The sequence below is a fragment of the Lactuca saligna genome, chromosome 3 (assembly GCF_052625555.1).
Source record: "Lactuca saligna cultivar CGN05327 chromosome 3, ASM5262555v1, whole genome shotgun sequence".
In the NCBI taxonomy this organism is placed as follows: Eukaryota; Viridiplantae; Streptophyta; class Magnoliopsida; order Asterales; family Asteraceae; genus Lactuca; species Lactuca saligna.
Window position 1 is genome coordinate 9469676 of NC_136419.1, and position 72089 is coordinate 9541764.

A 72089-nucleotide genomic window follows, 5' to 3' on the forward strand; every position below is an offset into this window, starting at 1 on the left:
GGTACTGATACAGAGGGGGCATGTGATAGCGAACACCTCGAAGCAGTTGAAGCCTCATGAGGCGAATTACCCCACTCATGACTTGAAATTGGGAGCAGTGGTATTTGCCCTAAAGATTTGGAGGCACTACTTGTATGGAGTGTGGTGTACCATTTATACTGATAAAAAAAGTTTGAAGTATTTGATGGATCAACAAAACCGCAACAGAGGATGTGGTTGGATGTACTGAAGGACTATGATTGTGGGATTCTGTATCATCCCGGGAAGGCCAACGTGGTGACCGATGCTTTGAGCCGCAATGTGGCAGGTTCCCTGATTGGGAAGGGTCTGTCTAAGGATGACCGTGATCTCTCCATTGTTGGATATGATCAAGGAGGCTCAGGTCGAAGAAGGAAAATTAGAAGATAAAACGGATTCGAGGGAAGTATCCTCTGTTTGTTAGGGATAACCATGGCTTTTTGACATAGTGTAGTTGGGTATGGGTACCGGTGACTAGAGAAGTGAGGTAGAAACTATTGGAGGAAGCACATAAGTCCAAATTCTCTATACATCCAGGGGCTATAAAAGACGTATAGAGATTTGAGGCTAAGTTATTGGTGGCCCTGCATGAAGTGGAAGATCGCGTGGTTTGTGGAGCGGTGCTTGAACTACAGGAAGGTCAAGTCCGAGCATCAATGGCCTCATGGCAAGGTTCAGCCACTACCCATTCACATGTGGAAGTGGGAAGAAATTACTATGGACATCATTACGAAGCTACCAAGGACGGCGAGGGGTGTAGACACCATATGGGTGATCGTAGACAAATTAACGATGAGTGCCCACTTTATTCCGATCTCAGAGAGTATATCTGCTGAGAAGTTGGTGGACATTTATGTACGAGAGGTAGTGGCTAGACATGGAGTGCTAGTATCGATGGTCTCTGACAGGGATGTTCGGTTTACATCTATGTTCTGGAAGAAGTTCCACGAAGAACTGGACACTCAGCTGCATTTTAGTACGACATACCACCCCCAGATAGATAGCCAGAGCGAGAGGATGATCTAGACACTGGAGGATATGCTACGAGCTTGTGTGTTGGACTTTGGGGGTAGTTAGGATACATACCTTCCGATGGCAGAGTTTTCATACAATAACAATTATCATGCCAGTATCGACCGCACCCATTTGAGATGTTGTATGGATGTAGGTGCAAAACCCTAGTTTGTTGGGATGAGGTTGGACACTGCGTCATGGGGAGCACTGAAGTAGTGCTCAAGATCACCGAACTGATTTAGCAGGTGTGCGACCGGCTACAGGGTGCACAAAGTCGTTATAAAAGTTATGCTAACTGACAGTGATCAGATCTCGAATTCTAGGTGGGGGAATTTGTACTACTGAAAGTGTCACCATGGAAGGGGGTCATCAGATTTCAAAAGAGGGGCAAGCTAGGGCCCCGATATATTGGCCCATTCAGGATTTCGGCCCGGGTAGGCAAACTAGCATATCGATTAGACCTGCCAGATAAGCTTAGCCAGATTCATAACACCTTCCATGTGTCACAACTTCGAAAGTGTGTCACCAATGAGTCCGTAGTCGTTTCACTAGACGACATTCAGGTGGATGATAACTTGAACTACATCGAGTGGCCTGTTGCGATCCTAGATAGGAAGACCAAAGTTCTTCGGAACAAGGAAGTGAAGCTGGTAAAGGTGCACTAGCAGCACCGCAAGGGCTCCGAGTGGACCTGGGAGCCAGAGGATGAGATGCGAGAACACTACCCGGATTTGTTTGGGGCAACAGACTTCGAGGACGAAGTCTAGTACAAGTGGGGGAGATTTGTAACATATGTTTAAGGTATTAAGTAATTTACATGAATTTTTAGGGTTTGTGCATGGACTCGGCGAGTTAGATGCCCGAACTCATCGAGTAGAGGCCACCTCATGGACGCGGGGGCAGGACCTACTTGATGAGTCGGAAGTATCAACTCGGCGAGTAGGAGATGTAGAGAGAAAACCCTAATTTTAGGGTTTGCACCCTATATAATCTCCTTAAGGACCTTGAGGCTGACCTACCATCAACCTCCAAACCCTAAGAACGTCTGTGCTAAACTTTAATCCCCATTCTCTTTCATTTTGTAGGCTAGAGTGTCTTGTGAAGCTTAAAAAGAAGGAGATAGTGAGAAGAAGAAGAAGAAGATCCAGCAAACCAAGCCCTCATTCTTGGACTTGACCATCTTGTGAACTGTGGTAAGTCTTCAACATTCGATATTTATCTTAGATTATAGCTAGATCTTGAGTTTACTTCTTTTTTTCTTTTATTCCTATTGATTACATGCACGGGGTTCATAAAGTTTGCAACCTTATGGATCTCCAAGGAAAAATAGTCCCAAGGTGGGCTAGATGTAGATTTTGATCAAGCAAGGATGCCATGCAAGAGTTTTATGGCATGTTTTCCCCTTTTGGCCATTTTGACCTAAAGACATGCATTGGACATGCATGTCCATAAAGCCTCCATCTTTAGAACGTTTTAAGGACTAGAAACTTCTCTGGAAAGGAGGGATTATAGATCCCCAAAGTTTTGGGAATGCATGACAAGACTTTTGAAGCTTTCCAACCTTGGATAAGGACCTTAGAGCATTTGGAGTGGTTATAGAGAGTGAAGTAGAAAACTTTATCCTTCTGGATACCTTAGGGTTTCAGATCTAATCCCTGGAGTCCCTGCATTCGGTGAATCATCATAGTAAGCAAACAGGGATGGGGACTCGACTAGTCGGATTGGGTTTCCCCATCTACTGGATATCAAGTGAACTCGTCAAGTTGATGAAACAACTTGGTGAGTTGGCTATGGTTTGTTCAAGTTTTCTAAATCGGTAGGAGCTCGACAAGTTGCTAGATGCACTCGACGATTTGGGGGTCAACATGGACTGTTAACCTTGAATTTGACTATGGTTGACTAAGTTTGACTTTGAGGGTAATTATGGGATTATGACAAGTTAATATTATGATGCTTATAGAAGGTTAAGTTGGAGCTCCATGTTGGGACGTATTGGATCTTATATGTCAGCACAACATTCGTTAGAGGTGAGTCTCCTCACATCAATAGGTCAAAGGCACCAAGGCTGACCCATTATTTGTTACGTATGTACTATTGGGTTATATGATATGTGATGTACTAGCTGTATCTATGAAACTTGTATGGAAGACCTCAGGGGGGTTCCTGAGTCACTTAGGTATAAGACCTTGGAGGGTTTCCACGACATCCTGGCCAAAGACCTCGAGGGGGGGGGGTCCCAAGGCATTGGGCTAAGACCATGTGGGGGTTCCCATGACACCCAAAGTAAGACCGTGGATGGTTTCCAGGGCTTCCTTATATGTTGGTATGCATGACTTATGTGATATGTGTGGTTTTTATAACTGATATGATATGTGTATATGTGGATTATGTGTGGGGTATGCTCTGGGGAACTCACTAAGCATTTGCTTACAGTTTATGGTTTTGTTTCATGTACTTCTGAGCCCAAGGGCAAGGGCAAGGGTTGATGGCACAACGTGCACTCTCTCAGATATATTATGGGATACTTTGATGTTTTGAAATAAAATTGTAATTGATATGGGCTTTAAAAACAATTGTATGTAGGTTTTTTGGTTTATGGAAATGTAATTTGATTAGTCAAAAATGAAAATTTTCTTTTGAAAATTGGGTCGTTACAACCACTTCTAAAAAAGAAAGTAATATGGGAATGGACTGAGAAATGTCAATTGAGCATTTGACGACTTAAAGAATTCCGTCACGAAAGAACATGTCTTAAAGCTTCCAGATTACTCCAAACCCTTCTTAGTGCAAACAGACGCGTCATAATTTGCGATAAGAGGAGTCTTGATTCAAGAAGAACATCCAGTGGCCTACAAAAGTCAAAAATTAAATGAGACAGAACAAAGGTATCCTGTAGATGATCAGGAAATGACAACAATCATCAATTATCTTCGGGCATGGAGTCATTATTTTCTTGGAAGCTGGTTCTTAATTCAAACTGATAATGTGGCCACCGATTACTTTCAAAATCAGAAGAAACTCGGTCCCAAACAAACACGTTGGCAAGATTTTCTAGCTCACTTCGATTATATCATGGAGTACAAACCCGAGAAAGCCAATGTTGTTGCTGACGCTTTAAGTCGCAAGGCAGAACTAGCAGCTCTTACATTGGCAACGTGTAACCTTGATGATCGAATAAAAGAAGGATTGAGCCACGAACCATTAGCCAACAACTTGATGGATATGGTTAGAGAAGGCAAGAAGAGAAAGTTTTAGGTCGAAGAAGGATTCCTACTCACAGTTGGCAACTGAATGTATGATCCGAAATGGGACAACTTAAGGCGTGAAGTCCTGAAGGAATGTGACGAATCTAAGTGGGTTGGACATCCGGGCTTCCATCGTACAAGGGCACTTATAGAACGATCATATTACTGACCAAGTACACAAAGCGATGTGGATGCATACGTGAAGACTTGTCTTATATGCGAACAAGACAAGGTGGAACAAGCAAAGCTGACATGTCTACTAGAACCACTACAGATTGTCGAACGACCATGGGAGAGTATATCGATGGACTTCATCTCGGCATTACCTATGTTCGAAGGATACAGATCCATCATGGTGGTTGTAGATCGATTTTCGAAATATGGAACATTTATTCCTGCCCACGAGATTGCACGACCGAAGAAGCCAGTCGACTATTCTTCAAGAATGTCGTGAAGTATTGGGGACTCCCACTGAGCATTATAAGTGACAGAGATCCTCGCTTTACGTGAAAGTTTTGGAGAGAGTTATTTAAACTCATGGGATCAAATATCCACTTCTCGACAAGTTTTCACCCTCAAGCCGATGGTCAAACTGAGAGGGTGAATCACTTGCTCGAGATTTACCTAAGGCACTTTGTGAGTGCGAACCAACGAGATTGGGCCAAGTTAATAGACGTGGCTCAATTTTCTTACAACTTACAACTAAGCGAGGCTACAGGAAGGAGTCCCTTTGAACTCGCTACGGGTCAACAACCATTAACACCAAACGAACTAACTAAAAGCTATAAAGGATCAAGCCCTCCCGCATATAAGTTCGCAAAAGGGTGGAATGATGAACTCGACATAGAAAAGTCCTACTTGAATAAGGCAACCAAACGAATGAAGAAATAGGCGGATGAAAAAAAGGCAGCCAAGAGATTTCATTGTAGGGGACGAAGTAATGGTAAAGCTTCCCTAAAGAATGTTCAAATCTACCCGACAAGTACATAAAGGCTTGACTCGAAGATACGAGGGGCCTTACAAGATTATTGAAAAGATTGGGACGCGGTCATACAAACTCAAGTTACCATTAAACTTGAAGATCCACCCCATATTCCACGCAAGCCTACTCAAACAATACAATCGAGACAAGGAAGACCCATCTAGAAGTGAATCTCATCGCGCCCCAGTCGCCAATGTCGTCTCATATGATAAGGATGTGGATGAAATCTTAGCCGACAGAGTAGTTAGAAAAAAGAGGATCGCCCAACTGGACAGTGTATTACGTACGATGGAAATGATTCCCCGATAGCGAATCTAGTTGGGAGAGAGAAAAAGATTTATGGCAGTTCCGTGACAAGATTGACACTTACTGAACTAAGACTTGACGAGGATGTCAAGGACTTTGGTGGGGAGAGTGTCACGGACGGTATCTAGAATTTTCCGGAGTACTCGAGAAGCTAGTGGAGTATGCTAGTTTGTCCCAAAATACCCTAGAGCGTCCTAGAATTCTCTAGGACATGAGGGTTTATCTTGATCCTTATAGAACAATGTAAACATCTAGATAGATTATCCTAGAGAAATCTTGTATAAAGAAATAAGTAGTAGTATTTAGAATATTCCGGTGAGGAGGTGTAATCACCCTATAAATATGGGTGTAGCCATTTGCTCCAAGATCATCGGAAGTTGCCTTGTACTCTCTTGAATTTGTATAATAAAAGTTCTCTTTCGTTTGTAGTACTTCTCAATTCTTGTCTCTTGCTTTCCAAGTCCTTAGTACATCGTTGAGACATCATAGTAAGCCTCACTTAGTAAAAAAACACTAAGTGGCACACGGTGATTGAAGCATTCCGTGACAACACGCTGATAAGATATATGATACCCTAAACAAACTCATATATATGTTTTTAAAGCGACTCAAACTCATATATTTTGTGAGTTCCACTTATAGAACGTTTTATGTGCTAGAAAAAATAAAATAAAACGAAAAAGTTGGAAAAAAATATATATAAACCAATCACACCTTAATCCTCTTTTAGAAACAACACGTGCAAACATTATATGAAACAACTTGTAAAACATGGGTTTATTACAAATAAAATGTGAGTACATTACATTATATGAAACAACCGCTAAAACACGTGAATGTCAAGATTGCCCCTAGAGTCTTCGAGATTGTAGGATTAAAGTGAATAAATTTCAAATATCATCCATTTCCATGCGTTTTTATATATAAATAAATGCCCAAATCGTTGTGTTTCTAAAACACATAAATCATTACAAAATTTCAAATAACTTTTCTGTCATTTTAGGTAAAGAACATATACCCATCTCCTTCGGATATGTATAGGTCATGGAGGCTGAGATACAAGGTATGCGCATACACACACATCTTTGGTTCTTATTTCTCATTGATATACATGTTTATACACCCATCTCAATAAGATTTTCGAAGTCTGATGCTATCGCTGCATACATCGTTATAGACATATTCTTTAATTCTTGATAAAAAAAACTATTTCCTCTTTGGAAGAAAGAATACATTTTAAATTGATGGCTTTAATTGTCATGATTATTTTAACCGATACATATTTTAACATTAAAAGATTACCAAAATCGATGCAAATTAAAGGATTTCCAAGTTCATATGATGTGATTTGATCGAGCAAACAAATTTGCTGGCAATTTACGGGATTGGTTCGGAGATGCGGGGGATCGGTAAAATTCAACGGCCAGGATCTGCTGTTGTGATCCATGCACCACGAGGATTGTCTTGGACCGTTGATTTTGTTGCAGAAACCACCAACTTTGTCTCCTTGAAACCATAATCCACGTGGATACATCAACCAATCAGAGGAGACCACGTCACTGTTCTTCTCGTTCTTTGTAACGCATCCACAAACCCCCACTGTACCCCGGCCCAAATGCACCACGAGGCTGTTCGTCGGTTTTTTTTTTTCTGCGAGGTCGAAAAGGGATGTTAATTAAAGGCAATAATCGGCATTTAATGAATTGATTCATCGAATCGGCAAAAAAACCCTAGGAACAATTTGTGGGATCTATCTGCTTTCCCTATAATTGTCTGAAATTTTTGCGTTTTTCTGATGAACACAGAGACCTCCACCTGGTTGTAAGCAAGTCTGGAGACCGGTTCAACGCTCAACACCTGCTCCGGTCGCTCTCATCGTTCCCACCATGGTATGAACTTTAACCCCCTTTTGAAATTCATTTTTATATATCTGCGATTGGGGTCTATTATGGTTCATTTTGATGTTAACATGCTTTAAATAATCGATCTATGTTGTTCATGTTCTCAATTTCACTACGAATTTGCCAAACTTTAAGGATTTTGATACAGTTTCTTTAATCCCGATCCCAGATTAGGTTTCACCAACCGAGATTAGTGAACGGTAATGATAGATGTTGTTGCTATTACACCTTTTTTTTTTTTTACCTTCACGAACTCAAATTGGGGAAATTTTACATCATATTGCCTTCAATTTGTACAGTTTCGAAATCATTCGGCACTAATCCACCCCATTTTTGGTTTGTTTTTTTTAAGAAGAAATCGCGTCTATCTTGATTGTGTTTCAGGAGTCTTTCAATTTCTATGTGAATGAAGCTTCATGGTCTGACGAAGAGACTGAAATCACCAGAAAAGGAACCGGGGTTTTCCTTCCTAATTTGGAACTCATACAAAACGATCAAAAACAAGAAGAAAACCCAGTCCCAATCGACATCCTCCCAGACGACATCCATGAAAGAATCCTAGCCTGCCTCCCATTATCAGCCATCTTCAAAGCATCATGCGTCTGCAAAAAATGGAACCAAATCGTCCACTCCAAGAAATTCACCTTAAACGACGCTAACTTCCTGTCCGAAAAAACCTGGTACTTCATGTTCACAAGCTCAGTCGAACCCGTGGGTTATCTCTACGATTCGGGTCTCCGAAAATGGTACAACTTTGAGCTCCCATTCATGGTGCATCACACATGGCACATAGCTCCATCATGTGGGCTTGTCTGCTTCATGGATGATGAAACCAGTAAAGAAATGTACATTTGTAACCCTATTTCTCGCGAATACGAGACCATCAAGAACCCACCAAACCTCGGTTTTTCCGTGTACACGGCATTAGCATTCTCCGTTGACCAGTCAAACTCAAAATACACAATCTCTGTCATCAGGTCAATTCAATCTTCTGATGATTTCTTGTTATGGGATGTTTGTATTCACGTTTATAACTCAAACGAAAAGACATGGTTAACCCCGGTGATGGGGATGACTATGCACGGGTGGAGACCAGGGGACGTGAGTGTGATATGTGACAACGTTTTGTACATTTTGGTCTTTTGCACGAGGAGATTTGATTTTCAGAACTCTCACGGGTTAATAACTTACAATCTTGAGAAAATGGAATCTGTTGTGAGGGAGGAATTAGTAATTCCAGCACCTTGTGTGCTTACTTGTGGGAGGTTGATGAGTGTTCAAGGGAAGGTTGTGCTTGTTGGGGGTATTGGGAGACAGGATAGACCAGGGGTAATTAAGGGAATTGGGATCTGGGTTTTGAATGGGAAGGAATGGATGGAAATCAGTAGAATGCCTCATAAATTTGTGCAGGGTTTTGGGGAATTAGATGATGTGTTTGCAAGCAGTGGTGGTGGGGATCTCATATATATACAGAGTTATGGTGGGACAGCTTTGCTTGTGTATGATATGGATAAAAGACAATGGTTTTGGTCTCAAAGGTGTATGATGCATAAGAAGTTTCCTCTTGAAATCTTTTCTGGATTTTGCTTTGAACCTCGGCTTCAGTATATGTAAGAATCGAGGTTTGCTGTTGAGGCAATTTTTGCATCTTGTTTTTTTTTTAATCTCGAATTTTGCTTCTATTAGTATTACATGATCAGATCTGATGTTGGTTTTTTTTTTTTTTTTTTTTTTTGGGAAAACATATGCGTTCTTGTTGGTTTTATGGGTATTTAAAATCTTCTTATTGTTTGGTGAACCAATGTCATGTGTAGTGATTTGACAAAATGTGAAATGGTGAGGGTCTGGTCAGGTCTGGAATAGGACCCATGGGGTGCACCATGTCACCATTTTTTACCCGTTTCAAGATTTGGCTTTTGGCGAAGTGATCTTTTTTATTTTTTATTTTTTATTTTTTTTTGGGGTTGGGTCATGAGCCGGATTTTGCATGGTGCTTTGGGTCGTATAATTATGGGTGTGAGCCAAGAACTTGGGGGCCACCATGGACAACAACTTGTGTTCTTAAATCGTAACGTATCTATATCTCTATGTATGATATAACGGAATCATTTTTTTAAAACTATTTGTTGGATATTCGGTGGGTGAAACGTGCATGGGGTCCGTTTATAAATACAAACAGATATAATTGAGGATTGGATAGTTATTTTTTCAAAACTTATTTGTCCCTTATGTTGTAGGGACACCATAAATAATTTTGTATGGTAATTTCACAGTACACTTAGAATTGTTAAATTCTTATACACAAGAAAATAAAAAGTACAAGGTTCGTATGGTTGATATCTTAAGAGATCCAAAATATGACTTATTATGAGTATATACGTGCACACATCATCCAAAAAAATGGACAAAGATGATGAAAATGATGGTTAGTAACTTAATCGCCGACCTTGCTCAATTCCGATTGCTAAAGTTCCTCATTGGTTCATCACTTAAAGTATCTAATCGGCACAAAACGTTTGAGAGCTTCTGTTTCTAACTTTTAAAAAAACGCTAGTTAAAAAGAAAAAACTTTGTTCGGTGATAGGGGGGGTTTAGCTTTTAACCTACACAAAACGTTCCAAAATCAAAAGCTACATGGAGTAGCATTCAACAAAACGCTTCAAAATCAAATCATATCCGCCACCTGCTACCTGTTACGAGCTAGTTTTGTCGAACATGCATAAGTCTATGGATTTTAAAACAAATGTAGTTCACTTAAGAACAATGCTATGTGTCTATGATATTCTTCTTTGTTTTTTTTGTCCAATTTGAACATAGTTATATTTTTTCAATTGTTGGTATGGGCAACATGTTACCACACACAAAATGTATCACATCATCATCCTAGTCATACATAGGTGTTATAACACCCAAGATGGAAATGGACAACACAAAATAACATGTAATAACACCTCTTATTTTCTATTTTATTTTTTAATTCTTTTTTGATGTTTTTAGTTTCTATATTTCCAATTTCTTTTTTTATTTATTTATGTCATAATATTTATAATTATCCTATAAATTAAATCATAAAGTAAAAAAATAACATTTAAAAAGTAAAAATAAATTTTAAATCCTAAATTAAAAACAATACAACTAAGAATAAAAACATTTAAAAACCTAACATCCGAAAAAAAGACGAAAGAAATTACATTTTTTTTATCTAAATTATTCATCTTCAGTGTCATCGTAGATATGATCTGTCAAGTATTCTTAAAGTTGGTAGTGTTTTCCTTGGTCTTGAATATCAATGACTTTATGTAAGTATTTTGTTGTCCTTGGTTGAAATTGAACGTGTCCAAGTTCCATAGGCGAATACTCCACAATGTTTCGTCCTTTATCACCAATCACCATGTTATGCATAATGATATATTCATACATAATATCTCGTAGAGTGTCCAACTCATATGGTTGTGTTGTATGTTCAATTATGTGTCATTTTGCTTTCAGAACTCCGAAAGCACGTTCCATGTCCTTACGTGCTCCTTCTTGTCTTCTCTTGAAAAATTTGTCTCTTCATTCTATCAGGTGTTGAAACGCCTTCACAAATGTGGAATATGGTGGGTATATTCAATCCATGAGGTATTACTCGAACTTATACTCATGGTCATTTACTTTGAAAGGAGCATCCGATGCCTTTCCTGTCAAAAGGTCCTGAAATATTGATGATTGATCAAGAATGTTTACGTCGTTGTTAGAACCCACAACTCCGAAAAAAAACATGCCAAATACATAAGTCTTGTGACGCAACGGCCTCTAATACTAACGAAGGCGATCCAAGATGACCATTTGTGTATTGACCTTTCCACGCCACAGGACAATTTCTCCATAGCCACTTTGTGCAACCAATGCTTCCAAGCATTTTCAGAAAACTATGTCGTTCTTCATGCGCCGCATATAGTTGTTATATGTCATTGAATGAAGGTTGGTGCAAGTATTTGTCACCGAAGGTTTCGATAACGCCTCTCACCAGTCTATACAAACTTTCTCATGCAGTTCGCTCTGACATTCTCATATAGTCATCAATAGAATCGGACGACTCCCCCAAATCCATAAGCTTGATTGCAGCAACACATTTTTGCAACCCTGTAAAACCTCGTTTACCTCTCGCATCATACCTCATTTGGAACTATTCATACCTAAACTGTAATTACGATACTTGCTTTCCATTGCATTGACTATCCATTGAAACACATTTTTCCGCAAACGAAACCTTCTTTTAAAATCGTTTGGTTGGTAGACATAACTATCCGCAAAATAATCGTGTACTAGACGTCTATGCCCTTCCTCACGATATATGTACAACGCCGCACGTTTGGTTAGTAGTGGAGTTGGCTCTGACGGTAACATGTCCGTAGCATATCGGTACATCATACCCACGAACATATTATACTCGTCGATATCATGATTGTATGGATGGAACGGATCAAAATGATCCATTTTTTTTTGTAAATAGAAATATAGAAAATATATTAAACTTGATAATAAATATGTATTTGAGAGAATTAGATAAGTTTTCTATTTAAAAATTTTAAGTTAGAATGTGTATATATATATATATATATATATATATATATATATATATATATATATATATATATATATATATATATATATATAAACTAGGTTCAATTGTGGATTAACATCATTGTACGGACGTATGGACACTGCTATTCTGTGAGAATGACAAAGAAAATTTGTAGTTTGATAATGTGAATACGTTCAATATTACGTAACTATTGTTATTATCACACATTCTCACCGATTAAATCGTCTATAAGGTTATTATAGACTTTTTTTTTATTATTATTCTCATTCTATCTTAATGTTGATTGACTCATATTCTATAAGAATGAAAATGAGTGAAAAACGATGCGTGAGAACAAAAATAAATAAGAATTAATGAGAATGCATGGAAATTACAATAGTTGTGTGAGGTTGAACGTATTTGCATTACTAAACAACTTATTCTCATAGTAATTATCATAGAATAGCATTGTCCATACGCCCACACAATAGCCGTCTAACCACATTATAACCTAGCAATATATATATATATATATATATATATATATATATATATATATATATATATATATATATATATATATATATATATAGAGAGAGAGAGAGAGAGAGAGAGAGTGTGTGTGTAACAACCAAAAATTTCAACATAATTTAAACTTTTCAAAACAATTCATTTTAATAACATTAATCCAAAAATGTTTTCAATACATTATTTATCAGAGTATTCCCAGGTCCATTTCATAAAACATAAATGCGAGGAACGGTACGATCACGCCTTTGCCTTGCCACAGTCTCCTGAAGAACCTGAAAAAACATTAAACCACAACTGTAAGCCCGAAAGCTTAGTGAGATACCCCCAAAATATCAACCACATATACGCCCTTCCAGGCTACGACCTTCCAGTCCAAAACATATTGCCTTTCGGCCCATAACATATTGCCTTCCGGCCCATAGCATAAAAAGCATACATAACATAACAGAACATAGAACAACCATGCATATCGGGTCTACTGTGTGACTGGTCTGCCGCATCGGGCCTTCAGTCCACCGGGTCCACCCTCCGAGTCTAGTCATGTCCTTCGAGTCTACAGTGTGGTTGGTCCGCCCGCACCGGGCCTTCAACCCACCTGGTCCACTCTCTGAGTCTATAGTATGACTGGTCCGCCCGCATCGGGCCTTCAGTCAGCCTGGTCCACTCTCCGAGCCTCGGCACGCCTGGTCCGCCCTCGTGGGGCCTACAGCCTATCCGGACCGCTCGCTAGGCCTTCGGAACAACTGGTCCGCCCTGGGTATCTTGGCCTACAGCACAAAGCAGGACCCGCCTCAACCCATCTCCAGTCCAAACAACCATGTGCACATAACATACAATCATATAACAGTCATAGTCAACGAACCGATCAAGCAGATCACATAGCATATCATTACCCTAACCAGGTTACCGACCTAACCGGTCACTAGCATAGAATCACTCTACATATCGGGAAACCGACCTTAATCAGGTCTCTAGCATATACCATCCTAGCTACCAGGATGCAGACATATCAAGCAATAACATAACAACCATATCCGAATCACAATCCAATAAAGGGCCGGCCTTGGTGCCTTAGACCCTGTCGATATAGTGAGGATAACTCACCTCACGAATGCCGATACTCTGAACGGAAGAAGCAGACTCCCGAACCACCAACTCACCGCAAATCCCGAACTAACCAATATAACAAGCATAAGCATTAGATCAAACATACTTCCACTTATCGGGCCAGACCAAAATCCAAATCTCACACAAGGTCCAACATTGGTCCAATTTACCAAATTGGGCCCACCTCACTAATGGGCCTAGATCCAATATCCATAATATTAATTGGGCCCAAAATACTCTATTCATAATTTCCAGACATGGCCCATGTGGCATCCCCAAAATCACGGCCACAAAAGACCGATTTTGTTTATGCTTTATAAAAATCAGAGTACTTCTTTTAATAAAAATGTTGCGGAATTTGTTCCCAGAAAAACATGATAAATACGTTTTTAAAACATTTTCGAAGAAACGTATTTTGTTCATTTTAAAACATTTGGGATGTTATCGTTAATACAGAAACATAAGCATAAACAAAACTTACATTTATTTACACTGGTGATCTACATCTCTTTAAATCTCTTAGTGTAATGTGACTTCATATCAACACCTGTGATATAAATAAACTAAGTGGGTCAAGTTGGGAAACCTGGTGAGTACATAGGGTTTTCAACCCACAATAATATAATTATTATTTTCAAACAATCAAACAATCAACCCAATTACCCATCCCTATTATCTGCTTTATTCTTAAGGATCTACCCTAAGAACCAACTATTCCTTGTTCATACATTCCTAAGGATCATCCTAAGGAATTGGCACGAAGTCCATCGTCACCGGGGTTTAGGCACTAAGTCTGCATGGTCGCCAAAATTTATACAATAGGCACTAAGTTTGCATAGTCGCCAAGGTTTTGGCACCAAGTCTGCATGATCGCCAGGGTCTAGGTATCAAGTCTGCATGATCACCAAGGTTTAGAGTACACCGGGTGAACACATCGTTCACAACACCTACAGGTTGCGAGCCTGATAGTGTTCCATTGGACTATCTAGGATAGTCCGTGGTTGTCATCCATACTCTGCTGAATGTCGGGGACATCGTTTGGGAAAAAGGCTTCTCACATCGTACACCTCTCACCCACACCTTATAGTCTATATCACCTCTCAACTCATTATCCAACTCATATTTCATCTATTATATCTACCCATGTTTTAACCCAAAATTTCCGTAAATATAAAATACATATATAGTTTAAATCATTTAAAACATGTATAAAATCTTTTACTCAGCATAGACAGCAAGTATTCAGACAATATGCACACATAGCATGTAATTTATATTAAAATACTTCATATCTATGTGTAAGATGAAAGGGACTATGCACTCACTTGAAAGGTGGTGACTCAGCACTCGGACAGCGCTTCGATACTCTCAAAACAATTTCCTTCGATAAAACCTAGTATCAATACCACTAGGGTTTAGTCTAACAATAACCGTGACTAATTAATAGTCTAGCTATTATTATTATTATTATATAAGCGTTAAATAACACTCAATATAACTCATAATAATAGCCCAAATAATTATTTTCAGGTCCTAATAATGTTACTATAATTAATTAGAAGCTATATTAAAACTAGCGTAAGCGTAACTCACTTACAACGGGTTTTTCGCAAAACCGGGCTTCGCTGGAGCCGTCGGGTGCTCCGGGGCTTCCGCCTCATGCTAGGAAGTTACCCTAGGCTTTAGGGGGTTAGGGAGGCTTAGAGAGAGAGTTTAGAGAGAGAAAGAAGGTTTGGGAGGTGTGAAGAAGAGGCTAGATCCGACACCTCTATTTATAGTGCAAAATCTGATGGACTCGTCGAGTAGGGGGGACCTACTCACCGAGTTTGTCCATGTGGTGGCCTTCTGGTGGTGCCACGTGTCCAATTCTGGTGGTGCCACGTCACCCCCTATCGCGTATCAGCCTTCAAACTTAGAAAAATCATAACTTTCGCATACGAGCTCCGTTTTCGACGTTCTTTATATCCACGCGTAGGTAAAATCAAGATCTACAACTTTCGTTTGGACTCCGTCGGCTAAATCTCGACCGATCTCAAATTTAATAGTAGGAGGCGTTTAGACTGTTAAATGACCGCGAAGAATTCATAACTCCTTCATCCGGACTCCGTTTTCGTCTGTCTATTTACCATTGAGTTCCTATTAATGAGACCTTCAACTCTCATTTAGGTCGCGTAAGCCAAAAACTGCTCGAACTAAAATTCGAGTTTCGGGTCGTGCACTGCTAAGCCGAATCTTAGAAAAATCATAACTTCTTCATACGAAGTCAGATTTGGGCGTTCTTTTTATCGATGTTCTTAGTTTAACATATTCTACGACTTTTGTTTAGATTGTTAAGGCTAAAAAGTCTTCTATCGTAAATTCACTATTTACGTCTCCCGGTGCCGTGCCGGTTTTGCCGTAAAACTTCGGCGGGCCATAACTTCTTCGTTATAGCTTGGATTTCGGCATTCTTTATATGTACGGAAACCTTGAGACATATTCCAAAACTTGGTTAAGATTATTTATTCTATATAATCTTTTGTCGAAAAGTCGTTTTCGACCCCTATTGCCTCTAAATTGACTAGCCCGGATCTACGGGCGTTACAGCCCAACACAAAAGCCCAAAAGAAAGTCCACAGGAGGAGTACGTTGGGCGTACTAAAATGATCGCCAAAATGAAACGGGGCACTGGCCCGCTACGCGGGGCGTAACTGCGAGATCCATTAAGTCCTTTTAACATCTTAATGGCTTAAGCTCTTAAGCCCAAACTTCAGATCCATAGGCCAAATATGATTAGAAATCATAAAGTCTCAGACTTTATCACTTGGGACGTCCTTAAGCTCTTAATCCAAGGTCTTAATCCATTAAGACCTATATAACTCATACATGGAACAACTACAACCCTTGGGACCTCATTTTTATCACTGAAGACCTCTCCAAAGGTCTGAAAGGACAAACAATCTTGACCAAATCAAACTATGCAACAAGATGAGGACTTTTGGGACAAGAATGATAACAAAGCTTCAAAATACATAGATCTATGCAATATGAAGGTCAAGCAAGAAGCTTTATACCTTAAACCAGCTCCAAAGGGTGGTATTTCTTCAGATCCACAAGTTCCACACGTTCTTCTTCTTCCTTGACAACTTCCCTTTTCTCCTTCAAGCCTTTCTTTTGCCAACAAGAGCTTTCCAAGGCCAAACACACCCAAATATGAGAGAATACGAGATCTAGGGTTTCTCTAAGGTTGAAGATGAGCATAAGGAGGCTGAGGGGTGAACCAACATGTTCCTTATATAGTGGCTGACCCTAAAAATAGGGTTTGGGGTTTCTGAGAGTACGCTGGGCGTACGTCCAACTTACGATGGGCGTACCCGGCCACCTTTCAAAAATCAAAAGCATGCATGCATGGGACCATCCCCCTTCTTATTCCGCAAAGAACTATAAACAATGATCAACTTCGAGGCACCGCAACTCCTCTAATCTAAACCCACTCTCAAATAACTTACATTCATACGAGGATGACGAGAAGCCCAAAACTTCTAGCACATACACCCGTCCAAAACCTTCTCGGATGAAACTCATTTCTCGAAAAGGACCAGAATTACCTTCCCTCTTAAATCTCAGGGACTCATAATTAACACTTGAAGAACGGGGTGTTACAATTCTCCCCCACTTAAATTAGGCTTCGCCGTCGAAGCCTGCGACAACTCTACTCCGAAACCATCCCTGCAATGCTCCGCCTGGCACCCACCGGACCAGGCTACCCAAGACTCGACCAATGAAGTGCGAAACCCAACTTTACCTTTCTTGCCGACAGAATGAAACGAGCTTCAGCCCTAGAGCAACTCCCACGAGTTCTCCATTGCAATCTCATAACCGCACCAAACTGGCTCCAGTGTCCTCGGGTTAGGAAAACCCCGATACACTGTTGACACTTTCAAACACGCTTCCGGATGCATTTTCACCTCATAAACAAATCTACCTAGAATTCCAAATTTTCCATCCATGCATTCCTGACAAGCCTCAGCAACCATCCCACCCGGATGTGCTCCATACCACTGCCGTAATCTCGCTGTTCAATGACCATAATTGGACCACTCCCAACATAACCCTACGCTGCTACTTCCACTTCCATGGATTTACATTCCCTTAGTATAACCGCTAACCATGAGACATACATGTTCTGAACCTGCTCGCAAGGACTCTCGAGTCCATGCACCACCTCTGCTACTCACAATCAATACCCGGGGCCAGACTTTCTAATGCTAACACATCACAACACACCCAACCCATTTCCTCGAACTGATCCGATAATTCCTGTAGAGTCTTCAGCATGACTGGGCCAGCTCACCAGGTCTTCAGTCAATCTGGACCACTCTCAAAACCTTCAGCCAATCTGGGCCGCCCTACAGGGCCTTCAGTCTGGCTGGACCGTCCCCCGAGCTTTCGATCTGACTGGTACGCCTTCCGGCCTTCAGTCTATTCGGACCGCTCAACTAGCATTCCTCAATCCGAGTTATCTCTCCGGGAAATCCTCCCAAGCATTCTGTTCTAGCCCTCTAGGGGTTCCGAACTCTATCTTCATCATACATACTCGATCCCAGCCTGATCCCAGGCCCTACACAATCACTGCCATAGGTCTGTATTCCGCCCCGCACGCCTGCTACTCATGCATACCAGCCTGCTCTCGGCTGAAAGAAATATCGCCGAAACCCAAGCAGCTAAACAACCTCTCAAGTCTATTGATCACCCGGAAAATTTCCAATTCTCCCCCACTTAGGGCACTAGCTATCAACCACCGGCCGCTATCACCGACCTCCCAAAATAATCTTGCACAAAACCCAACGCTTACACGCAGACTGATTCCCACTAGTACTAGCAACCTTCGCAAAAACACATTTCCACACTGATCATTCCGCTGAAAAGTACTCAATCCCCAGCTAACCACTCCTCAAACTGCAGATGCTACACGACATTCAACCAACGCCATATCTCCACCAATAACCCTCACGAATGATAACCAACGATAGCCCGAAACACCAATCCATAACCATACCAAACCTCCAAGGAACAACGGATACCAAAACGAAAACCCAAAACACTAACCCATAACCATGCCAAACCCTCAAGGAGCGACGGATACCAAAATGAAAACCCGAAACACTAACCCATAACCATGCCAAACCCTCAAGGAGCGACGAATACCAAAATGAAAACCACCCATCGAGAGTAGCAGATAAATGATATTCCACAATAATCATAAATAAACAAGACAAAAAGGAAGAAACATACCCGCAGCTGCATTCGACACTGCTCTAACCTCCTCCGCTGCAAGCTGAAAAGCACGACCCTAAGCCCTTGGGGGCTCCGATCCACTCTGACCTCCACCCGTGATCCTCAATGTGGCCGGTGTTGGAGCCTGCACCGGTCCTGCAGCAAGCCGTGGATAGTTGACCCTCAAGTGTCCAACCTGATGACAATGATAACATATCCTCAAATCCCGAACCGGCACTGACTGCCGACAATCCCTCGCATAGTGCCCCTCCTTTCCGCACTTGCGGCATGCACCACCGGACTGACAAACTCCGGGGTGACCCCTCCCACACTTTCCACAGACATGGCTGCCCTGATCTCCCATCCTGGAATCAACGGTCTTAGACCGTTTCTTTGCCGGCTGCGACTGAACCGGAGCTTGCCTCAGCTCACGCAACTGCAACTCAATCTCTAACTCACGCCGCCTGGCGGCCTCCTGCAACTCCAACAAGGTCTCGCACCTCTGCGCGGACACAAACTGTCTGATGTCCCTCTTTAGCATACTCAGATATCGGGACATCTGAGCCTGCTCCGAAGCGAACTCAGGGCAAAACATCGCCCTCTCAGTAAACATCCTGGTGATTTCCATCACCGACTCCGTATCCTGCTTCATCTCAAGGAACTCCTGAGCCAACCTCTCCCTCTCGACCTGTGGAACATAACGAGTGCTGAACATCTCTCTGAACTGATCCCATGAAATCGCAACCCTCTGCGCATCCGAGTATGACCCCGAGGTCAATCTCCACCAATCCTTTGCCCCGAGCCTTAACGGGTTCAGAGCATACCTCACCCTCTGATCAGCAGGGCATGAACACGTGAAGAAACACCCCTCCACGTCTAATAACCATCTCATGGCAACGATCGGATCCTGAACTCCATTAAAGGTGGGAGGCTTCGTATTATCGAAGTCTCGATACTGAAAACCTCTACTAGCTCCTCCCCCTGCTGCTGCTACATCCGCTGTAGCCACCACGACAGCCGTATCCATGAGAGCCGCATAGCGCTCATCAAAATACTCCACCATGGTGGTCTTGATCGACCCAAACAGTTCCGACAGCTCGGCCCGGAACAATGCAGCAACCTCATCATGCAGGATCTCACGAATCCTCGCATCCAACTCGTGCGTACTCATCTGACCAATAACCTCGGGCGGTATTGACCTGTCCACAGCTCCTTCTCCTGCACCCGATCCAGACCCGGATCCACTCCCAGTATGCCTCGAAATCTCCATACTGAAAATAAACCACGAAACCTCAGACACTTCCCACTATTCTGGGAGCCAACTCTCAACCCAACCCTAGAGGTCATGGTTTCCCTGATACGCGTATGGGTCCCGTGATTTCAGTAGTATAGGCCCATACTACCTTCCACACCTACCCATATTTGTATGAAGTACTTCCACAACACCCTAGTGAAAACATACATAACAACGCTCTACCCTCACTAAAAGAGGAACACTGGAAATCTCAAGCAGAGGAAAACCCTAGGCTAGCAGGCTTCACATAACAAGCAACATTATCATGAAATCCTGAAGATCCCTAGCCTATCACTAGCATGCAGTTCTATCAAGCTCAATAAGACAAATATCATGAATAGTAATTTGGGGTTACTTACTGGCTCCGACTGATCGTACCTCCGCGTCCTCCTTTTACTTAATTTGAAAACCATTTTAATTTCTCTTTTTAAAACCCTCCTCGATTTGAGACTGGAGTCACACGAGTGTTCCTCCAATTCACTCAAACCAAGGCTCTGATACCAACTTGTAACGACCAAAAATTTCAACATAATTTAAACTTTTCAAAACAATCCATTTTAATAACATTATTACAAAAAGGTTTTCAATACATTATTTATCAGAGTATTCCCAGGTCCATTTCATAAAACATAAACGCGAGGAACGGTACGATCACGCCTTTGCCTTGCCACAGTCTCCTAAAGAACCTGAAAAAACTTTAAACCACAACTGTAAGCCCGAAAGCTTAGTGAGATACCCCCAAAATACCAACCACATATACGCCTTTCCAGTCCAAAACATATTGCCTTCCGGCCCATAACATATTGTCTTCCGGCCCATAGCATAAAACGCATACATAACATAACAGAACATAGAACAGCCATGCATATCGGGTCTACTGTGTGACTGGTCCGCCGCATCGGGCCTTCAGTCCACCGGGTCCACCCTCCGAGTCTAGTCATGTCCTTCGAGTCTACAGTGTGGTTGGTCCGCCCGCACCGGGCCTTCAACCCACCTGGTCCACTCTCTGAGTCTATAGTATGACTGGTCCGCCCGCATCGGGCCTTCAGTCAGCCTGGTCCACTCTTCGAGCCTCGGCACGCCTGGTCCGCCCTCGTGGGGCCTACAGCCTATCCGGACCGCTCGCTAGGCCTTCGGAACAACTGGTCCGCCCTGGGTATCTTGGCCTACAGCACAAAGCAAGACCCGCCTCAACCCATCTCCAGTCCAAACAACCATGTGCACATAACATACAATCATATAACAGTCATAGTCAACGAACCGATCAAGCAGATCACATAGCATATCATTACCCTAACCAGGTTACCGACCTAACCGGTCACTAGCATAGCATCACTCTACATATCGGGAAACCGACCTTAATCAGGTCTCTAGCATATACCATCCTAGGTACCAGGATGCAGACATATCAAGCAATAACATAACAACCATATCTGAATCACAATCCAATAAAGGGCCGGCCTTGGTGCCTTAGACCCTGTCGATATAGTGAGGATAACTCACCTTGCGAATGCCGATACTCTGAACGGAAGAAGCAGACTCCCGAACCACCAACTCACCGCAAATCCCGAACTAACCAATATAACAAGCATAAGCATTAGATCAAACATACTTCCACTCATCGGGCCAGACCAAAATCCAAATCTCACACAAGGTCCAACATTGGCCCAATTTACCAAATTGGGCCCACCTCACCAAATGGGCCTAGATCCAATATCCATAATATTAATTGGGCCCAAAATACTCTATTCATAATTTCCAGACATGGCCCAACACAAAAGCCCAAAAGAAAGTCCACAGGAGGAGTACGTTGGGCGTACTCTCCTTGGTACGCTGGGCGTACTGCAATGATCGCCAAAATGAAACGGGGCACTGGCCCGCTACGGGGGGCGTAACTGCGAGATCCATTAAGTCCTTTTAACATCTTAATGGCTTAAGCTCTTAAGCCCAAACTTCAGATTCATAGGCCAAATATGATTATAAATCATAAAGTCTCAGACTTTATCACTTGGGACGTCCTTAAGCTCTTAATCCAAGGTCTTAATCCATTAAGACCTGTATAACTCATACATGGAACAACTACAACCCTTGGGACCTCATTTTTATCACTCAAGGCCTCTCCAAAGGTCTGAAAGGACAGATAATCTTGACCAAATCGAACTATGCAACAAGATGAGGACTTTTGGGACAAGAATGATAACAAAGCTTCAAAATACATAGATCTATGCAATATAAAGGTCAAGCAAGAAGCTTTATACCTTAAACCAGCTCCAAAGGGTGGTATTTCTTCAGATCCACAAGTTCCACACGTTCTTCTTCTTCTTTGACAACTTCCCTTTTCTCATTCAAGCCTTTCTTTTGCCAACAAGAGCTTTCCAAGGCCAAACACACCCAAATATGAGAGAATACGAGATCTAGGGTTTCTCTGAGGTTGAAGATGAGCATAAGGAGGCTGAGGGGTGAACCAACATGTTCCTTATATAGTGGCTGACCCTAAAAATAGGGTTTAGGGTTTCTGAGAGTACGCTGGGCGTACCTCCCTGGTACGCTGGGCGTACGTCCAGCTTACGCTGGGCGTACCCGACCACCTTTCAAAAATCAAAAGCATGCATGCATAGGACCATCCCCCTTCTTATTCCGCAAAGAACTATAAACAATGATCAACTTCGAGGCACCGCAAATCCTCTAATCTAAACCCACTCTCAAATAACTTACATTCATATGAGGGTGACGAGAAGCCCAAAACTTCTAGCACATACACCCGCCCAAAAGCTTCTCGGATGAAACTCATTTCTCGAAAAGGACCAGAAGTACCTTCCCTCTTAAATCTCAGGGACTCATAATTAACACTTGAAGAACGGGGTGTTACAGAGAGAGAGAGAGAGAGAGAGAGAGAGAGAGAGAGAGAGAGAGAGAGAAATAGCTAGGTTCATGTATTCTAATTAGTTATTGTGTGGATGTAAGGATGATTGTAGACCAATCATTTCAAAAACCAAGATAATGGTAAAATTGTAATCTTAACTATTAATTAATTTTGATAAATTTAAATCAATTAATTTCCCTTATTTTTTAAACAAGTATCTTTAACCTAAATCTCGTTCGGCGGCAACGAAAGATTGTCTTCTTCACCATGAGAACATATAAACACCAACAACCATTTTTTTGGTGCATGTGAGTCATGCAACAACTTTAAGGCTCTTGTAAGTATTTTTCAACATGTTAGATTATAAATTATATCCTAATTGCTTTTTTTATTTTATAATATTGATGGGTGGTTGTAACGTCATTGATTGTATATGCACCACCACTTTTGAGATACATCTTTTTTGTTTTTAAAATTTTTTATTCATTGTTTGCTACTTCTTCCTATGATTAATGTTAAATCTTTTGTTTTTCATTTTTTTTCTGTTTATTTGCCACTGAATCAAACTGGAAGCGCAACACAGCTTTTTTTTCTTCATTTCAACTTTTGATCCATTCACAAAAACTCCAAAAGAATTCTTTTTTATTTCATACAAGTGAATAGTAAATAAAAAATGCTTTATTTTGTGTTTATAAGAAAATTAATAGTCCTGTTTATTATCAGTGATTCATTGGTTTAAAGTTGAAATGGGTGACTTTGAAGTTTGAATTGATATGGTTTCGAGTTTAATTTCTACATGAATTGTTAATTTTTAAGCTTAAAAACTATTTTTTTTTTGTATTGCATTTGTTAGCATTCCTTTCGGCAGAATATATTAACTTCAACTTCAGTCACCATTTGCATTATAATTCTCTTATTGCTAAAGAGATTAAAAGTCAATCCACTTTTAATTTCAATTTATTAGTGGTTGAAAAACTCGAAGCCGAAGATGATAAATAATAACAAGCCATGAGATTTCAAATTATATAAAAAATGTGTTTCAACATGTCACTTTTGTGAAAACTAATGGCTAAAAAATTTGTTTCTTTTAAATTTTTAACAAATATGTTAGTTGCATGTTCTATTAGAAATATATACATAACATCAATCTCTAAAAATATGTTGATCTTGGAACAATGATTATTAAAATTGAACGTTACATTGTTTTATTTTGGTTTGCATATTAAATGTCTCAACAAAATTCTTATGCTTCCCGCTAGAAATTCTCATACTTAAGCGAATTGTAATGTTTTTTTGTTTTTACAACAATGAAGCAATGTTTAAGATGGTTATAAATTCTTATGAAACTATAAATTCTGAAAGAAATAACATCAGGTTAAGAAAAAGAAGCTTGGTGAAGAATGGAAACTCGGTTTGAAGTTTGGTGAAGAATGGAAAGTAAGGCAACAATATCTGTTCTGAATGAATTAACATTCTTTTTTCTGCCAGAATGATTAGCAACAATATTCTATCAGAATGTATTAGTGTTTTACTTAGATTTCTATGTTTTTTATTTTTTATTTTTAACCGTTTTCAGTTTTATTCTTTAAGAATAAATGTAATTGTTAGCCAATATTACTTGTATTCTTTCATAATGAATGTAATTTATTTATGTTCATAGTTGTATTTGTTAATAATAAACATAATTACTGATTTTAATATATTAAAATTCTTTTCACATAAAACTTGTATTCACTAACTAAAAGTTATTAATCTTGATAATATATGTTTATAGTAATATATGATAAATTAATGTGTTTTTCAAGATAATCATAAACATATTCTTTTAGGAATTAATATATTTATTATCCAAAAAATCATATTTTTAAAGTTTAGAGAATTAATTATTTCTTCAAATCTGTAATTTTCCTTTTACAAATTTATGTTAATTTACTAAAATACCCTTATAATGAAAATAAATAGTATTTTTTAATTATCTTTAATTTAATAATATATATTAATCACTTTTTTAAAATAAGTAAAATGATTGGTCCACAATCATTCTTACATCTATACAATAATTAGTTAGAATACAATAACCTAAGCGTATATATATATATATATATATATATATATATATATATATATATATATATATATGTATATATAAAAGATATAAATCCGGTAAGAATTTTTTTTTGGTAGGAAGGTAAGAAGTTTTTTTTCTACATATTTTTTTGACGAACAAAATAAATGAATCACTAGATGATTCATTTGTAAGATGATTCACAAGAAAAAATTTCCAAAAAAACATCTTTATTATTCATTTTTAAGTAAATTAAGAAAAAATTTATTTTTATAACAATTTTAGTGAATAACAACAAAGTCATTGTATAAATGAATCATTGAGATGTTTTTTTGATAATTTTTTTCTTGTGAATCATCTTACAAATGAATCATCTAATGATTCATTTTGTTTGTTAGCGAAAAAAAATATGTAGAAGCGAATTGGACCTGGGAGTCAAGTGGCCCAACTCGTCGAGTAGAAGCGAATTGGACCTGGGAGTCAAGTGGCTGACTCGGCGAGTCCGTGTTGTATGGACAAAAACCCTAATATGAGGCCTTGCACCCTATATAAACACATTAACTCGGCCTCCCTTGTCCCTAACACTCCCCTAGAGCTGCATATCGAAACCCTAGTCGTATATGTGTGTGTTAAGGCCATTTTTTGGCTTTTGTTGACTTGTGAAGCTTGGAAGGAAGAAGAGGAGCTTGAGTATTCGACTTGGGGCTTGTAGATCAAGAAATCTCATTCCATATTCAGCTTAATCAAGGTAAAATGCTCCTGTCTTGGTCTTTCATTTGGTTGTTCATCTTTAGTATGTGGATCTTGGGTGCATTTAGGGATTTTCAAGCCATTTTCGGATTTAAGGAGTGTTATATGGACTCTAGCTTCATATCTGGGCCTTAAGAGGGGTCTCATGGCATAAAGGTGCCAACTTTAGGGCCATGGGAGCCCCATGCACATTGTAGGACCCTTTATATGGATTTTTGAGCTAAAAACCTCATGCAGGTGCATCAAGTTTGGAACTTTATGTATAAAATGGACATTAGGAGGCCATATCTATGGTTTTGGTGTGTTAGACCTCATTTAAATCGACTGTGTGGAATTGGTCAAGGATGGACTCGGCGAGTTGTTCTTGACACTCGACGATTCGGTGACCATTGTGCACCAAACCCTTCCTGTGAATGGGTAAATGTTAGGAAGGAGGTCCCTTGTGGGTTTAGATGCGAAAAGGGACCTGGAAGCCATGGGACTCGGCGAGTGATATGAGCAGACTCGGTGAGTCCATAGCAATCTCCCAATCTTTGAAGATGGACTCGAAGATTTGTTCATACAACTCGGCGAGTCATAGACTAGACAAGTTCTTAAGTTGGAGATGAACTCGATGAGTTCAAGGAGGAACTCGGCGAGTCGGATGAAGATGGTCCCGATGTTATGATTGAAGGAGAACCCGTCGAGTTTTGCTAGACTCGATGAGTGGAGATGGGGTATGTGTGGGATTAGAGAAGCATGGACTCGATGAGTTGGTAGGCTAACTCGGCGAGTCAGGTCAACTGAATGCTGACTTTGACCAATGTTGACTTTGACTGAACTTGGACTGACCCTGTTTAGGGTTGTATGTGATGTGTGTTGACTTGAAGGTTATCGTGTAAAGATCGAGGAGTCGTAGGGAGCCGACTTGTGCACCGAGGATAGTTCAGACACTGCACGACATTGAGGTAAGTTACCTTCCAGTAGGGGTGGGTCTAAGGCCACAATGCCAGCCCACCAAAAAGAGGTATTTATAAGATAATGGTCTTTGTGATAATTATCTTGGTCTGGTTATGTGATTTATCTGGATTATATGTTATGTGTTTAGTAGGGATTAGTTTCCCTAACTGTGGTCCATAGGACCCACGGGGAGGTCAGTACTCGGATATGCCTGATTGTATGCTTATATCTTTTGATTGTAGTAGGGGTGAAATAGTCCCCAGTTACCGGTTGAAAGATACTGATGATGATTACCGGTTAAAAGATACCGATGATGGCTACCGGTTGAAAGATACCGATGAAGGTTACCGGTTGAAAGATACCGATGAATGTTACCGGTTGAAAGAGACCGACGATAATGTAGGCTATGTGGTATGATGGGGAAACTCACTAAGCTTTGTGCTTACAGTTTTGGTTTTGGTTTTAGGTACCTCTTCTTCGAAGGGGAAAGAGTCGGCGGCGTAGCAGCGCATCACACACACACACACATATTTCCGCAAGAAGTTTTTTTGGGACTGCACTCTGATTTTCTATACTTTTGATGTTATGGTTGAAATACAACTTTATGATTTTGTAATGGATGTTTATTGACAATGTCTTGGTAAAATGTTTGCTAAATGCGTTAATTCAAAAATGAAATTTTTGGCATTGAAAATTGGGTCGTTATATATATATATATATATATATATATATATATATATATATATATATATATATATATATATATATATATATATATATATATATTGGAATTAAAGTGAATTTGTTTTATTCGTGCCCGTTCCACAACGGTCGAAAAGTAGACCTTTATCGTGTTTCGTCCCGTTACCACCCACACGCCGAATACCGTAACGTCGGAAAATGGGTACATGGGGCGATGTTTACGCCGTTATACTGACGTTTTTTGATGTACACGTCAGATTAACACGCACTCCCCTTGCCCATCCCGAGTGGTCTTAAAAGTTCATAAACATTTACAATACGACATAATGTCCCTGACTGCGTGTATCTCTACTAGTGTTACCCGAGACACACATCAAATAACAAGTTAAACTAAAATGTCTATGAGACATGTTTTGACTCCATATAAGTGCATGATATTTAAATAGTAAAATAATACAAGTGAGTGAAATAACATCCCTTCTCAAGTATCCTCACAACACATCTAACAATTAACCCAAACTCATCAACATCACATGGATTCAGGGAGTCATCCGTACATGATAACCCAAAATAAGGGGAAGAGTAGGGGAAACCCGCACACAAGGTGCTTGCGATTGGAAGACATCATAGACAAATATAGGTAGCTGACCCATTGGTGCCTACTGATCCTTCTATAATGATATGTGGTTTTCATCATAATCCATCCATAATGAACACCAAAATCACACAACATTGGTCATGACTTTATAACAAGACAAAACTGCAAATTTAATCCCTGTGGTTTTCGAAAAATTATGGATAGAGTCCAAAAAGTTTTCTACTTGCATTAAAGGTCTAAAATCAAGTTTTTTTTTCGTGATTTTGTCCCAAATTTAAGAAATTTCCATGGTTTTGGTCCAAAGAGAACTTAAAATGATGGTTTTACCCTTATTATTTATTTTTTACATTTTTTTGATTTATTTTACTATTTCATTAGTTATAAAAAAATAAAAAATAAAATCCCACCCACCCCACCCCACCCCCGCCCCACCGGTAACCCTCTTCCATCTATCTATCATACTCTCTCAAATCTCTCTCCCATCATCTTCTTCCTCATTCTCAACTGCATATCAAATCTCACATATAAACTTCCTCTATATATTCTCCTCGGTAATCTATATATATTTTGCAAGTATGGGAGTTATTTTCATGGAGATGAATCTGTTATATTTCAATTCGATGGCATCAGGAAGAAATAAATCGATTTTTGTGTATTTGCGACTGACGATTAACATAGACACACACAAATCGATGACTGGATCAACCGATAGAAGATCTAAAGAGAAAACGTGAAGATTTGGATTTGGATTTAGACTCAAGCTAAAATCAATGCTACCATTATCCACTTGAAATCAAAACCATAAATTAAAACCTAAAATCAAAACCATATTCGATACCCAAAATCAAACCGAGTAGGATGATGGTGATGAAAAAACATCATGATTCGGGAAATAAAAATCAAATGCTAAAAAATCAAACTTGATGGGATAGACGGTACAAGGAATTGGAAACACAATTTCACAAGGTTATAATTGAGGTTCATCAAATTACAGAAACTACAAGAGTTTTAAAGTTGATCATGATAGTTATGGCTTCATTATGGTGTTTATGATCTCCTGGTGCAATTTCAGAGGTGACTTACTAGATGAAGGTTATTTGATATAGATCCGGCGACAATGGCTCAATCCGCCTACAACAATTTCTCTCTAACCAATATAGCTAGGGGTCGAGATCTTTAGATACCACTTGAACCTTTGAGGCAAATTTCAGACCTATGGTTTCAACTGGTTTCGATGGTGGCTGGTTTTTCGATTTATGGAAGATATAGACGTCCATCAAAAACACCATCATGAAGAGGAAACACCGGGAAATTTCAACAGATGCCCAACAGAGCTTTTGAGTCATGTTTTCAGAATTATGGAAGATACAACAAGATGAAAGGTGGAGAACCGAGGTGAAAATTCTCGTGTGTGTATGTATGCGTGTGAGAGAGAGGGGGGCATTAGTGGGGGTAGACCCATTTTTTTTCTTTTTCTTTTTTAAAAAATTATTTAAATACTAAAATAAATAAAAAATATAAATAGAAATAATAAAGGCACAATAGTCATTTCAACTTTTTATGGATCAAAACCACAAAAAATTCTTAATTTTGAACATTCTATGCAAGTTGAAAACTTTTTGGACCGTATCCATATATTTTCGAAAACCACATGGATCAATTTTACCGTTTTGTCTTATAACAACAAGCAATCTAAACCTCAGTTGAAGAATATTTAGATTCATAGTCTTTTTTTTTTTTTTTTTTTTTTTTTTTTTTTGTTTAAAATAAAAACTTTAAGTTCATGGTGCTCAACAAAGTTTTTTATTTAATTTTGAGCTTTTGTTAAAAAGTAAAAAACTTCCGAAAACTCTTAAATGCTTGTAACCAAACACGGCCATAATATAGTTGGATCGATAAAATTAAGATTACGGGATCAATTACACTTATTATATCTTGCTACTAGAAGTTTTTATAAAAAAAGAAAAAAAAAGATGTTCAAGACATATATATACAATGGATCTAATCATCTAAATCTCTAATAAAATCTCAAACGGATCAATGATGAAGCCTCACTATCAGTATCATAAAAGAAAATTTAATTGATTTCTAATTTTTATATTAGAGGTTTAAACAACTTTATCAATAATCGATAACGGATAGTAGCGCGTGGTTGACAAAAAGATAACGCACCAAAACAATCTTTTTGAATAATGTAAGAAGTTAGAAAAAGATTGATTATTTGATTATACTGAGCTTCTCTTTGTCAAGGTGTAATGAACAGACAAATTGACACTGTATAAAATAGGACGAACCCCACACCCCCACACACTTCCATAATTTAAAACCAACGTTTGGGACCTTTCGCCATGAAAACCCATGGGCCCCACAGGCCACACAGATATGATTCGACCACATTTCCATTTTCCACACTGTTGAAGAACAAGAACAACACAAAGAAAAAGAAGCCACCCTCCTCAACTGATGTTAGATTCAGAATAAAAAAAACAAAACAAAAAACAAAAACAAAAATTCAAAGAGAGAGAAAAGTTGGTGGTGGGTAGAGAGAGAAAGTTGAAAAAGTTAGATGAAAAAGGGGGGTGAAGAAGGAGAAGAAAAAGGTGGGGGAGAGGAGGAGGAGCCACCACCAAAAAAGCAACAAAATTTAGGGGAAAAGTTAAGGAGAATAGCAGGCAAAAGAGGCGGACAATTAACCCCTGTTTTGCCCTTCCGTGTTCAAATCAGCAACGGTGGTGCGCAAGATAGCGTCGGCGGTGCGCAAGATAGAGAGTTGGTAGCAGAGGAGGAAGAAAACCCTGGTTTGAGTCTCACAGTTTCTTTGCCTCCTTCTGCTTCTGCTAGAAAGCTTGCTGCCACTTTTTGGGAGCTTCACCAGTACAGACTTCCTTTTGCTAAAATGCACAACGGTGGTGGAGGCGGAGGGAACAGGAGGAACCACCGGTATCAGCAGCTCCAACACCATCACCATCATCACCTCCGGCATCATCTTCTCGAGGATAACCATGATCCTTCCCCTGCTTCCCCTGATCTGGTAAAAATCATTTCTTTATGCTTTACATCTTAAAATCTTGATTGTCGTGATTCTATGACGCTTCTTTCTATCTTGTTAATGGATCTGATATGCAAACTTTGTTGATTTACTTGATCCATCGATGGATTTTCTAAATTCTTGATTACGATGTGTCATGGATGGTGGGGATCATTCCCTTTAATGATAGTTGAAGTGTCTTTTCCTTATTTCAGAATTCTTCGGATCACATTTATTCCCATTTCAATTATGAATTTTGCCATTTAGGTTATCGACATAAGTTAGAAGCTTTTAATACCTTAAACATTTCAGCGAAAAAATCGAAATTACTTTCGGTGCCTTTTGACAACTGAGACTCCCAGAATCCTAACCAAAATCGGAATACTCTTGTTTGTTGACTGGTGGCGCCGCCCTAACGGGGTGGTGGCCGGAGCTTGCTCTAGGTTTTCTCGATCATTTGTTTCACCAGAATTAATACTATCAATATGATTTACAATGAATGCAGGGGAGTGCGAGTACTTTAAGAAGACACGTGGCGGCATCACTGATGCAACATCACCGGACGACTCAAAGAAACCAAACCGCCATTAGAGCAGTCTCACCTGCAAGTTATGGAAGTAGTTCAATGGAGGTCGCACCTTACAATCCAGCTGTCACTCCCACAAGTTCTATAGAATTCAAAGTAGGAAACGGAGAAACAAATTATAATCTCAAAACATCCACGGAGCTTCTTAAAGTTTTAAACCGAATTTGGACTCTCGAAGAACAACACACAACAAACGTAAACCTAGTTCGCGCTTTAAAGCGCGAACTAGACCTGTCACGGGCCAAAATCAAAGAACTGGCCCGGGACAGACAATCTGATCGCCATGAAATGCAACATCTTATGAATCAAATTTCACAAGATAAACAAGGTCAATCCGTGAGAGACGAGCTTGAAGATGAAAGAAAATTACGAAAACGGTCCGAGATGCTTCATAGGAAATTGGCTCGGGAGCTTTACGAGACGAAAACGACCCTTGCAAACGCGTTACGTGACTTGGAAAACGAGAGACGATCGAGGGTAATTTTGGAAGATCTGTGTGATGAATTCGCTTGGGGGATTAAAAACTATGAACAAGAATTGCATAATTTTAAGCATATAAACCCCGATAAAAGAGCGGTCCGTGACAGTTTGATTCTCCATATATCCGAATCTTGGCTCGATGAGCGAATGCAAACAAATCAAGAAAAAACTACGAAAAAAAACTCGGTAGTTGAAAAGTTAAGTTCAGAAATCGAAACTTTCCTTGATGCGAAACGAAACGGTGCACGCGGGTCAGGATCGATGGTGGGACCCACGGCTCGAAGGCGGCAGTCGCTCGAGTCGATCGCGTTGAATTTGGCGGCTAGTGCTCCTCCTGATGATGGTGATGATGGTTCTTCAGATGGTGGTGATTCACCTTGTTTTGAGCTCGATAAACCGGTTGCCCGTGGAAAGGGCGAAATCGTAAATTCAACTACAAAACCGGATCACGGTAAGAAGAAACTTGCAACCCAAGTAACGGGAAAAGGTCGTGATTCTTCTAGCTTGCAGGTGAAGTTTGAAGAACAAATGGCTCAGGCGATATTAGGTCAAGAAGAGACAAAAATAAAAACCGAAGAGGAAAACCATGTAGAAATAACCGAAGAAGAGGTAGGTTTGAACTCGAAATACTTGGATAATTTACTAAAAAACCACTATTTGCAAACGGGAAATGACGTAGATGCCCCTGGTAGTAAACCAGTATGGGAAAGTCATCCAAGTCCCGTTCGAGGATGGACCACAAAGCTACCCATAGAAGATCTTGAGATTTCCGAGTCAAAGTCAAAAGTCACACCCCAGTCAAAGGACCAAACGAGCTTAAAGTCAAAGCTACTCGAAGCACGAACACGGGGTCAAAGATCTGGCACTCGGGTTAAATCTAACAAGATCTCATTCTAAACGTATTATCTATTTCTTTTTCTTTCTTCCTGTGCATAATCTACATATCATTGTAACATGTTTTCCAGTTTTCAATACCATAATATGCTTACATTCCTTACAACATTGTCAAAACAACAAATAAAAAAGAATTATGAACATTAAGTGATCTTGAAAACATAGGAGAGTACGCCTTTTCTTGGATTGGATTCGATTATTGTCATTGTTCTTTCATCCAAATCAATCACAGCCGTACATAAGGTGTAAAGGGTCGGACCTGAAAACATGCAATTAGAAAACAAGAACATGGAATTTTAATTGTATATGCATTGAAACATGTTTAAATACTGTACCTTGCATATAGATAGGATACTCTTGATCACCTGTGTCTCCAAGGAGTGAAAGAAGGTCAACCTTTGACTTTTTGGGAAGCAAAGCTGCTCGGTTTTGTCTGCTTATTGAGTTTTGATCGTGTACCTGGTTTACTTGAAGATGAAGGTACATATTGGCATGGAAGAAAGGGGTTGACCCGATTTCATGAACTGAAATTCGTTGACTTGATGCAGTCTCAACGTTCAGGATCTTTCTTAAGTTTACATCTAATAAATTATAGCTGTGTCCGATTGAAACTTGTGATGAACGAATCCTCTGTAAAAAGCCTTGATATAGTCAAAACACACCAGAAAAAAGTTAATTTTATCTGAAGAAACCAGAAACTTACACTAATTGCATCATCGATGCTTGTGGCTTCAAGAAGGTCTCTAGAAATGAAGTTCCGGCCAATCCCACCGGCTACAATCTCTGAATCGGTTGGTGGTACTGAGTTTAGTGTAAATGCCTACACAAAAAGTGGCATATTTATCAGCTTTGAATCCATGTTTTTGCGTTTGTGATAATGTATAAGTGAGAGGGTGAGTAATTCAGTACCAGACCATGGTTATTGAAACCAAATGCGCAGCTTGGGAGCTCGCCTGCGTATGTGTAAGCTGTGTAAGATAATCCATTAGATAGTGTTGCTTTAATCAGATATCTGCAATGGTCATAAAGTTGGGGATCGATAATCTAGCAAAAGATGAACAGTTACAAGGATTTATAGAGTTTGAGGTTACGTATGGCCGACAAGAGCGACATTAGCATCTTCGTTATGAGCTGCAACAGCCATTGTATCACTAACAACAAGAATATCTGAACAGTCATCAATCGTCTCTTCAACTTCTATTTTTTCTGACTTTGGGATGAACGGGAGAATCTCTTTCCGGAAGTTTAAAATCATAATCTGACACACACAACACAATCGCTCGTTTTGTAATCGGAATTGGGGAAATTGAAAATGTATTAGATGAATTTGCGTACATGAAGAAAAGGGACTCCAGATCCATTTGCGATTCCTCGCATTTCGTTCCAGTAATCTGGGAACTTGGTGGAATTGTTGTGGGAGAGAGAATGGAGGAGGGACTGTGCTTGTGGGGTTTGAGAGAAAGGGAGAAGTTGGTGGTTGAATATGGAGTCCGTGGAGAGTCTGCTTCTTATGAGGTTGGAGAAATGGTTGCCAATGGAGAAACCCATTTGGTAGGAATCTTCACAGGGACCGAATTCATAAATCTCCAAGCTCTTCTCGGCTTCCATGGCTGTTCCTCACCTTATCTTTATTTAATACACAATGGCAACATAATCTGATAATCGCCCCTTTAGAAAAAGCATATGCCTGAGTTTGAGTGAATTGCAAAAATCACCCCCTCACCTTTCTCTTCAAGTGTTTACTTTTATTTTTATTTTTGTGAGCACTCTTCAAAAGGATTTCAAAGTGTAACCATAAACAAGCCTATTAAAATCTAGAGGCCCAAAAGTTTATTAGCCTTTGTATTAGCGTAGGTTCACTTTTTAGCTCAAATAGTATTAGGTTATGGATCAACGAAAGAAATGAACGAAAATAAATGAACGACACAAGCGGGAATCTGAAAATTTTGGGAAAAAATAAAGCTTAGGTTCCTTCAATATCGTAAACAGTAATTACGATTTAAACATATGAATAATTTAATGATGTCGGGGAAATAGCGAATCGTTGAGCTCCTTGATAATAATTTCTTTCTGTCGTTCTTTACTTAAAATCATAAAAATCATTCATATGAAACCTTTCAATCTTTCAACAAACATCATACGAATTTCAGAAGTATTGAGTTCTTGTTTCTTTCTTTTTACTTATTTCTTCATAAATCTTCAATAATCTTCATAAATCTTCGAAATTTGATTCGAATTAGAAGTCTTCAATCATCAACAAAAGATGTTGAAAATCAGGATTTGGGTTTGTGGAGTAGGGAAGAAAATCTAAATGTATTATACACTTTTTTTTTATCTATATGATACATATATGATATCGCTTAGATGTTGTATGGTAATAAATAATGTTTCTTTTTTCATGGGATTTTTTTATAAAAAGAAATTAAGATTTGAAAACCATAATGTATTCTCATAAATAGCACCTCAAATTTTTAGTAAATCTGTTTTTCCATTTCATTCATTCATTATGATTCCTATTTTCTTGATATCATAAGTAAAATATGTAAATCCATTTTTTAGATTTTGAAGTTTTTGATTCTCGAATTGTTTGAAGTTTCAGAAATCAGAATGTAAATTACTATATTTTTTACTTTCTAAGTTTTTTTATTAGAAGAAAACGAGACTTTCTCTAAACTGGTAATGTAATATAACATTATGATTTTTTTAATAACTTGTTTCTAATTTTTAACAAGTTTTTAAAGGACAAGAGGTGTTAAAAACTTTACTACTTGAGTTTGAGAGTCGATAAAACTTTTGGATAAAGTTATTTATAAAGATATTACTAAAAAATTTATTTCAATGATATTAGAAGAATGAGTGTTTTCTAAGTAGAATAATTATGAAGTTTTAGTTTATGTATTTTGCAATAGAATATGAAAAATTATAATAAGTTATTGTCATTGTAACCCAACAAACTTATTGCTTTTGGTTTGAATGGTCATTCGTGATATGTTTTTGCATTATAGAGGCATGAAGTCCATTTTAACATGTTTATTTCATACCTAGACTTGTTTTAACGAGTTTCCATTGCCAACTCATGTCTATGTAGGATTATAGAGGCCACCTAATGTATGACTCTACTCAACGCATGTCAATTTTATCTTTGACTTGGAAAAAGTCAAAATTAAGTCCTTAGACAATAACGTTACACGTTTTTACTTTGAATGTTACACATTTTAATATGAGCGAGAGAGGGTTTACCTGAAACCATCTTCAAGCTGATGCCATATGTTTTTCACTTCTTCTTTAATTCTTCAAGCCTGTTCACGTGCTTAAGATTTATGACAAAAAAGAGGTTGCAATACCTTTAGCATCTTTTACCACCTATAGTCTTCCTCTCTTTCTCTTTTATTTATAAACCTGCAACACGAGGAAAACCAATGAGAAATCAATCATCGACTACCTCTATAGAAATCATTCATCTTTCAAAACATGTAATAAACCACCTAACCAAAACCATAAATTAGACTACTCATACATGATTTAAGTCTAAAAAACGTTATGCATTTCTGATGTGCACAAAAATACCTACTAGTCTTAAATTTATAACCTAACAAACTTTTACCAACTATATGTACTTATAGGCAGTGTACCTAGTCAGATTATAGAATAACTCAGGTAAGTTGGGTGTCGATCACAGGCAATAGAATTCAATTAAATAAATTAAATAATTCTAATTAAACTAAGAAACAAATTATGATCGAGGGTTTTTACTAAATTTTCAAGATCATAAGAACTTAAATTAAACTATTATCAACTAACAACCAAAGAAACACAAATTTACTTCAAGAATTAAAGAGTACTTCTGCTTAGATCCGATTTCACCTTCTTATATGGTTGATTTCTAGTAGATGGAATATATCGATTACCGACTTGTTATCTAGCTATTATGATCATGCACAAGTTTAACACTAAATTGATAGTGAGCACAAATTAGACTATGAATGATAAAAGTTACTTTCCTATGATCAAGTTAAGCAACCAAGCATAATTTAAGATTAATTATGCTCTCTAACACATTTTAAGTTACTAGCTTTAATTACCTAGTCTAAGATGTGATTAATCCTAGCTCTAATTATTTAATGATCATAAACAATTAGGAAAGCAAGTTCATACAAATAGAATGATCATATACTACACTAAACTCATATCAAGGCATTCAAAGACTAGAACTAAACATGCTAGGTTTTGATTATCAAACATAAGTAAATTCAACATAAAACATCCAATATTCGAAATCAACACATATGATCAGGGTTCATCTTCACCAAATAGAAGTATGGGGTGATTAGCCCATAAATAAAGTAGAAACAAACAATAAATCTAAGTTAACTAGAAAATACATGGTAAAATCTAGCAAACCAAACGATTTGATGATGTTCATTATTTAATTCTCTTCAATTCTTGCAATCTAATAGATTCCTGGCATTCTCTAGGTTTTACAAAGGGTTTTAGTTGTAAACCGTATCTTATTCCTCAAGCCAACCTCTTAAATTCGACCTAATATCCACATATTTATAGTTTCCATATATCTGACCACCACAATGTGGTTAACCGCCACCACATTGTGGTTTTTTATGAAATCCCGTATGCGTCAAGTCACCAAAACTTCTAGGTTAGGATGTGACAACTGGAAAATATTAAGTCCAGCAAGGTCTAAATTATAACAATGTACAAGTGATTTTACAACATAATTTGTTGCAATAAAATTGTGAAAGCCAAAAGGGCATCATTTGTATGATTAAACACACACACACACACACACACACACACACACACACATATATATATATATATATATATATATATATATATATATATATATATATATTAGCCGTTCATCCACACCAAGCGATGGATGCAAATAGTTTTTTCACAAATTAGTTTCTAGAGATGATTACTTCTTTTTTTCATAAATGGTTTAATGTTTTACATTGTTGACAAAGTAGATACATGGTCAGGCGTTGAATGTGGGGGAGGCAAATTGTTTTGATTCAACATGTAGTTTCATTTCAGTTGTTAGTATTTAGGATTTAGCAGGGTCGAGATGTTTCAGCTACTTAATTTCAGTTTGTTTTGATTATAACAATGTACTTTGAAATTTACTCCTAATGTCATGTTGTATTATAGCCATTATGAAAAATAACCACAAATAAGATCCTTGCACATATTATTTTAGTATCACACACTTTTACGAAATCATTATTTGCAAACTGCTTAATCTTTTTAACTTAATAATTATATATTTCAACCCATGCATTATACTTTTCTTTAACTAAATGAAAGGTTTCAAATATTTATTTTTCATATCATAGATTTTAAAAAGTAAATTTCCAGTTAGTAAACGCCTAATCTTTTAAATTGCTCTAACGCATCGATTAATTAAATTGAAGATGACTTTATATATAAATAAGTAAAAGTTATTTTTTAAACCAATTATGTAATTTGGGCAATGATCCATTTTCTAATCGGTTAAAGAAATTCATACGAAGTATGACCAAGTTGATTTTATTTTCATATCTTACAAAATATTATTTGATTTTCGATGAAATAAACATAAACTTCTAATATATGAAGTATGACCAAGTTGTCCTTTATCATTAAACATTATAATGCATATAGATATTTGTGGTGGTTGTCTATTTGCATGTGTATTTAAAAAGTATTTATTGAGATGAAGAAATTAAAAAATGACATTTTGTATGTTGAAAATTGTTGATTAGTTTAATTTGAAAATATGTTATATTCCAAAAAGACAAAAACACATAAAATTAACAGACTTAATAATATATATATATATATATATATATATATATATATATATATATATATATATATTAAAGGTCTCAAGAAAAGGAATAGTGAACTTATCATTTTTTTGGTAGAATTGGTCTCTCATTTTGCTCCTCATTTTTTTTTTATCTATTTTGATAATTTTGGTCATTGCAATCAATATTTTTATACTTTTTAGAAACCTTTTAATATTTAAAGTTTGGCCATAAAACTTTAACGGTTTGACAACTTTGATCCATTTTCTAAAAATTTGCTAATTCTTACCCCTTTAATTCTTTAACCGTTTTGACACTTCTGATCTTTGCAGTCAAACTCTTTACATTTTTTCATAAAAACATAAAAAAAAAAAAAAAAACGGTTCAGGGCAAAGTTCGAGTTTTCCATCCTTGCACTTTCTACGTCTGTCATATTTGTTGATTCGGAAACAACATTGAAAGCTTCTGCCCCCCGCGTAGCGGGGTAACCTTTTTAGTTTAACATTAAAATTTTAGAATCATTTTATATGATATATACATTTTTTTTTTTTCATGAATGGTTTTCTTTGGGAGTATAATATATCATTATTTATTTATAAGATAGTAACTTGAAAAAATTCAACATACATGAGTAAGAATCATATTCTATGAGTACATGCACGAAGCCACGAATAATACAAAACGAACATATAAATACTTAGAAGCCACAAATAATACAAAACAAACCTATAAATACTTAGTCGTGGCCAGAAGCAATATAAAAAAAGTTGGTCTTGTATATTGATGTAGATTTGTTATGTAAAATTTTAAATGCTCTATATTGATGAAAAGTAAGAGGTTTTACATAACAAAGGCTCATTTTTTAAACATGGGTTAAGCATAAAACAATATAATATATTTTATTCTTTGGGAGGACAACATATCATCCTTTCCTTCAAGATGTTTATCTTATTACAATCTAAAAAACATAAAAATAAGACCATTGGATTTGAATGATTCAGCATTAAAAGTATTCTTTCAAGCCTTCCCTGTGTTGCTCTCCAAAGTCCAAAGCCACCCACATCTCTGTTGACCGAATCACTATGATACAGAAAAAAGCCAATATGATAAATTGTTATCATTTAACACAAAATAATCATCTATTTTGTCAACAAACATGTAATTTTACTAAATGATGAGGTTATTTCACAAACAAAAAGACAACTACCATTTGACTTAAATAAAGTCTATTTATTGTCTTCCATTGGCTATTAAGTCAACATTGTAAACTAATTAAAGGAAGACAATCTTCCATTCCTATGTGTAATTGGCAAACCAAACACCCCTGAGTATTTAGGACCATATAAAGCATATATGCAGGCTCTAAAAGTTCGTGACATCCTATATATATATATATATATATATATATATATATATATATATATATATATATATATATATATATATATATATATATATATATATATATATATATATATATATATATATATATATATATATATATATATATTTGTGTGTGTGATAGTGTGTGTGTGTGTGAGAGAGAGAGAGAGAGAGAGATTTGATGGCAAAGAATTTGTGCTATAGTTTTTGGATTTTTTCTACTCCTCACCAGAAACCATAATTACCATATCGTTTCCAAAAATCAACAACATATGAATGTGTGTATGCAGAGATAAGCCCCAACTCATGTATCTCCTACTACAAAATTAAGATAAGTCAATCTAGCTGTGGTCTTGATGATATTTTTTTTCAAGGAAATAAGAAACGGATGGGAATAAGATCTAACCTTATATAGGTTTGAGAGAAAGAGATTGAGGGGCTGTGACAACTAACCAATGGAGTCAATCGATCCAAGAAATACAAAAACAGGAAAACATGTTTATGGTAAACATTACAGTTCACAATAAAAGAAATATAATAGATGATTACAATTCCAAACTCGAATTAGTTCAAATTCTTCTTAAAACCGATGAATCAAAGACAAGAACTCATGTTTTTTCTTACTAAATCGATACAATTTGGTTATTTTCATACCTTTTTTGAAAAAATAAAAATAAAAATAAAAATAAAACATGATCAATTGACTTTCAAACATTCATTTTTCTAATCTTTTTACCTTGGCAAGATTAGTTGATTTCCAACTCTATTGACTCCGACAAACACTATAAGATTTGGGTTCTTCCATAACTTAAATACAAGAATAAACCACAAAATTAATAAAATTTTGTCTATATAGTGATACTTAAAGGAACTAAATTGTTGCTTACTCCCAAGTAAGAAAGGATCGTAGAAGCCCGAATCAACAACAACATACAACTCAACTTTAAACCATTCACGGGATACTTCTTCTTGATTCTCCTTTCAGCCAGAATCAACAAAAACATATAACTCAATATACAAAAAATAACCTCATATATTCTCATGTTCCTGCAAACTCCCGTACAAATTATGTCAAGATGCCAAGGAAACCTAAAAGCATTCAAGTTCCAGTTGGAAACCCCTACAATCAGGGAAAAAAAAAAAAAAACCTTAAAATGGGCCGATTTTACCTTTTTAAAGCCAATTTCACGTCATTCTGACGTTGAGACTACAAAAAAGAACACAAAAGCCTTCAAAATCGGAAAAAAATTGTTATTAGAATAAATGAAAACGAAAGGAAACCAAGACAAAAGCATCATATAGATATTAAGAAAATAAAATAATAATATATATAATTAACACCTTAAATTATTTCTCTTCGTACCACATGGAGATCTTAAAGTGATTTTTGAGGGGTTTCACTCTACCTGAGAAAAGAAGCTAAACCCAATATTACATTGATAATACAACCAATATGAGAAAGAATTCCAAAAAAGTGATATTTGAGCCAAATGTGAATAATACAAATTTGTTTTTCTTACTTGGAGATGGAACAGAAGGGGTAGAGAATATGGTTATTTAGAGAGAAAAAATGGGGGGTTCAAATTTCAAAATATGATCTGGTGTTCGAGGAAGAGTGAAAAGTGATGTGATATTGTGTAGCTTCAGATAAGATATATAACCAAACTTCCTATAGTTGCTCAAGGACGAGTTGGTTTTGCGGGTTTCAAAAGTGACTGCTGGAAGTGTAGAAGGCGGTGGCAGGAGGCGGCGTCGATGGTGAAGGTGGGTATCTAGGGTTTAACTGGAGAAAAAGCGGATGAATGGTCAGTTCGTAGGTTTTTGCGAGAGGAGCGTGGTTGTGAGATAGTATACAAAGAAGAGGAGAAATGGTGGGGTTTTCTGAAAAGGGGAGTGGTAAGAGTTTTTAGAGGAAGGGAAGGAGGACAACAGATATAAGTGAAGGTTGGCGAGATTGAGAGATATTTGCCGAGATGTTAGGAATCAGGTATACTTAACGGATTAAAGGGGATTCGGTCAAAACGATTGAAAGGGCTCGGTCGAACTAAGTAAGGAGTATTATTTTGCGTTGACTTTTTCAAATTGTTTACCCGATAAGATGTTAGTATTTTTCTGGAATGCATAAAGGTATTGTATATGATGTTTTAAGGGTTGTACCTCTTAAAATTCAGCAAAATGTTGTAAATGCTTATTAAGGTATTAACCGTTTACCCGTACCAAGCGACGGATGCAAATAATTTGTTTTAGCAATTCATTTCTTTTCGGCGAACGATGATTAGTTTCAATTCAACATTATTTGCATTAGCAAACATGTTATACTAATAATAAGTGAGAATGTATTGGCAAGTATCACTAAGCATTAGTTTCAATTTAGCTATTCGTTTTTTTTCGACTGACAATGTATTCGTGGCTTCAATTTTAAGATGACTCATCACTTAAAAAATCCTCCGAAATAATTTTTTATTATCTTATAAGTTTTGATAATATACTTTCACCTTTCTAATAATATATTAAATCTGTTTTACTTGTTTATTAAGAAGCTAACTTCAACAATTTACATATGATGACATTATACACTGACGACATTCCATCTCTTGTTTAGAGACTCATTTATAACCAAATTAGTATGTGCATACAGCGTAGGAGAAGCATAAAATCCCATCAACGTCCATGGCTCTTGATCATCTAAATTATAACAAACAAAACAATTTTTTTTTAAAAAAATTTTGTTCATAATATTAGCGAAAAACTGAAACCGAGACTTTCAAACTCTTCAAAACGTACCAGCATCAACAACAGTATCCTGTTGAGAGAGGAAAAGGAACTCCAACACTTAGGAACAAAAATACTTAAGATAGAAAAGGAAAAACTAAAAAAAACCGTTACATCATCAACCTTAAACCTAAAAAAAAAAAGGAAAATTTATTTGTATAAAAGCCATTGGTATATATTTCTTTTTCATTTTAGCCATTAGTAACCTACAAAACTCGATTAACAAGTTTGATTTGCTTATATGAGCAATTTTTTATGATGTGCCATCTGATGTCTACATAAGCATGTGTTATACTTATGGACAATTAAAAACAACAGTTTTTGACACTTTTACACATGTATGTGGCCATTTCACTTGCCATGTCAAATGTCAACTCATTGAAAAATGTTCAACCAAGAAATCGAATCTGGTAGCTGCTTTTTTAGGTCAAAAATGGCAGAAATGAAGAGAAAAAGTGAATAAATATATTTTATGCAAATAAAAAATTCATAATGGCTTTTGAGGTAAAAGACTGATAATGTGTAATTTTTCCTAAAACCTTAAAATCTTGTATATTAATAAGTATTAAGATGATTACTCACCAAATGAGAACCCATTAGAAGTACCTTGTTGCTAGCATTTGGTGGTTGAACTCTACCATGCACATTCCCCAATCCATCCACCCACCTGGAAATGGAAATGGAAATTAGTATTTAATAGAGATATTTCTCAATATATTAGGAGCCCAAAAAGAAGAAGGTGGGATGGGAAATTGCTAATTGTGTAAAAGAGGTAAATGACCTCCTCGTCCACATCACCGAAAGTAGCCGTAAAAAGCTTGTCAAGTCTAGTGTAGCAAGTAAGATGAAGAACAGTGAGTCAGAATCTCTCACGTTGTCAAACCAGCATCCTCCATCCATGTTCTAAAAAGATTCCTATTCCTGATGGAAGTTGCGCTAAAAAAAATCCTCTCGAGATAGCCATGGCCATCACTTACCTAATATTCAATGGAAAAATGGTTCATCAGTAAATATGAATCTTATAAGCCCATCAAAACTATCATCTCTTTTCAAGCATCCAAGTAATGATTTTTTTTTTTTTTATTTATTTATTTATTTTTTTTTTTGTAAAAAGAAAGAGAAAAGACAATCAGGTCTTTATAAAAGATGTAATTTCTTCATATATAATGCCAACAACAAACCTCATGACTCTATTGACACAACACATTTTCTTAAAGTGGGAGGTAAGTTCACACAACAACAACGCCCTTCCCTGTGCCTACCAACCATTTAGGGCTTTTGATCATCACTCCTAAACGATAATTGAGTGGATTTTAGATAAACAAAACTTTAATGAAAAAAAAAACATTTTGCTACTCGAATAACATTATCATCATGTTCAATTCAAAAAAATTTTCTTTAGAAATCAAATGAAAATAATGGATTGATGGATGAAGTTAATAAGGGATACCACTGTCTTTAGAGAAAATGTGTAGTTTTTCCAATCGACAGAAAAAATGTCACCCTAAATAGTAATTTCTACAATTCAAAGTAAAAAAAAAAAAAAGATAAGTTTTACTAATCTATTATTTGAAAAGTTTGAATTTTCAAATAAAAACAATTTAAATTTTTATTTGTCATAGAAAATCATTTTCCATTTTGATTATTGTCTATCAATTGCCCATCCGTCAATTTGATTTTGTTGATTAAGTTTTACTAATCTATTAAATTAGTTTGAGTTGCTCATCCATAAAATATATGAAATCGAACACCTTATGGCACAACAATTTGAAACATTGACTTGGACAAACATTGACATGAGCAGAACCGCCTGCATTTTGACAACTAAAAAAATAGAAATTGGGTCAAGTGAAACTTAATTTAGGGAAATTCTTAGTAGTTAGGTGATATATATTTAGAGAGTATTGTTTCAAATACACTACATAACTCATAAACATCTCCAACCTTATTATCACTTAATGTAGCATATTTATGGGGTTGTGTTATATGACATCTTATTTTTATTCTAATTCAATTTTTTAGTTAGGTATTGTAATATAATTTTAAACATTTTATATATACAATAGTTAATACATATTTCTCAACTTATAATTTTATTAAAAAATATTTATCAAACAACGTAGGGGTATATTTAAGCTAAGAATTATTGCTCACTATGATCACCATCTTTTTGTAATTGAATTTTTTTTTTTTTTTTTTGACAAAGATGACCATTAATTAGAATTATTTCTAATGATAGATCTCCGCCTTTCTAATGGTCAATATTTTTTTTAATATCATTTAAAAAAAACCTGTGGATGTATTCACAAATAGATGATATTCGATCCATAATTTGTTTGGTATTAAATTCCAATAAGATATATATATATATATATATATATATATATATATATATATATATATATATATATATATATATATATAATCCCACTTAATTGATAAGATGTTTAAGGGTAGTGAAAGTGTTCTTTGGCTTAGTTGTAGGTCTAAATATTGGAAAGGTCTAAGAAGTAGTGCGTAAAACCGCTGGGATAAGACTTTATTTATATTTAGTCCACCAACATCGTTAGCGGGGCTCTGGTTGTTATTGCTTGGTGTTAAAAAATATATATTGAAGATTACCAGGTAATTTCTCAGGATGAGTATAACAAATCCCAGTTTCGCCTTCAATTGTTGGAATGAATTCATCAATAAGGGGTGAAGCTCATTTGTATCGCACCCAACCTTAGCCTTCAAATGCTCAATAATTTCTTGATCTTTCAGTTCAAACTTCACTTTGGCCGGTAATCCACGCAAGAATCAGCCCCTTATCATTGCCGAACTACCATCAATTATTAGTTCAGAATCTATGTATAAGACAAATAAAATTTACACCAACAGAATAATAATAAAAAAGTAGTTCACATGATATACCTTAGCCTCAATTGGATCATATGTCCACAAGAAGGGCAAGAACTTGTGATGATATTGGGTTTGAATCAACTTCATAACTTGACAACAATTTCCTCTACATACACATAACACAAACACTTTTCTCTTTAAGTTCCTATTTAATATAAATCATAATAATGAGGATTTGAAGGAAGCTTACATGACCCTCAAAATCAGGACTTGTCAACTTGATAGAAAGGTTTCTTCTGTTTCAACATCAATGGGGTCCATCTTTTTTAGCCTATATAAGTGTCCAACTGTATTTAGGTCAAACAAACTGCTAATGAACCCGTATACTTAAGCAAAGTCAGGCAATACTGCACCAATTACAAAATTTTGGATAAAAAAGCATTCAGAATACTCATGATAAAAGCAAGAAAATAAAGACATGATTTTTTTGTTTAAGAAGTTAGAATTAAAAGATTATGAGCTACCTAAAATCTTAATTGTTACACTTGTGGTGCTCTTTTGCCTTTGCAAGTTCCACCAAAGTAACTTCATATAACCATTACTATCCCTGTTACCAAAAAAAATAATAAACAGATAACTCAGTTAGGCAATACATCAAACACCTTATGTGCAATACTTCATATAATAATCAATTTCTCAGTAGACATCCATTACACATCCATCAGATGTTTCTGTTTAGAGAAAAACGCAGAGAAGGGCGGCGAAGGCAGCCACAACCAAAACACTAAGTCAACGATTAAGAGATAAAATAAGAAAAATTGGACGGTTAAACTTTAAGGTTCAGAAGGGATAGTATTTGATAGAAGGGAGCAGGTGGTGGTTGTTCAATGGAGGTGAATGTTGTAGTGTCTCCTGTGAATGTTGGTGATTATGGTGTGATTTCAAAATCTGCTAAATTGGTGATGTTGAAAATCGAACATTTCTTCGGGTGGTGCTAAAAATCGGAAATGGCGGTCATCGGTGTCTAAATTTCAATCTAGGTCCATGAAATAAACACACACAAACACACACACATACAGAGTTAGAGAGAGATAGTGATGAATGAAGCCCAAAATAATGTCGCACAACATCCTTAAATCGTTAAAGAAAACTCGATGATCAACCTGAAATTGTGAAGACAAACAAATAAATCATGAATTTGTGAAGAAAAAACTTACCTAGCTTGTAGGAGATACTGGTGGAGGAGGAAAATGTGGATACGGGAACCATAAATGGAATAGGAGGGATATGGATTAGGGCTCTTATCAGATAGTTCCAGAAAAGAGATGGCGAAGGGTTCTTCCATGGGCAATGCCTATTAATCGATTGAGATAAGAGATGATATATATAGAGACAGAAGAGAGAAATTAGAGAGATAAAAGAAACTGAATTGTGAAATTAGAGAGATAGAAGAGATTTGGGAGAAACGATGATTGATGGTATGCAGATAAAATTAGGGTTTTCCACGTTTAGGTATAGGGTGAAGGTACTACAATCAGTTACAATCAACGGAGGCACACGTTTTCATTATGCTTAAAAGGATTGTACATGATGTTATAATAGGTATACCTCTTAATTTTCAAGAAATGGGCAATATCCTTAATAATATAGTAAAGATAAAGATATATATATATATATATATATATATATATATATATATATATATATATATATATATAACGAAAACCATGTTTATAATTAACCTTTGAAAAGTCAATGAGCTAAAGTAAATCAAGGATTGGTTTAAGTGTTCCCAGCCTATGACCCAACACATGGGATTTCGGTCATGCTTAAACTGAAATCACATGTGATTTTTGTTTGCTTTAGGACTGAAATCATGTGATTTCGGTTGGAGCATGGGCCGAAATCATATGTGTTTTGGGTGTTTTCTTGTGAGTTTTCTATGAGATTTCAGTGGGAAAAGCAAATAAAGAAGTTGACTTCTTGACTGGATGTTTCATCAGTTTCCCATAAGACTTAATACCCAACATGTATCAAGGTGATTACCCAACAGATAACGAAGCACATATCATATCACCCTTTTTCCCTTCTTACACATGGAAGATGTTGGATTAGGTGTGTAAGCCCATAACTATTATTGGTATGTACTTGACCCGAGAGTAGCATGGTCCATTTAGGTTGCATGACATCGGAACAATTTGGATAGACTTTTGTGAGAAGAGGATATTTATGATTTGTTAATATATTATAAGTTATAATATATTATTATGAAATCTTATTATCTAATTAGTATTGATCAAGAATTAGTTTAGGATTAATTTTGTGATCAAAAGAGACTAATTAAATAAATGGGGATTGATTTCGTTTATCATCCATTCTTATAAAGTGGGCTTATGATCCATAGTTCTTCATGTTGGGCTTAACCCATGTGGTGAACCATGGATACTCCATGGAGGTTAAAACCCATCGATCATGAGGAATGTGGAAAGTCATGAGTTACATGGTGTAACCCTAATGTGCACACTATATAAGAATCCTCATAGTTCATGAAATTGGCACTAGTGGATACACAAGTGAGGGCTAGCCGATTTTGCTATAATATAATCTTCTCTCAAGTTATTCCAATTGTTGGTGGTGTTTTGTGAACCATTTGAGGTGCAACAGTTGGGGCACTAAGCTCTTAAAGATCCAAGGATTCCAACTACAAGAAAAGGTATGCCTTTTAACTTGTTTTATTACCCAAGTATTAAGCTTTTGTATGATAGTTAGGGTAATACCTTGGAAAGTTCAAGTTTGTATGTATAATATAGAAAACATAGATCTAGGGTATTTAGGGTTGCATGCAAACCTTAGGAGTGTTAGAATGCTCAAAACCCAATAGTGGTATCAGAGCCTAGGCTTGTTATCATTTATACTTGATGCTATTTGCTTGAAAATGCTGTAAAAATCGATTTTATGCTGCTCTGGACAGTGGAGTTGCCAAGTACACTGATGGACTCGCCGATTCCATGTACAAACTCATCCAACTCACCGAGTTTGCTCTTTCACTCAACGAGTTGGGGCCTCTGAGTGCAAATTTTCGATGTTTTTGGCTGGAATTGGACTAGGATCATTACCCTAAGCTGTTTTAGAACTTATAAACCTATTTTTGATTTGGTAATGATCATGCTAATCCAATTTAAAACATAATTGTCAAAGTTTCAAGTTTTATATTAATTTCATATGATTCTTGAAAATTGTTGATATGAATTATGCATGCTTATGAGTTTTGTTAGATTCTTGAAATTATTTGACATACTTGTTAGTTTAATTTTTGATCTAAATGTTTTGATGAATTCCATAACTTGTCCTCAAGTTTTGGAAAATGAAATCTTTTTCTTTAAAAGAGTCATTAAACTCATAGGTTATAGAAACTTGAAGAGTCTTTTCCCATAAATGGTTTTATGAACTCCATAACTTGTCCTCAAGTTATGGAATGTCAAAAGTCTTTTCTTAAATCCTATATTAAACTCATAAGTTATTGATTCCAAAAGTTTTTGAATAGTTAAAAACTTTCCCTCAAGTTTTGGAATTTGTAAAGTCACTTTAGAATACTTTAATTCCAAACCCTAGAATTTTAAATGTTTAAAATTCAACCCTTATACTATTATAATATTATAGTTTTAATATATATATATATATATATATATATATATATATATATATATGTCTATGTATGAGAGTAAAGTTAGTCTTACCATTAGCAGACCTCATTCACGAAGCCGGTCTATATAGGGGTATAAGGTTACTGCCTATAAAATGGCAGTTTAATGGGTGTCCAATCTAGCCCATCGCTTCCTTGACTGGTGGAGGGTCGTTAGCCGAACGGGTAGGATAGGACTATAATTCTCCCTTCATTAAAATTATACTGATAAATACTAAGTAACTAAACACTTATAAATTCCCAATCTTAGTTACTTAGGAAAATGTGAATATGGTGCTAACCTATGAAATTGCACTTTGCACCTTGTTAAGCCGTTAGTGGAGAGTGTGTGGTTAACTGGCACACTAATCGGTTTTGATAATGCATGAAAAAGGGAAACTTAATGTTAATCATAGATCAATGGAACATGTGTGGTTAACCGGCACACTGATTAGGTGGTTGTAACATTGGGTGTACCAAGCTAATTTGCATGGTTATTCACACCTTGTTTATGATCCTCAACATCTCAGTCACAAACCTAAAGGGAACATTCGAGATTTAAACATGCCATTGAATTGTTCAATGAATCTCAAAGGATCTAGTAGTTTCAATTCACTTAAAACTTAAAATTCTTTTCGTTTTTCGTGATGGAAATTGGTAAATCATCATTTACCTACTTTCAAATATTTTGCAGTTTGGATTACGACATCCCTCTTCCAAATTGTATAATATTGTGCTGGGTGCTAGCCTTAATATTTCATTTGGGTGTTATATTAAGGACTAAATCAACTAACTTGAATTTCTCCCATTGTAGATGTCTAGTTCAGACAACTATGGTTTTCCCAAACCCTTTGGAACAAGCTTTCCTATTGAAGATGATGTCTTGTGGTTGGATCGTGGAAGTCATATTTCACTTCCTCTACCTCCTCAATTATTCTCCCTGACCCACAAGCTCGAAGACTTTAAAAGTTCAGGATCACTCAATCCCTATTGAATAGTAAACACAAATATGGAAGGCTCGTATGTACTCATGTCTTGGACATGAAGCTGCATATTGATAGGATGAGGATGTTGGGTGTCGTCTTCCTAAGGAAGTTGGCTATTGCTTGGGTTCTTCAATCACTTCCTGAGTCATATAGTGAGTTCGTTAAAGACTACTATGTGACAGATCATGACATGACCCTAATTAATCTCACCTCTTTGCTAATTGTTGCTGAATGAACAATGATTTTGCGCAATGGTCAAGCAAATCTGACTGGAAGATCTACATCCCAAGCTGACATGGATATCCCAGAAAAGATTCCTTCTCTTAAAGGAAAGGAATTGGCCATGGTTAAAATTCTTGATCATAAGAGAAAGGCCAATTCTACGACTTTTCCATGTGAGCCTATGTGTTTCTACTGCCAAGGAAAGGGACATTAGAAGCGAAGCTGCCCTGACAACCTGGAAGTTTAATCAGATTGTATGGTTCTGCTCCAGGTAGGTCTACTATCTAACTCTGTTAAGTTCCTAGTTCTTTATTCTTAATACATGATGTGACATGGTTGCATTTTGATGTTTTGTAGGACTATGCAAAGGGAAGGAAGCTTAAATAAAGAGTATGTTGAATCTGATCGCGAAGATGGATTTCACTCTCATGGTTCGAAGATCGGATTTTTGAGTTGTTGCTTAAGAGTTATGACAGATTGCTAGGAAATATGTAATAACATAGTTTTCATTTGTAATTGCATTGTAAGGAAAAGTTTTTTCTGCATTTTATAAATAAATAAAATTTTATTTTATTTTATTATATATCCTTACAATGGCATTTGTGAAAATTGATGTTTTTATGTTTCTATGTTAGCAATATGAATTTGATTCTTTCATTTATGGTAGTGTTGATTATTTGCCAAATAAGGAAAGATTCTCATCACCCAAGTTTCAATTGGGTAGAAACTTGGAATCATGCAAGTTGTATTGCATGATGAATGAGAATTTTCATCTTTGGTAAATTAAGACTAATTCCTTGGTCACATGTATATGTGAGTCAAGTGAAGGACTGAGGGATCGAGTACACATTATTGTGCGCTGGTCAAGGTCCACCACAATGACTGATAAGACTATTCATCATGATTTACTAAAGTTTAGTAAACATGGTTATGCTTACAAGTTTAAGTATAATTCTGAAACATTGGAAAAGTTTCAATTTATGGTAGGACGAATAAGAGGAATCAAATTAGGCAGGAAGATAAAATTTTATCCAATCTGAAGAGATGGGATGTGACAACCCGAAATTTCCATTCTGAACAAACCATATCAAGTCAATAGAAGTTAGAACAGTTACAGTGAATTTCTAGACTTTTGGGTATAAGTTTGAGTATTTCAGGTTTTACACTTAAGGAGATATCAGGAGAGTGGATGCACTAGGGTTTTGTGCAACTCTGTTATTCAAAAACTCTATGATATTAGAGTTCATTTCGTGAATAAAATATTTTCTGCCAAAAATCCCAGGACTATATATAGGATTCTGAACCATATTTATTCATTAGTTACATTTCCAACTAGAGAAAAGCCGAATTCTCTCTCACGGATCTTCGGACTTTCGTCCCAGAACGTGAGTACTTCTATCTAGTTGTATTATATAGCTTAGATTGTGCCTAATAACATCAAAATCATAACAAAACAACAAGATTTGAGAGTTTACCGCCCAAGAACACTTGGGGAGTAAACTCTTTTATAAAGTCCAAATGGTGCCTAGTCCCTTCCTTAAGCAATGAAACTAGTTTGGACTTGTACACTAATGAGTTTAAGGCTAGAAAACAACCTCAAAGCACCAAGTAAATGGTGTTCACGGCCCAAGATCTTCTTGGACCGTGAACACTAATTTTGAGGGCCAAAGTGTGCCCAATGTCCCTCCAAGCCTTGGAACTAAACCTAGAAACTACTATGACATGTTTAGACCACAAAATCATTAAGAAACAAAGGCTAGAAGTGAGTTCACGGCCAAGGAAGTTCTTGGGCCGTGAACTCCATTTTAAGTTGCCAAAATGCCCTAAATGCCTTCATTAAGCCAAGGGACTAGCATAGCACTTTACCTTGATGTGTCTAGGACCCAAAACAATCAAAATACCAACACCCATGAGTGTTTACGGCCACAAACACATGACCAAATCATCCATGGGCCATAAACTCAAGTTAGGGGTGTTTTGATGCCACAAACACTTCCTGAGGCTTAGGCTTGAAGTTAGAATGCTTCCTTATGACCTTTAGGACCCTCATAAACATAAATGGCCATGAGTTTATGGTAGTAAACTCATTAGGGCCGTGAACTCCTCAAAAACTCCAAGGAAAGTGGTCTTTTTCATCCTAGGTTAGAGCTAATGTCCCTAAATCATTCCCTAGCCTTCAAGCTTGCATTTCCACATGAGTAGCCATGAGTTTACTACCGTAAACTCCCTTTGGCCGTGAACTCAAGGTAGTAAACTTATGTGAGTGCCTTTATACCTTCCGATGTTGAATCACAGGTGATTCCAACACTTGGTCAAGGTGTTTCCTAGTCCCGGAAGGTGTTTCCTTTCATATAGATGTTATAAACACTATAATCATGTCAATATGTGTCCTTATATTGTGATTTAGGACTTATTGTGTCTCGGGACTTCATTAGTGGAACTTCTCATCCCTACACGCATACTCGTTAGAACCACTCACAATAGGTGAGTTCATACCCCTTAATCAATGTTTTAAATGATTTTAAATTCTTTAATGGGGGGGGGGGGATACAAGTAGAAAACAGTATGTTATTAAATCACTCATATGTATTTTATAATTGTGTTTTCATCCAGCAGATTTCACATACTTCAAAATGTGATGCATGAAATGGTTTTCTATCTTAAAATACCTTGTTATCAAATGTATTACTTTTTGAAATGTTTATTAAAATTACATCAAGTCATTGTTAATTGTTGTTCAAAACTCTTAGATGTCTTACAAAACCATTTTTACCTTCTTGAACAAAACTATATCTATACACTTATGTTCTTATATATGTATTGATGTTATAGTTTTCATCCTTTATTTAGTTCCCGCACTCTTGTGTAGCAAGGGTGTATAAACCTGCTTGGACAACCAATTACCTTCCAGTTAACTATTATAGGGATAGTTAGAAGATACAAAACATTATTCCTATTACAAGGAATTACATCAGAGTCAGTTTATTCATGAGTCTATAATATACATTACAAGTTACATGAATACACTTACATGAGAACGCTTACATGGATACACTTACATGAGTACCTTACATGAATACATTACATGAGTACCTTTACGTAGATACATTTACCTGTATACACTTACATGAATACTTGTATCTCGATTCACGAGGATGATTTATTAGTACCTTATGTGTAAATTGTCCTGCCTATCCTAGTTCAACGGGATGTCTAGACGTGGTTGATGAACATCTACGGATGCCTACGGTTATTACTTATACTAGGAGTACCTTTACGGGACTAACCATTCCTTGGGCCTACTGTTCGCTACAGAGGTTGATGAACATCTACGGATGGCTACGGTTAATACTTATATTAGGAATACTTTTACAGGACTAACCCTTCCTCCCACCTGCTGTAGCTATAGAGGAAAATTGAACAATCTACGGATGTTCAAAGGTTATGCATTTCGCAAATCGCGATGTCGTGGTAATCCTAATACAAAAGGATACTTACATGATTATATTTTCCTTATTACTTTATTTTGTGATACATTCACATAAACGATGAGTTAGACTAAGTACTGTTCGTAATAGTCAAAAAGAAGGAAAACCTATCATTATCATAGCAAAACATTCGGGTCTTGGTAGAAGACTACATTTCATACTAGTAGGAAATAAGGGATTTTCTAGGGTTTTCATCCTTATATCAATTGTTTCATTTAAAGATTTACAAGGCATTCATAACAACTTTCCAAAACAAGACAATGACACATAAATACTTATGAATTCACCAACTTTAGGCTGATACTCGCTTTCAAAATAACTTGTATTCTTACGTCACCAGTTAGACAGGTACGATGGCCAGGCTTTGAGAAGACGGAGCACAGATAAGACTTGTCTTATTTTGATTATTCATTTTATTGTTGTACATTATGAAAGAACACACATGTATTAAAACTTTACTTTTAATGCAATGGATGATGTTGTTGCTTGTTTACTACTTTACACTGTTATGATACTTCACATGATGTCCTCCACCTCGGAACGTTTCCGCCGTTCTTAGTTTTGGGGTGTGACATGGGAGAGTACTTTAGTATCGTGTTTTATGATTATATTAGTGATTATGAAACCATATCCTAATTGATTCTCTAAGGACATCTTAGTGCATTTGTATGGCTAAGAAGACGAATCGTGAATTGTTGAAATGGTTAAATCAAGAAGATGAGTCATACTTCGTTCCAAGATCAAGTCTTAGAGTCATACTCCAACATTGTGCCTTGAGTAATATAAAATTAAGAAAGGTTTATAACACTTATCAAATGTAGAGTAAAATGTTTTCTACTCTTGTACATTTGAAATTGGTAAGTTGTGATGTTTTGGATAAAACAAAGACCAACTAAGACCAATTGTGTGAAGTGTCTTTCTTGATAATAATACGAACTAACTCTTGAATATTTGTTTGTCAAGGAATAGTTCTTGACAAAGTGAATCTTATATGTCAAGAGGTCATTGGGAGTCTTAAAGATCTTGAAAGTTTGAAGAACTAATCAAGAGTAAATCTATTGTTAAACACTAGCACGTAACTTGAGTTTTGTAACCTATCATGTTGACATATTCTATTTTCTATGCCCATTCCAGTTAAGTTGACTATGCATGTGAGTTCTATGAGTTCTTAGTTGTTTGCATATCAACCTAGGAAGCAATGGTAGGCCTTTGTGCTACCAAGTGGCAAGAAATTAAGATTACAACATGTTCAATCCATAAGTTTGGATATGTCACTAATCTTGTCTTTTGATTATGGTTTGACAAATTCACATGGATAGGAACACATACACCATAAAATCTAAGTGTCATAAGGTTTCTCTCCGATTCATGAAAATGATGGTGAGGAAACGCTTTCACTAAGTAGATTTTAAGATAGAAATTGTGATATTTGTATTCTCAAATGCAATTATGATTACGACATCCCTTTTCATAATTCGAATTGTGAGAAATGGAAAAAAGGTTTAAACATTTGAGACTTATTGCTGTAAGTTCTTAAATTGTTTAGACACATATGTCAGCTATCTAAGAAAAGGTGTATAAGTATTACGGTCAACGATTGCCTCTGTTTCTTCAATTAACCTCTTACTTTCATCGAACCTTAATTCAGAAATTAGAAGTATATCAGGAACTTCTCCCATGAACTTTCTCAAATTACACACGTGGAAAGTGTTATGAATACCATCTAGTTCTCCTGGTAGTTCTAGCTTGTAAGTTTGGTTCCCAATCCTCTGAAGAACTTTAAAAGGTCCAATAAACCTTGGACTAAACTTTCCTCTTTTACCAAATCTTATAAGTCCCTTCCACGAGGAGACTTTAAGTAAAATTGAATCTCCAACTTCGAATGTTATCAGTTGTCTTTTCTTGTCAGCATAACTGTTTTGGCGATCTTGGGGTGATAACATCCTTTACCTATTTACTTTTAACTTTTTAGCAATCCGGTGGACTATTTTGGGTCCCATAAATTGCTTTTCTCTAGCTTCAAGCCAACATGACGGCGTTTGACACTTTTGTCCATACAAAGCTTGATAAGGTGCCATCTTGATGCTCGAGTGGAAACTATTATTGTAGGAAAATTCTACCAAAGGTAAATGTTCTAACCAATTACCTTGGAATTCCATGGTAAATGCTCTCATCATATCCTCCAATGTTTGAATCGTTCGTTCACTCTGACCATCAGTTTGTGGATGGTAAGCTGTACTTAAACATAATTTCGTACCCAATTCCTCTTGTAGACTTCTCCAAAACCTTGACGAGAAACGACTATCACGATCTGATACAATCGTTAAAGGAACACCGTGAAGTCTCACTATCTCCTTCACATAAGCATTAGCAAGTTTATCCATAGATCATTTTTCATTGGCTGCTAATAAGTGTGCACTTTTAGTAAATCGATCAACGACTACCCAAATCATGTCGTGACTGCTTTTCGTTCTGGGCAATTTAGTCACAAAATCCATGGTGATGTCTTCCCATTTACCCATGGGTACAGAAAATGTTGTAAAACTCGCCGAGTTGGCCAATCACTCCTCCGAGTACTCGCTACTCGACCCCTTGCCGATGTGAGTTACAGAAGCCCGAGTACTCCCCGACCGGTCCATCACTAGAATGAGCAGTGTTTAAAACCCGGTCAACTTGGTGATTAATATGTATAATATACTTCATGATTTATTATTTAAACAAACATATGTGAGCAGTGTTTAAAACCCGGTCAACTTGGTGATTAATATGTATAATATACTTCATGATTTATTATTTAAACAAACATATGTGATTATTACTACATATATATCCTAATTTTTTTTGTAATTATTCACGAAGTGAGACAATTATGTTTTTTTTTTTTTTTTTTTCAGTTTTGTGTATTCACATGTATCTAATTTTGTTATATATTTCAATCAATTTAGGATTTTAACTTATGATTTTGGCATATAAAATTTTCCTAAAAATATTCCTACATTAATTACCAAATCCGAGTACTCTCGAGTACTTCCGGGTACTCGTTACTCAGTAGTTGGCCAAACAGGTACCAAGTAACGATTTCTACAGCCTTTGGTACAGGTAAAGGTTCTAAACTCCCATATGGTTTCTGATGTTGTGCCTTAACCCTCCTACATGTCACACACTCGGCCACATACTTTGCAATATCGAGCTTCATCGTCGGCCACCTATAATAGGGTTTCAGATCCCTATACATTTTTGTGTTATCGGGATGAATTGAGTAGATGGTCTCGTGAGCTTCCTCCATCAGAAGATCTCTTATTCCTCCCGTTTTAGGTACCCAAATCCTATCTTGGAATACCTTCAGTCCTTGACCATTTGTATCGAACACTAACGTTTTGCCCAAACATTCTTCCTTTTGGTCATTTTTCTCTAAAGCTTCTTCCTGCGCTTTCTTGATGCTTTCTACAATTGTTGAGACAACTTCAATTCTTAATGCTCTTGGCCTTTTCTTTTCAAGGCTCACTTTTCTGCTTAAAGCATCAGCTGCAACATTTTCTTTACCAGGGTGGTATATTATTTCACAATTGTAATCCTAAAGCAACTCTAGCTAGCATCATTGTCTCATGCTCAATTCCTTCTGATTAAAGAGATACTGACGACTCTTATGATCAGGGAAAAGTTTGCATTTTGTGCCATAACGATAATTCCTCCATATCTTTTGGGAAAATACTACCACTTCCAACTCCAGATCATGAGTGGGGTAGTTCTTTTCATGTTCTTTCAATTGTCTCGATGCATATGCTATCACCTTATCTATTTGGGTCAGAACACAACCTAACCTAAGTCTAGATGCATCGCTATAAACTGCGAAGTCTTCAACTCCTTTGGGAAAAGAAATAATTGGTGCTTCACATAATTTCTTCTTTAAATTCTCAAAGGCTTCCTTATGCTTTTCACTCCAAGTATAAGTAGCTCCTTTGAGGGTCAAAGCGGTCAATGGAGCAGCTATCAAAGAAAAGCCTTGGATAAACCTTCATTGTTATCCAACTAATCCTGGAAAGCTTCGGATCTCCGCAGGACTCTTTGGTTATTCCTACTTTATTATAGATTCAATCTTAGCTGGGTCAACCATAATCCCTTCTTGGTTAACCACATGACCCAAAAATTGGACTTCTTGAATCAAAAAATCACATTTGGAGAACTTTGCATACAACTTCTCCTTTTTCAGAACTTCCAATACTTCTCGTAGATTCTTATCATGCTCCTGCGTTCTTTTTGAATAAATCAAAATATCATCTATGAACACTATCACGAATTTATCGAGGAATAGTTTACAAACCCTATTCATCAAATCCATGAAGGCTGTTGGATCATCGGTTAGTCGAAAAGAGATAACTAAAAACTCGTAGTGTGCATATCTTGTTCTGAATGCAGTCTTCTCAATATCCTGCTCTCTTACCTTTAGTTGATGATATCCTGACCTAAGATCGATATTCGAGAAATAATTCGAACCTTGCAACTGATCAAACATGTCATCAATCCTTGGCAACGGGTACTTGTTCTTTATTGTTTCCTTGTTCAACTCTTTGTACTCTATGCACATTCTCATGCTCACATCTTTCTTCTTTACGAATAACACCGGAGTTCCCCAGGGTGATGAACTAGGTCTAATGAAACCGTTTTCCAATAACTCCTAAAGTTGCGTCATAAGCTCTTTCATCTCTGTCGGTGCTAATCGATATGATGCTTTTGCTATTGGTGTTGTTCCTGGTAACAAGTCTATCTTAAACTCCATTTGTCTATCAGGGGGCTATCCAGGAAGATTTTCGGGAAAAACTTCTGGATAGTCACACACCACTGGTATGTTGTGCATTTTCTTCTTCTCCTTTTTGGCATCGATCACGAATGGCAAGTATGAGGTGCATCCTTTAGAAAAACATTTTTTTGGCCTTCATGAGGGAAATGATTCCAGAATTCATTCTGCGCTTGTCTTCGTACACCATAAATGACTCTTTTCCAGGCGAGTTTACTCTTACTATCTTTTTCTTGCACAATATTCCGGCATCATTGGCGCTAAGCCAATCCATCCCCAGAACGATGTCGAAACCATTTAACCCGATGAGTAACAGCTCCTCGTGGAATTCGTTTCCGTTTAAGTCAATGACAATGTTCTTAATATAATCGCTAACAGGTATGAATTTGCCACTAGCAACTTCTACAATTAGGACATCATCTAGTTTTTCTATAGGCAATGCTAGTCTTCTACTAACTTTATGCGATATAAAAGAGTAATTCGCTTCGGAATCAAACAGTTAATTGGTAGGCAATCCATTTACAAGAAAGATACCTGAAGCGACATCCATTTCCTCCTTTGCAACTTCCAATTTCATCTAGAAAGTTCTGGCTTGTGGTTTTTGTGGGATATTAGGCCTTGATGCCTCCTTCTTCTCCAGACAATCCTTCAAAATGTTCCCTTCTTCGTTGCATCCATAACACACCTTTTTGTTGGAAGTGCACTCAATGGCATAGTGCCCTGGCTTTCCACATTTATAACAATTGACTTCACCATCAGATTTCCATAGTGCTTCTTCTTACACTTCTCACACCACTTCGCTTCGGCTCTTCCTCCAAGTTTACTCGAACCAAACTTTGAGAACTTGGCCTTCTTGTTAGAACCTGAAGTTCCTTCAAACTTTCTCTTTTTGCCAACATCAACCTTGCTGGTGGCTCTTCCCTTGATCATATTTTCAACAGACTTGGCAGCCCAGATAGCTACCTCCAGAGTAAGTTCCTGACGCACTAGCACCGCATACTCCCATGGAAGACCCTTTGCGTACCTGTCAATTTTTTTCATCTCATTTGGGACAATACGCAAAGCAAACTCCATTTTTTCTGTGAAGTTATTGGTGTATTCATCAATGGACATACTTCCCTTCTTCAGTGTTAGAAATTGATTTTCTAGCTCAAGTAGATTTTGAGCCGAGCAGTACTTGCGCTTGACATGCACCAAGAACTCTGCCCAAGTCAGTTGCAGTGGCTCAATAGGGTTTAGGGTCTTCCCCGGAGTGTTCCACCAATGAACAACGCCACCTCTAAACTGATGCACTGCAAATATGGTTTGTAGCTTGCCTTTGCAACCACATGTCATAAAGGCTAATTCCATCTCTATGACAACCCGAAATTTTCATTCGGACAAACTCCAAGATCAATCACTTCAATTAAAAGTCAATTACATTTCTAATAACTATTAGCCAATTTAAAAGTCCGTTTGAGTGCTTTTAGGGTTTATTCTTGAAACGAACAGATAAAAGGGGATGATTTCTAGAATACCGAGATAGCAAATGAAAAACCAACACCTTAGTTAGGTGTTCACGGTCAAACAAAGGGAGTTTGGGCCGTGAACTCTAGCTTGGCCGTGAACTCATGTCTTAGACATGAGTTTACTCCCTAAATGGTTCATTTCCCACTTACACTGTCTAGTTTACTCCCCATTCTCTCTCAACTATCATCCCGTTCTTCACCCCGGTCGTCCGAAAACGTAAGTGTTTCTCGACTTGATTTGTTGTTATAATCTAACATCTAGTTTTTATACATCATTTCATCCATTTATTATTGATTTTAACTAGATCTTCAAGTGTTCTTCAAAACACCAAGAACACCAAGAACACACACTAGTGTTCTTGGACCTTAAACACCCAAACAAGCTTCTATCTTGTAAGTACACTTGCCATAGCTTCGTGTGTGCTTAATATGAACTTGTTTACACTTGAAAACCACCAATAATCACATGATCAATGGAGTTTACGGCCAAGGGATGTTCTTGGCCTGTAATCTCCTTTAAATGAGACACATTCATTTTCTATACTATTGAATTCTTAACATTGGTTTGTTTTTCATTTTTTCAACTTATAGTTGAAACATGCCGCCTCGTAGAAATCCCAGGCGTAACAATGGTGGGGAAGCACCAACACCACCACCACCGCCTCCACCTCCTTAGTTTGACGCTGCTATGTTCCAAGCGGTTGTCACTACGGCAGTAGCGAGTGCCATGTTACAAATCAATACTCCTGTCCCTAGTGGATCAAGAATTGGAACTCCTCTTTCTAACCATGGAGAGAGTCATGGGCACCCCAGGGAGTGCACCTACAAGGATTTTATGAATGCCAAACCCCAAAACTTCAATGGAACAGGAGGGGTGATGGTTTTGAGGCAGTGGATAGAAAAGACCGAAGCAATCTTTGAAATCTGTGCTTGCCCGGAGAACAATAAAGTCAATTTTGCTACTTGCACTTTTTCTGACAGGGACTTAACTTGGTGGAATGGCCATGTTAAGTCACTGACCCTAGTGGTGGAAAACTCAATGAGCTGGGAGAACCTGAAAGCCATGCTGATGAGAGAGTACTGTTCTCTAGGGGAAGTCCAAAAGCACGAGCAGGAACTCTGGGGTCTCAAAATGGTTGATTTTGATGTATCAGCCTATACCAATAAATTCTGTGATCTGGCAATTCTTTGCCCAGATATGGTTGCTCCTGAGAGCAAGAAGATAGAGAGATTTATTTGGGGGTCTGTCGCCTCAGATACAAGAAAGTGTGCTAGCTTCAAGGCCTGGTACTTTTGACAGTGCCAAAGAACTGGCACAATCTATCATCGACCACGGGAACTACCAAAGCACAACAACTGCTTCACCTGATCAACAAAAGGGGAGCAACACCAGCAGGAGGAAAGGCTGGAACAAAAGGAAAGGGGGGTCTTCACAAGAATCCTCAATGAAACAACAGCTAGTTATAGTAAATGTTGTTGTTGTACCTACTGCTGTTCCTACTAACCCCTACCTAGCCAAACCTTACGTGGGTAACCTTCCGAAGTGCAATAAATGCAACTTCCACCACACCAGACCTTGTCGGGAAATGCATTGCTCCAACTGCAATAGAAAGGGACATACTGTCCATTTCTGCAAAGCTCCCACAAAGCCAAGCACTCAAGTTCCAAATGCTGGTGTGGGCCAAACTTGCTACGGTTGTGATGAGGTGGGTCACTTCAAAAGAAACTGCCCGAAGGCAGCAAATACCGACCGAGTGGGACGAGTTTTGGCTATGGGTCACGAGGAAGCCATAGCTGATCCTACGATAGTTACCGATACTTTTCTCCTCAATAATTCATATGCATGCATACTATTCGATAGCGGAGCAGAGAAAAGCTTTGTAAGCTAGAAATTTGTTCATTTTCTTAAACAAAAACCACGCACATTAGAGGAATCATTCACTGTAGAAATGGCTAACGGGAAAACGAAAAGTACAAACTGCATATACGTAGGTTGTACTCTAACTTTAGATGGTCATTCTTTCCACATAGACCTCATGCCGGTCTCAATTAAAAGTTTCGACGTCATAATCGGTATGGATTGGTTAAGTCGTCTTCGCGCCGACATCATGTTCTTTGAGAAAGCAGTTCGTCTTAACCTCACTAACAATGAAACCTTGGTTATCTACGACGACAAATCTAGTACGAACCTTCGCATCATTTCGAGTATTCAAGCTCGAAAGTGCTTACGAAAGGAAAATCATGCATTCCTTGCACACGTCATAGATACAAGTCAAGAAGTAAAGGAAATTCAGAACATTCCAGAAGTACGCGACTTTCCCAACATCTTTCCAGAAGAACTGCTGGGATTACCACTGCAACGCCAAGTCGAGTTCAGAATCGACTTAGTGCTAGGGGCTACACCAGTAGCCAAATCTCCTTATCGTCTGACACCCACGGAGATGCAGGAACTTTCTTGTCAGCTTAACGAACTTCTCAAGAAGGGATTCATTAGGCCAAGCTTCTGACCATGGGGAGCACCGTTCTTGTTTGTCAAGAAGAAAGACGGATCGTTTCGTATGTGCGTCGACTACAGGGAACTCAACAAACTTACCGTTAAAAATCGTTATCCCCTACCCCGAATTGACAACTTATTTGATCAACTTCAAGGAGCAAATTACTTCTCGAAGATAAATCTACTATCCGGGTATTACCAATTGTGAGTGCTAGAAGAGGATGTCCCCAAAACAGCCTTCCGAACTCGCTATGGACACTACGAGTTTGTAGTGATGCCATTTGGATTAACCAACGCACCAGCTGTATTCATGGACCTGATGAATAGGGTGTGTCGTCCTTACTTGGATCAGTTTGTTATCGTCTTCATTGATGACATACTTATCTACTCCCGAAGTAAGGAGGAGCATAGTCAACACCTAAGGAAAAGTTTTAGAAACATTACGATCGGAGAAGCTCTACGAAAAGTTCACCAAGTGCGAGTTTTGGATTCGAAGAGTCGAATTCTTAGGCCACGTCGTTAGCGAAAAGGGAATACACGTAGACCTTTCCAAAATTAAAGCTATTGAGAACTGGTCAGCACCGAAGACACCTACATAAATTCTTTAATTTCTAGGTCTCGCTGGCTACTACCGCAGGTTCATACATAACTTCTCTAATATTGCGAAACCACTTACCACACTGACCCAGAAAGGCGTGGCCTTTGACTGGGAAGAGAAACAAGATAAGGCGTTCCAAACACTTAAACAAGATTTATGCACCACACCAATACTATCCCTCCCAGAAGGAATAGAAGACTTAGTGGTCTATTACGATGCATCCAACCAAGGGCTCAGATGTGTTCTGATGCAACGAGGAAAGGTCATTGCCTATGCCTCGAGACAGTTGAAGATGCACGAAGTCAATTACACCACACATGATCTTGAGTTAGGAGAGGTTTTGTTTGCTCTGAATATCTGGAGACATTATCTGTACAGTACGAAAAGTACTATCTTCACAGACCACAAAATCCTCCAACACATCTTTGACCAGAAGGAGCTCAACATGAGACAACAACGGTGGGTCGATCTACTCAATGACTATGAATGCGAAATTCATTATCATCCTGGCAAAGCCAACATAGTAGCTGATTCCCTAAGTCGGAAGGAATACTCTAGTCGTAGAGTCAAATCCTTGACTATGACTTTCCATTCACACTTGTCCACACAAATTAACGAAGCTCAACTCGATGCTTTGAAACCTGGAAATGTGACAAGCGAATCCCCGAGAGGAATGGATAAGAACCTAGAAAGCAAGGGTGGCGGAGCGTTATATTTCATGGATCGAATTTGGACACCGAAACACGGTGGCTTCAGAGACGTGGTCATGACCGAGGCGCACACTCGGTATTCCGTTCACCCGGGTTCAGATAAGATATATCTAGACCTTAAAAAGTTATACTGGTGGCCTAACATGAAAGCAGAAATTGCTACCTTCTTGAGCAAATGCCTTACTTGCGCAAAGGTTAAGGTCGAATACCAGAAACCATCATGTTTACTTCAACAACCGGAGATACCTGAGTGGAAATGGGAGCGGATTACTATGGACTTCATAACCAAGTTGCCCAAGACAACAGGTGGACTTGATACCAGTTGGGTCATCGTCGACAGATTGACCAAATCCACGCATTTCCTACCAATCAAAGAAACTGACAAGATGGAGAAGCTTATGAGAACATACATTAGGTAAATCGTACGAATGCATGGTGTTCCTATATCCATTATCTCCGATAGAGATAGTAGATTCATTTCGAGGTTCTGGCAGTCACTACAAAGCTCCCTAGGAATGAGGCTGGACATGAGTACATGTAGCACGTGGTTCCTGGTACATAAAATTTATCTAAGTATTTGTCATTTTTAGAATTGGACTCGGCGAGTTGTAGGTCCGACTCGCCGAGTAGGGATGGGGTCCGGGAACACATTTAAGTTGGCGGCTCGGCAATTCCATATTCTAGACTTGGCGAGTCCCCGCTGTCTGATGAAACCCTAAATTTCAAGGGTTTTCACCATATTTAAGCCTTCTTATCCGCCCCAAGCTCACCCCCTTCACCCCCAGAGGCTCATACTTCGTTTAAGCTTGTTCCTTGTGAGATTGAAGCATTTTGGTGTGTTTTCTTGAAGATTTGGAGAGGAAAGAAGAGTAGATCAAGAAGAGGAGAAGGAGGCCAGACATCTTTGTGTCATCTCAACGTTTTCTTTGAGGTATAACTCATTCCCCCTCTGTTTTCATGCTTGTAGTCTCTTTTAGCTACATGAAAGTCCTTCTTGAGTCATTCCCCAAGCTTGTTTGTGCATTGTGGGCTGTAATAAGTTGTTAGCCTCTAGATCTAGGCATGATTGAGTCCCTGAAGCTTGGATCTACTGCCTTTATGGAGTCATATTGCATAAAAGCCCTAGATCTACTCTTTTGGTGCATTTGAGCCCTAAAACCTTCATTGGTGATTATTTACACGTAAATTTGGAAACTTTACGTGTAATTCATGCCATAGAAACCCAGATCTGTGAATGGCATGAGCTGGATTCAAGAAAATTCAAGTGTATAGTGATTGCATGTGGCCGACTCGGCGAGTCGAGTTGCGAGTCCCCGAGTTTTCTCCCTTTTCGTGTTTACGGGTTGGAGTAGTGAGTCATAGGGTGTAACTCAGTGGGTTGGAAGCCAGACTCACTCATGTAGTAACTCGGTGAGTCAATGCCATGACTCGGCAAGTTCAAGGCAATCTTCTTGCCTCAAGAATAGACTCGGCGAGTTGTTCATACAACTCGGCGAGTCTCAGCATAGAGTGTTCATCGGATGAAGAAGAACTCGACGAGTTGTTCATACAACGCGGCGAGTAGGATGAAGGACTATTGGCCTTTAGCTTAGAAGGAAAACTCATCGAGTCAATGCCAAAATCGACGAGTAGAGATGGGTTAGTGGTTAGACAAAGGGATAGGGACTCGGCGAGTTAACAAGCCAACTCGGCGAGTCAGGTCAACTGGAAGTTGACTTTGACTTTGACTCATGGTTTGGTTAAGGGTAAATGGTCAGTTTACCCTGAGGTCGCCTAGCAGTATTTGACTAAGTGTTTGGTGGAATTGCAGCCGGAGGATTTCCGGAGCAGCAGCAGACAAACCGTTCCCACACAGATCAGCAGCTACGAGGTGAGTTACCTTCCAGTAGCGGTGGGTCTACGACCATAATGCCGGCCCACCAGTAGGAATTGTATGATAGATGTTTGTCTCTGTGATATTCATCTAGGGTTGCTACTACCTGTGATATGTTATTGTGCTAGTATGATATGATGCTATGTGCTAGTGACAGTAGGGGGGAGATAATTCCCCAGAATACCGGTCGATAGGGCCGAAGTGGCAGTCATGCCCAACCATGCTAGATAGATTATGTGATATATGTGTTATGTGGTAGTAGTAGGGGGTGAAATAGTCCCCAATATCCGGTCGAGAGGACCAAAGGGGAGGCCAGCTCCCAGATATACTAGTCAGTATCCGGTCGAGAGGATCGAAGGGGAGACCAGCACCCAGATATGCTACTCAGTATCCGGTCGAGAGGACCGAAGGGGAGGCCAACTCCCAGATAGACTAGCCTGTATCCGATCGAGAGGACTGAAGGGGTAGGTCGGGCACCCAGATATGCCTGACAATATATGTATGTTATGTGATTTTATGGTATGTGGTATGTTGGGGGAACTCACTAAGCTTCGTGCTTACAATTTTCAGTTTTGGTTTCAGGTACCTCTTCTTCAAAGGGGAAAGAGCTGGCACGGTAGCAGCCCATCACACATATGCTCTGTATTCCGCACCATGAGATCTTCCTGGGGAGTTGTACACTGATATTATTATGTTTTATGAAAATGTTTTTCCAGACATGCGATATCTTTATAAAATGTTATGATTGGTAAACGTTTTATTTCAAATGTTTTGCTAAGTATATGTTTTCAAAAATGAAAATTTTGGCTCGTATTTTTGGGCTGTTACAGTACAACCTACCATCCACAGACCGACGGGAAACGTGAGAGGACTATCCAAACCTTGGAAGATATGCTGAGAGCATGTGTGATTGACTTTGGGAAGACATGGGATACTCATTTACCCCTTGTCGAATTTTCCTACAACAACAATTATTAGACAAGCATAAAGGTTGCCCCATTTGAAGCCCTCTATGTGCTAGGTTGAAGTAGGTGACACCCAGTTAGCTGGAGGACAAGTTCCTAACAACACTCTCACAGGTCTGGAAATCATACGGGAAATGACAGAGAAGATCGTTCAGAGTCATGAACGATAAAAAGCCTCTAGAGACCGTCAGAAGAGCTATGCAAACAAATAAAGTAAACCTTTGGAATTCTAGGAGGGAGACCGAGTCCTTTTGAAAGTTTCACCCTGGAAGGGCTTGATACTCTTTAGTAAGCGTGGAAAGCTAAATCCAAGATACATAGGGCCTTTCGAGATTCTCTCTAGAATCGACTCTGTAGCTTACAAAATCAATCTACTGCGTCAACTCAGTAATGTACATTCTACTTTCCACGTCTCAAACTTGAAAAAGTGTCTGTCCGATGAGACTCTTGTAACCCCACTCGACGAGATCGAGATCAACGAGAGCCTCAACTTCGTGGAAGAACCTGTAGAGATCATGGATCGAGAGGTCAAGAAAACGAAACAAAGCCATATCTCGATTGTGAAGGTTCGCTGGAACGCCAAGCGAGGATCGGAATTCACATGGGAGCGCGAGGTTCAAATGAAATTAAAATATCCTCACCTATTCGCATAGTTATTTGTAACTACTTTATATGCTTAAACTTTAATTTCGGGACGAAATTCCCTCTAATGGGGGGATGATGTGACAACCCGAAATTTTCATTCGGACAAACTCCAAGATCAATCACTTCAATTAAAAGTCAATTACATTTCGAATAACTATTAGCCAATTTAAAAGTCCATTTGAGTGCTTTTAGGGTTTATTCTTGAAACGAACGGATAAACGGGGATGATTTCTAGAATACCGGGATAGCAAATGAAAAACCAACACCTTAGTTAGGTGTTCACGGCCAAACAAAGGGAGTTTGGACCGTCAACTCTAGCTTGGCCGTGAACTCATGTCTTAGACATGAGTTTACTCCCCAAATGGTTCATTTCCCACTTCCACCCTCTAGTTTACTCCCCATTCTCTCTCAACTATCATCCCGTTCTTCACCCGATCTTCCGAAAACGTAAGTGTTTCTCGACTTGATTTGTTGTTATAACCTAACATCTAGTTTTTATACATCATTTCATCCATTTATTATTGCTTTTAACTAGATCTTCAAGTGTTCTTCAAAACACCAAGAACACCAAGAACACACACTAGTGTTCTTGGACCTTAAACACCCAAACAAGCTTCTATCTTGTAGGTACACTTTCCATAGCTTCTTGTGTGCTTAATATGAACTTGTTTACACTTGAAAATCACCAATAATCACATGATCAATGGAGATTACGGCCAAGGTATGTTCTTGGTTCGTATACTCCTCTAAATGAGGTTAATTGGACCTTAGTCCCTTCCTAAGCCTTGGATGTTAGCCATGGTCCTTCCTAGAAGTGTTTAAGACCTTAAAAAATAATCAAAACATGTTCCCATAAGAGTTTACGGCCGTAAACACATAAGGAGATGGTCCTTAGGCCGTAAGCTCTACAAGGTAGTGTTATTGTGCCCCCAATGCTTTCCTAAGGCATGGACTTGATCATTTGATGCTCAATCATGACTTATAAGACCTTAAAACACAATTTAGCACTTAGTACCATGAGTTTACGGCCATAAACTCATGGGGAAATGGTAATGGGCCGTAAACTCCATAAGGAGTGGTCCTTGGGCCATAAACTCCAATGCCATGCCATACAACCCTTAGATGCAACCCTTTGGTACCTATAACACTTGAATCAAAGTGTTTCCATGTCCTAGGGTGTCTTAACTTGATTAATTAGTTGTTAAATGACTAATTAGATACATATATGTTTATTATATGATAACTAGGATCATTGTGTGTGTTCAAGCCTTTACTTGACACCTAGCACCTTGTCCAACACTTCCAACACTTCCAACACTCCCAAACAAACTACTCATTTCAGGTGAGTTCATGCCCCTTAAACAACCTTTTAAATGCTTTTACATGATTTTAAATACTTTTATGGGGGGGGGGGGGGGGGGAATACAAGTTGAATATCATAGTTATTATATCAATCACATGTGATTAATAACTACCAAACAGATGTATTTACTATACTTTCAAACCGTTTTATCAAACAAACTACTTTTGAATCGCTTTACAAACTGACATCAAGTCATGATTATTTTCTTCTTTCAAACATTTTAAATGGATTGCAAAACCTCTTTTTCACTTACATATTCATAGAAACCATATCTATACACTTATGTAGTAAGTATATATATATATATATATGTATGTATGTATGTATGTATGTATGTATGTATGTATGTATGTATTTGAATAGGATGGTTGTAATTTCAGCTCCAACACCTTGTATAGCAAAGGTGTATAAACTTACATGGACACTTCAAACTACATTACTAACAAACTATAATAGGTATAGTTTGGGAAATACTACCTACTATTCCTAGTACAAATGGAACATACAAGAGTCAGTTCATTCATGAGTCTATACAATTGTATTACATACTATATGAAGATGAGTCTATACAATTGTATTACATACTATATGAAGAGAAACTATTACATTCTATATGAAGAGAAACTATTACATACTTTCGGAAGAGATACGATTACATACTATATGATGAGTTACTATTACATATTATATGAGTAGATACTGTGATATAAGTACGGGACTAACCATTCTACACCCAACTATTAGTTACAGAGGGAAAATGCACATCGACGGATGTCTACGGTTAATAGTATTCGGCAAGTTACTCTGCCGTGTTTATCCTAGTACCAAAGGATAATACTTACATGTTTATATAATGTTTCCCTTTTACTTTCACTTTGTGACACATTCACATAAAAGATGAAGTAGACCATATTTTGATAATAATAGTTACACTTGGGAAAATTACATACTTTTACAAGAAACAAACATACAAAACAGTCAGGTCTTGGTAGAAGACTACATTTTATACTAGTAGGAAATATAGGATTTCCTACGGTTTTCACACTTATACGAATTGTATCATCAAACATTTACAAGTCTTTTCCTTACGGTTTTACAAATCAAAGACATTAAAATACTTATGAATTCACTAGCTTAAATGCTGATATATGCTATCAAAATAACTTGTATTCTCAGGTCATCAGTAGACAGGTACCGGTGACAGGTTTTTGAGAAGACGGAGCACATACAAGACTCGTCTTTTATCATTCATTTTTGGTGTCTATTACATTACACAGAATACACATGTATTAAAATAATATATTTAATGCAATGGATGATGTTTGTTTGCTTATTTACTATTACTGTGTTGTGATACTATACATGACGTCCTCCACCCCAGAACGTTTCCGCCGTTATCGGTTTTGGGGTGTGACAGATTCGTATCAGAGCATTGTTTATAGTGAATTGAGTATATCAACCCATAAAAGATATACTAACTATAAACACAATGGGATTAAAACACTCTGACAAAGAGTTTATACTCTTAAATATTAAAATATTTAACTAAGTATACATACCTGCATTCATACTAAAATCATCATCTAGCATTCTGAGTTTAAGTCTAGAAATCATACAAATTCCTAGTTTGCTTAAACTAATGCTCTGATACCAACCGTGACATCCCCCGATTTCTCGGTCAGAAAAGTTCGATTTAGTTTATGCTTTTAAAATAGAATCAGAGTAATCTCTCCGATAAAAATATGCAGAATTTGTCCCAAAACAAAATATGATAATTTTTTTTTATCAAAGCATTTATTAAAAAAATGTATTTTTCATTTCATTAAAAAACTCGGGATGTCCACATCGATACAGACCAAAAGCATAAACAATATATTATAGACCTTACACTCACATGAAAGTGACCACACACTCACATGATAAGACGACAGTTGGACATCACTTCGTCCTTTAAAACAATCTTTTTCGATGAAACAATGATGTTTTCTTAAAAACTAAGCTTCACGCGGGCATAGTTTTGTCTCGAAAAACTCTTTTCTCGGGATCTTCGGGCTCTCCGAGACTTGCTTACGATGCTAGCATGATATTATAGGCTTGGGGGTATTTAGTGTAGTTGGGAAGAGAGTAGAAGGGTGATATAAGTAATTTTTGTAACCATTTTCGGGGCAGCCTCACATCCTATTTATAGGAGGCCGGAGCTCCTTATTACGCTGAGCGTAAGTCTTTGGTACACGGGGCGTACTGCCTCGTAAATCTCTTCGTCGGGCGTGACTGCGTACGCTGGGCATACGAAGTAGATCAGCTCGGACGCGTCAAGGCTACCGCACGTGTCTCTCATGCGAAGGAGTAGGGGGTGACGGACTCCGGATCACTTACACGAGTATGTTGGGCATACTCCTTCAGACCAGCCTCGAAGTTTGTGCCCAAAACTTCAAAAATTCGTAATTTCCACATACGAACTCCGTTTTGGATGCTCTTTATATCCATGTGTAGGTGATATTATACTCTACAACTTTCGTTTAGACTCCTTCGGCTAATTAATTTTTTTTTAAAGTTATATTTTAACAGGTTGGGACAGAAAAAGTCCGTTAAAAATTCATAACTTCTTCATCTGACGTCCGTTTTCATCTATTTTTTTACCGTTAAACTATAATAGACAAGATCTTCGATTATTGTTTAGGTTGTGTCGGCTAAAAAACACTTGATCTAAAATTCGAGTTTCGGACTGCATACAGATATACCAAATTTTAGAAAATTCACAACTTCCTTATACGAAGTCAGATTTGGACATTCTTTTTATGCACGCTCTCGGTTTAACGTATACTACGACT

The 72089-nt window shown here is 37.6% G+C and overlaps 3 protein-coding genes across 3 annotated transcripts; 2 read left to right on the forward strand and 1 right to left on the reverse strand.

Annotated features, from left to right (window-relative positions):
• The first annotated feature begins 6514 nt into the window (after positions 1 to 6514).
• Positions 6515 to 9187, forward strand: LOC145034412 (F-box/kelch-repeat protein At3g61590-like). The gene is made up of 3 exons (XM_078982817.1): positions 6515 to 6628; positions 7371 to 7454; positions 7851 to 9187. The coding sequence occupies exons 1-3, from the start codon at positions 6599 to 6601 to the stop codon at positions 9078 to 9080; spliced, it is 1344 nt and encodes a 447-aa protein (XP_078838943.1). The 5' UTR covers positions 6515 to 6598; the 3' UTR covers positions 9081 to 9187.
• Positions 9188 to 30544: 21357 nt separating this feature from the next.
• On the forward strand, positions 30545 to 33232 carry LOC145034413 (uncharacterized protein At5g41620-like). Its single transcript, XM_078982818.1, has 2 exons — positions 30545 to 31169; positions 31672 to 33232. The coding sequence occupies exons 1-2, from the start codon at positions 30705 to 30707 to the stop codon at positions 33127 to 33129; spliced, it is 1923 nt and encodes a 640-aa protein (XP_078838944.1). The 5' UTR covers positions 30545 to 30704; the 3' UTR covers positions 33130 to 33232.
• LOC145034414 (uncharacterized) lies at positions 33177 to 34837 on the reverse strand. The gene is made up of 6 exons (XM_078982819.1): positions 34462 to 34837; positions 34218 to 34384; positions 34036 to 34138; positions 33830 to 33946; positions 33462 to 33756; positions 33177 to 33385 (listed from the first exon to the last, which is right to left on the reverse strand). The coding sequence occupies exons 1-6, from the start codon at positions 34732 to 34734 to the stop codon at positions 33270 to 33272; spliced, it is 1071 nt and encodes a 356-aa protein (XP_078838945.1). The 5' UTR covers positions 34735 to 34837; the 3' UTR covers positions 33177 to 33269.
• Between the last annotated feature and the right edge of the window lie 37252 nt (positions 34838 to 72089).

What these genes read in the sequence shown, in the direction of transcription:
- LOC145034413 (XM_078982818.1), top strand. Translation starts at nt 30,705, where the DNA reads ATGAAAAAGGGGGGTGAAGAAGGAGAAGAAAAAGGTGGGGGAGAGGAG. An exon ending in CCCCTGCTTCCCCTGATCTG is followed by an intron (nt 31,170 to 31,671) that starts GTAAAAATCATT and finishes CAATGAATGCAG; the next exon opens with GGGAGTGCGAGTACTTTAAG.
- LOC145034414 (XM_078982819.1), bottom strand. Translation starts at nt 34,734, where the DNA reads ATGGAAGCCGAGAAGAGCTTGGAGATTTATGAATTCGGTCCCTGTGAA. An exon ending in CTGGAGTCCCTTTTCTTCAT is followed by an intron (nt 34,385 to 34,461) that starts GTACGCAAATTC and finishes TGTGTGTGTCAG; the next exon opens with ATTATGATTTTAAACTTCCG. An exon ending in GCATCGATGATGCAATTAGT is followed by an intron (nt 33,757 to 33,829) that starts GTAAGTTTCTGG and finishes GGCTTTTTACAG; the next exon opens with AGGATTCGTTCATCACAAGT.
- LOC145034412 (XM_078982817.1), top strand. Translation starts at nt 6,599, where the DNA reads ATGTATAGGTCATGGAGGCTGAGATACAAG. An exon ending in CATGGAGGCTGAGATACAAG is followed by an intron (nt 6,629 to 7,370) that starts GTATGCGCATAC and finishes TGATGAACACAG; the next exon opens with AGACCTCCACCTGGTTGTAA. An exon ending in CTCTCATCGTTCCCACCATG is followed by an intron (nt 7,455 to 7,850) that starts GTATGAACTTTA and finishes ATTGTGTTTCAG; the next exon opens with GAGTCTTTCAATTTCTATGT.